The following is a 72,089-nucleotide window of genomic DNA, read 5'->3' as shown; positions in this document are numbered from 1 at the left end:
CCTAGGGTGACACACTGGGGCTGATAAATCCTTTATCTAACAATTCTTACAATTGATCTTTTAGTTCCTTTAACTAGGCTAGAGTCATTCATTAAGGTGCTTTAGATACCGGTGCCAACCTCGGTAGAAGATTCATAGTGAATTCAACTTCACGGTCTGGTGGTAAACTAGGTAATTCTTCTGAAAAAATGCCTGAAAATTCTCTAACCACAGAACATCTACTTGTTTCAGTTCTTTTTTTGGAAATTCTTTTATGTAGGCAACAAATCCCTAACAACCATCTTGAATCAGTTTTCTCACCTGAATAGCTGACACAAGTTGTGGCGAAGCGCGCACACATGAACAAATAAATCTATATTCTTACTCACCACGAGATCTGAAAATCACTTCTTTCAAATGACAATCAATATTGGCATGATTAGTTGCCAACCAATCCATACCTAATATTACATTAAACCCCTGCATGTCTAATATCACAAGATTAGCTTGCAGTTTTTTTTCCCGAATGGCCCCTAGAAAATCCCTAAGTACCTTCCTACACCTCACCACTGATCCAGTCAGCGTAGCTAAAACCAAGTTGACATCCAACAACCGTGTTTCATACCCCGTCAATTTAGCATACCCCGATGAAATAAAAGAATGGGTGGCACCTGTGACAAACAAAACAACAGCTTTATATGAAAAAGTGGTAAAGGTACCTGTGACTACATCTCCAACTGCCTCGGCGTCACCCGCTATCAATGCATAGACCCTCGCTAGAGCAATGTTCCTCTGCTGGCCTCCATGGGGTGCCTAATAACTAGCCCAAAATGGACTGAGAGTTGGTGCCTGGGCCAGCGATCCCTGACATGACCAAGACCCATGCCCAGGTCTCCCACAATGATAGCAGACGTTATCTCCCATCCTACATTCACCTAGATGCCTCTGGCCACATCTGGGACAAATAAGAATAGTTTGTCCACCCTGAGAACCATTGTGCCCCATCATCCATCCCTGACTTCCTCCATATTAGTATCCCCTCCATGGCCCCCGGCTAGAACCAGCTTGGAAATCCTAAGGCGTGGGCCTCTTCCTTTGACTCTGAGCTACGGCACCCCTCTGCATATCACTCTCGATAACAGCAGCTCTCTCCACCACCTTCGTGAATTTTTGAGCCCGAAAATTGATGACCTGCTTAAACAAATTCTGCTTCAAACCTTCCTCAAATTTCCTTGCTTTCTTCTCCTCATCTGGTGCCAAGTGTGGGGCAAATCGAGACAACTCAATAAATCGTGCTGCATACTGTGATACTGTCATCTGCCCTTGAGCTAAATGCTGGAATTCTGCTACCTTCACACTCTGAATGATAGCAGGGAAATATCTCTCGAAGAATAACTCCTTAGACCGACTCCACGTCACTGGCACGGGATCAGGCCTCTACTCCTCAATCAGCTTTACTGATGTCCACCAGCGTTTTGCCTCCCCTATTAATTTAAACAACGCAAATGACACCTTCTATTCGTTTGTACATGATAGCACCACCAATACCTCCTCAATGTCCTAAACCCAATTTTAAGCTACAATCGGGTCAGCTCCTCCAGCAAAAGATAGGGGTTTCATCCGCGTAAACTACTCGATTGTGCAGCCACGCTCCCCCGAGCTCCTAGCCATCTCAGCCATCACCTGCTAGGTGATGTTGCACAGTACTGCATCAGAATCTCTACCCCCTATACTAGAAGGTCCAACTCCGTCACTCCCAACATTTGTACCACTGCTCCCTAGGTCCATCTTGAAAATATGAAGAACATAATATAAGGACCCTATCTCCCATACAAATCTAATTTATTTCGTCTAATTGAAATCTCATATTCACTATTAACTACACTCCCTCGCCTTCAATCAAAATCCAATCCTACAAAGCTAGACACACGACTCATCAATAGTTTATTATGACTTTCTTGAAATCGTCACCCCAACAAAGACACAGAAACCACCATGAAAATCCTACACCTAGACCATAGAATAAAATAACAAATCATTTTCCTATATTCTGATAATGTTTCCGCTGCACTCTAAGGTCTACAAAACCTAGTAACCTAGGCTCTAATATCAAATTGTAACGACCTGCTTTTTCATGTCATTTTTTTTTTTCACTTAAAAATATATAACAAATCTCTCTGTATTATCTGCTAAAACATCTCAGGCCACCAAGAAAGCATTGAGGAAACTCTGTTCACATTACATTCCTAAGCAGCGGTAAACATAAAACTATAAACTATATTTACAATACTAGAAATCTAGAAAGTCCGAAAATATACATTACAAAACTCCCAATGACATCCATCATAAACCCTAGGATCTACCCAAACAACCAACACCCAGAAAACACTCACCCTTTAAAAAGGGAAGCACAAGAACCTCTACCTGCGAGCCTGATCTGCTCGCCCAGCTGGATCACCTAAAAAATATTAAGTCACTAGGATGAGACAATGCTCAGTAAGAGGAAATATGCTCTCACTAGTGTGTGACAACTGAGTTATAAATTTAATATACTGATATAATACTGGAACTGTAAAATTGATAGTCTAGTATACCGTACATATTACATTTATTACAGTTAAAAATGCAATTGTATATCTGAGTTTTCTAGTTACACATAATTATAGTATTATAATAAATCTGCTATTGTACTGTAAATTTGTGTATATAGAAACAACTATGATAATACTCTAGGAACTAAATTTCATGATTTAACCCCTCATAACAGGGTTGTGCGGCCCATAGGCGAGACTTAACTCTAGTTTGCGTACTAGGTAAGTCAATCTGAAACTCAACCATTCATCAATCCAGCCCACTGCAATCTCTCCGGGCATGATAACTAGTCTCTACCTCGTCAAATTGGCCTCCTCAACCCAGAAAACTGGGGAGACTACAATCTCTCCATAGACATGGTTAATGGAATCTATATACTATCTAAGATATATGGTTGCACTCTGATTTGAAAATAGCAACGGTACCGTGCTCTGCTATCTGAATCTTACTGAATATTTCCATAGGGTCTGATACTATTTAGTACTGATACTTATAATCATCTTATTGTTTTTTTTTACCATGATTTTGAAATAACCATAACATTTTTAAACTGATTTGCATAATTTGAATATCTGACTGTACAACTGAATTACTGAGTGTTATGGTTCTATAGTCATGGCATTCTGAAATATACTATAAATCACATTTTCTGAAAACTGCATTGTAATGACCCGAAAATTAAAATAATTAGGAAATATAATAAATGAAATGGATTAATGGGTAATAAAGGAAAAAGGAAGGATTTAAGAAGGAAAAGCAGGCATCGTCGACGAATGTCTTGTCTTCGTCAACGTGTGTCCTTCTAAGATCGTTGACAAAGTTTGTTCTTCTTCGACGAAGGAATCTTGAGAGAGTATATTTGGAACTCTAGTCGACAAACCCACGTGTCTCGTCAACAAAGCCCTACCTATAAATAGGATTTCTCTCATTTTTTAGCGAGAAACTCGAGAACCCTCACTCTCTCTCTCTCTAAAATACGAACCTTTAGCCTTCTCTCTTTTATTTCAGGCCAAATTTGACCTAGTTTGACGATCCAGAACCACCATGAGGTTTGTAGGATCGTTCTCTGCAAGGCTGTAGGAATTGATCGTTGGTTTAAGGGGTTTGGGAAACATCCCAAAATCAAGGCAAGTGAATTATTTTGGGATTTTCTTAATGAAAAACGTTATTTGGAGCCTACGAAGTAGTAAATAGGTGTTTTTCTTAAGATATGAGTTAGTTGAAATTTATTTTAATTAAATTAGGATTTTTGGATTCAAGGTCCAAGTGAACGCTATAGGTATCGGTTTGGGGATCCTACGGGCGTAGTTCGAAAGTCAGGTAAGAGGGAAATTTATGTATTAAATCAGGTTTTCATGAATTAAAATGGATTATGTGTTATTTATGTATATATGTTTTTTCTATGGGTTTAAAATGATAACCATGAAAACTATGTTTTCTGAGCCTAGGAATACTTATATAGCTATGTATATGTGAAAGTAAACGGATGAAAGTGAAAAGTAATTTTTGAGGAATTATGTAAGAAATGATATGTATTTTCAGCATATAAATGTTAAATATGGGTTGACCTATTTTACAGGAATATGTATGAATTTTACTACTAAATTATGTGGCATGAGATTCTGTACAAATATAGGTTAAATGTATGAGATGCAGGTTAAGCAAGTAAAGTATTGAGAATAAAATATGATGAGGACTATGTTTTCTGTGTATGATAAATGCAACCATGTAAATGTATAATAGCTGAAAGATAGCCATGTTAGCAGGTTCTAGCGCATTTCTATGTGGACTAACTGATGATAGCTAAAAGGAGTTGTGTTAGCAGATTCTAGCGCATTTATACGTGGACTAACTGATGATGACTAAAGACCAGTTGTAGTATGAAGGAATGAAATGAAAACGATATACAATAAAATGACAATGGAATGAAATGTGAAATGTGAACGATGTAAATAGGAAAGAGTCACTTAAACTGAAATGAAATGAAATGTTTAAGTTATGAATATGAACAGATGTGTATGATTGAATAATGGCAGAAAGAATGATGTATTATGATATTAGAAGTATTTATGTACGTAGAACATGCTATGATTGGGTGGGGCGTACTCTTCGCCTGAGGGCTTGCTGAGAAAGGTGAGTGCACTAGTAGCTTCAGATGTGACAGTAGCCGCATGACTTACTAGGGCAGAGGGAACCTACTTATATAGGCGGGTAGATTTCCCTATCCTTAGGGCATTTGCCGATAAATTATTGTTGAACGGTGTGAGTACGAGATCAATCAAATATTTGAGGGCTAACTGAGTAAGGTGAGTGCCCTAGTATGCTTCAGCAGAGACCTTCGGGTTGCCTATGTATTAGAGCAGAGGGGTGCTACTTGTATGGGTAGGTAATCACCCCTATCCTTGGGTAATCTCGTGGGTTAAATCTTTGCATGTGATTGATTAGGTTCAAAAAATGATTTTAATGTTATGACAATGATTTACAAGTGTATTTAAAATGATATCTATACACCTTATGTTAGCCACACGCTATTTTAATATGTATGTTTTTTCCCTTACTGAGATGTGTTTTACCTGAATATGATTATTTCTTTTTTAGGACATCCTCAAGGTCGGACTTAGGGAGCTCGAGGGTAATTAGTCTTTTGAGGATTATTGAGAAATAGGGTATATGTTGATAACATTTTGGATGTAAATATTTATGTTTTATGTTTTAAGTTTGTTGAGGAAAGAATGATTGTGAAAATACTGAAATGTTTTGGAGATGTATGTATTTATGGAAATGCAGGTGATGCGTGAATATTATGGAATATAGATAGAAATAGTAAACTTTGGTATTATGACATTATGATTTATGGAGATTATGTTTATGTTTTCCACTGCATTTATTATGAACCATGGATTATCAGGATTTTATCAGGTATAACGCACCGGACCCGGGGTTCAGGGTTCGGGGTGTTACATGCATATCGATATTTTCTGCTAATATACTGTAAAACATGATATTTGTAAAATTGTATAAATACTATACTAAACTGTTATGATCTCATGCCACATGATTAAGTAATTAGATTCTCATGCTCTAAAATCTACATTTCCTACAAAAATAATAATATTCTAGAAACTGATATATACATAATTTTTTGGTAACTTTCTAAAATGCTCATATTTCCCTTACTTATCTGACTGGGAGGCTGGTCTCCACTCAACTCTTGCACCCTTGGTGTACCAACCCCAAAAACCTGCATTTACATATACATATTTTCTAGAAAATCAATACACTCATATTTCCTGAGATTGCTTATTCATAATTACTTGAACTATAATTTACCTAGGCTCCCGAATAGATACTTGTTCGGGTCCTCAACCCATGACTATGGAGGGTCAAAACACCCTATTTTGAAAGCATGACATCCCAAATTTATACAAAACACTAGTATGTTCTCATAGAATACAAAATCTGACCCCAAATAATACTGATAATACTGAAAATACCTAAAAATTCACTTATCCAAGTTTTAAGATGGTTCCTAAACTACCCAAATTGAATTTTTGCTCAAGTTAGGTTGTAAAGAATCTCCCCAAGATCACCGTGGTTGCTTATGATCGTCGAATTGGGGAGAATCAGAGCCAGAAATCTAGAGAGAAGTGAGAGAAACTGTTTTCTAGAGAGAGAAATTTTTCGCTGAAAACTCGTTTTTTGCATATTTATAGGTGGCTGGCTATGTGGCCTCGTCGACGGGTCCATAAAGGCAGTTTTTCGACAAAGACAGTGCCCTCGTCGACGAAATTCAGGCCCTAAAAACAGTCTCTCGGTAAATTCTTGTCAACGAGGCACGCGTCCACTTCGACGAGCCCAAGGAGATGATTCATCGACGAACGTGGTACTTTCCTTTTCTTATTATTTAATTACTATAAATTCTCCGGGTCTCTACATTCACACTATGGAACTAGGAAAGATCAAAGTGACCAAGGAGTCATATTGCCTTATTTGGCATACAACGAAATAAATACTGAAAAATAACCCTACACTAGTATTTACATGATGGAAACCCATCCTAAACACACGAGGCAAGCAATCACAGGCAAGCATAATGCCCTAAACAAGCTTAGCTCGTGACTGCTTGCCTTATGTGTTTAAGATGGGTTTCCATCATGTAAATACTAGTGTAGGGATATTTTCTAGTATTCATTTCATTGTATGCCAAATAAGGCAGTATGACTCCTTAGTCACTTTGATGCTTCCAAGTGCTAGAGTGAGAATAGCCTAGAAATCTCTTTAGAGGAGGGTGAGTGTTCATTGGTCATTGTAAAACTCGCTAGCTTTTGTCAAACGTGTCTACCCTACTTGCCTCCCTCGCTAAGTACACAATGTCAACGGAGGTGTTTTTAATGAATTACATTTGCTTCAATGTTTATTGCTTGCTTGCCACAACTTTCATGAATTGATTACTGTTTCCGCTGCTATTTGAATGAATGTTAATGAAAGTGTCATGGTCCGACTACTTTCACACCCTTGTGAAGAGACATGATATCGCTCATGCAGTTGGAGTAGTCAGTCGATTCCTTTCTAATCCTGGCAAAGAATATTGGGAAGTCATCAAGTGGATTCTCAAGTATCTAAGAGGTACTTCTCATTTATGTTTATGTTTTGGTCTTGGCATGTAACGACCCAAAAAAATCTATAAAATTTTTTTTTTTATAAAATAAACTGCAAAACATAATATTATGATACTCCTGTATAATCTACTATAACATCTTAGACCCCAAGTGAGCACTAAGGAAATCTGATTATATTACACACCTATGCAACAAAAAAACATAAAACTGTTCATCCATATAAACAATAACAGAATTTAGTAACTCTTCCCAAACCATACACACATATATATATACACATCACCCCAGTATCATCTACTCAAAAATACTATCTCTTGTATACACTTACCCAACAGATAGGGTAGTGTACTTGCCCTCTCTATCTGCGAGCCTAATCCGCTCGGCTAACTGGATCACCTGAAAAATATTAAATCATTGGGATGAGACAACGAACAGTAAAAGGAAATATGCTATTACTAGCGTGTGGCAACTGAGTTACATAAATACTATACTGATGAATATCTGAAATTGTAAAAACTGGTAGAACAATATACTATACAACTTGCATCTTTTATAATTTAATATACAACTGTAATGTCTGAGTTTTCTACTTTTTCATACTTCTAATATCATAATATATCTGTTGATATTCTGTAAATCTGTATACATATACATAACCGTGATATTTATTCTGGAAAATTGTACGTCATGATTTAACCCCTCATAACAGGGTTGTGCGGCCCATAGGTGGGACTTAACCCAGGTTGGTCTACCGGGTAAGTCAACTGTAACTCTACTAATCCTCTGCCCGGCCAAACTGCAACCTCTCTTAGGCACGGTATTGGTATCTACCTCATCAAACCGGCTACCTCAACCCAATCTTATGGGGAGTGTGCAATCCCTCCAAGCACGGTTGACGAAAACCTTCCACACAGTATTTAAGATGTGTGGTTGCACTCTGATCTTGTAATAGCAACGGTACCATACTCTGATAACTGAATATTTACTGAACTGATTTATCAGGGTCTGATACTATATAGTACTGATATACATAATTATCTTAATGTTTCATCATGATTCCAAAATAACCATAACACCGAAAGCTAATATAAAAATACTGAAATATCTGTACTATATAAACTGAATGACCATAGAGTTATGGAAAACAACCATAACACCGAAAACTGATCTAAAAATACTGTGTTATTTGAGTTGTATAAACTGTAATATCATAGTGTTGTGGCGTTCGTCTCCGTCGCCATCGCCCCACTCCACTCTCCGTCGTCATCATCTCTCCTAGCCCCTCACAACAGCCCCACCTCCAACACTCGTATTAGCTCCATCATCCTCGGCCGCGAGCTCCACCAGATCTGGCCACCCTCTTGACTTCACCACAGTAATAGATCACCGGCGTTCTCACTCCCAGATCCTCATAGCCAGACTCTCAACACCAAACTTGCAACCACCCGCCTTGGCCAAGATCTTCTCACGGCTCTCTGCAACTCCAGCAACAGCACCATCCACGCCACACACAGCCCAGGCCAGCTTCCCGCCGGCCACTCACAGCCCCATCTCTGTCGCCGTGTCTGCAACTGCTGCCGCTGCAACCATCCGAGACCTACGCAGCAGCAGCAGCAATTTGTTCCAGCCACCACCGTAGCTCTTCTCCAGCAGCAGTTCCTGCAAGCACCACTCCGGCAAGCCTCCAACGAGACACCAGCTGAGCATCTCTGCTCTACTGCACAGCAACCCGAACCACCCAGTCCTCTCTGCTCTAGATTTCCGGCCATCATCCTCTCAGTCCCGGCTGTACCCCCCTCCTCTGTAAGTACCCTCTGCCGTCTCCTGTACACGCACACCACACACACCAGCACACACAATCTATATATGTATATATATTTGATTACGTTGTTGTTATTATTACTCTAATACTTGTATGTTATTATTATTATTGTTATTATTATTATAGATTGTGGTATATTTAATTGCCCTTGTTTTTTTTTTATACGTATATATCTCACATCAATTTGTTTCTTTTGCAGGATTTTTCTTCCTTTTGTAGCAACATTTATTTAAGTTATATATAAATTATATAGATTTGATATCAATTTGCCTTTTATGGCAGAATTGTTCTTCTTTCTAATTTTAGGAAATCCATATTATTTCTGTGTTAGTGTTTAGGGTTTAGGTCATATTCATTGTTGTGTGTGTTTTAGTGTGTCTTGGTTATTATTGTATTTATTTTACGTTGAATAATTGTAAATTCATGGTTGTGTATTGTTTTTGGTTGCCATATTGAATAGGTACACATTAATTTTGACGATAACTTGTTTCCATAAGTTCAATTATTTTCTTACCTTTTCATTGGTTTCCATACGTTAATTTTAAGTTCGATTTGTTTCTTTAATTAATTGTTGGCATATGTGTGTTGCATATCTTTGACAGCGTGTTAATATTAAGCTAAAAATCCTATCAGTAAAATATGTATATTATTAGTTAACAATATTTATTATTATGACTGTTAATATTATTCTTATTACTAATATTGTTATTTATTATTATTATTGTTATCATTAAGGTATTTTTTATTATTATTGTTAATATTAGTATTATTATCACTATTGTTTATTCTTATCATTATTAATATTGTTATCACTATTTTTAGTATATTGTTATTGCCTTATATGTTTATTTGTATATTTATATTATTTTGAATGCACATTCCTTTTTTGTATAGTTTGTATATTTGTATTATTATCGTGATTGCCTTATATAATTATTTACATATTCATGCACATTCTATTGTATGTTAGCTTACATATTTTCATATTATTATTGTGTTTCAATTTTAGGTTTTTCTATGTTTCCATATTGTATAGTTTACATTTTACTTGTAGGATTGATTTGTTTCTTTAATTATTTCCATATTGTATATATTTATATATATTGTTAGGTTGTTATATTATTGTCGTATTGTTATTGTTGTAGCGAATATTCCTATAGTGTATATTGTTATATTGTTACATGGTGTATATGAGTATAATGTTATATTAAGTATGTTGTTATATTTAGTATCCTTAGATTACACGTTCATATTAAGAATATTGACATATTTTAGTATTATATTAAGTTTAGTATTTTATTCTATATTATTATTATTATTATATTTTGTATTATTAGTGTACACACACACACACACACACACACACACACACACATATATATATATATATATATATATATATATGTATTTTAGTATTCTAATATATATGGTATTATTTTGTTTTAGTATCTTTAATATCTTCATATATATAGTATATGGTATTTTATTGCTTATTATATGTATTGTGGTAGTTTAATATCTTAGTTTTTTTATCCTATTATCATGTATTGAAATCTCCTATGGAATTTTGGTAAATATTTTGAATTATTTATGAAAATCTATAAATTTTGAAAATAAATCTGGGAGCTATTTTTGTAAATTATTTTCGATTTTTTATCCCTATGATTTTATTGCGGGGGTATGAGCCTTCGGGCTTCACGTACCTTAAGCTTTGAGGGAATATATGTATATATTTATTTATTTATTCATTTTTCATGTGTGTTTATTAATTCATAAAAGGAGTAGTTTAAAGAATTATTAGATTAACTTAGGGATAATTTCAAATTAATTAGGTACCGTTCGTAAGAACGGGCGCGTAGGGGGTGCTCGTACCTTCCCCTCGCGTAACCGAACTCCCGACCCCAACTCTGGTAATGTAGACTGATTCTACCCCTAACGGGGTAGTAATCATGTGTTCTAACTGCACTAAAGGTTAGTGGCGACTCCGACATTCCATGTTTTTCCATGAAAATATTAAGATGATTTTTAATTTCGCCGCCTGGGGCACACGCGCTCCCGGGACGTTGCGACAGCTTGGCGACTCCGTGATCTAGCGTGACAGTGGCGTTCAGGTGACCACAGAGCTGGGTCGCCGGAGCTATTGCTGCTGAGGGGGTGGTCTGCTGGAGATAGCAGATCTGGAGGACAGCTGGCCGTGAATAGTGAGGCGATGACGACGTAAACGGCGAGTGGTGGGGGCGTCGACGACGGCGTCGGTTGCAGGAACAGGAGCTGGCCGAGGAGCTGCTGGTTCGCCAGAGTTGCAGGGGGAGTTTAGGGCTGCTACAAGAGTGGCTCTGCTGGGTGGTGGCTGGCCGTGGCTGCTGTCTTGCTGGGAGCAGCGGAGAGGCAGAGTGGTTTGCTGGAGGTTTTGCAGTAAGGGAGCAAGGAAGAGGCAGTGAAGAGGGTGGTGCGCGGGGGCACACCCTGTGTGTGAGAAGAGAGGCTAGGTTTTTTTCTCTTTTTTTTGTGGTCTCCCTTGTCTGCCTTCCGCAGCCTTGTGCAGCGTCCCCTTTTATAAAATTTCAACCCTAAAAATTCCTTCTTCTCCTTTCCTTTTTCATTTTTATTCTCTTCATATTTTATGGTAATAATATATATAATAGTAATGACAAAAATAACTAATAATAATAATAATAATAATAACAAGATAAATAAATAATAGTAATAATAATAATGATAATAAAGATACTAAAAATAATAATGATAACAAAATAATAACAATAATAATAATAATAATAATAATAATAATAGTAATAATAAAGATAAAAATACTAATAATAATAAAAGTTAAAAAAAATGTTAATAATGATGAAAAATAAATAAATAATAATAATAATAATAATAATAAATAATTTAAATAGAAGTAAAAATAAAAGTAATAACAATAATACTAATAATAATAATAATAAGAATAAATAAAATAATAAAAATACTAATAAAATAATAATAATAATGATAAATATATTGGGCCTGGGTAAAAATGGGGTGTCTACAGCTGCCCCTCTTTGTAGGTTTCGTCGCTTCAAAGTAAAAGTAGGAACTCTCCTACGTTATTTGTAGCAACAAGCCTGCAAAGATAAAAGACGCTGATTTTGGACCGGGCCCAATGTAACAAAGAGACCAAAATGACTTGTGAAAACCAAATTGCAAGTATGCTTGAGAGAGCATGAGAATGACTTGCGTCGAGTGTAGGAACCCGAGCTACAGTTCAAGGATGGGGACTTGCACTGGGTGTAGGAATCCGAGCTATAGTTCATGAGAAATGACTTGCACCGGGTGTAGGAACCCGAGCTATAGTTCATGAGAGGTGACTTGCACCGGGTGTAGGAACCCGAGCTATAGTTCATGGATGGTGACTTGCACCGGGTGTAGAAACCCGAGCTATAGTTCACGAAGGGTGACTTGCAGCGGGTGTAGGAACCCGAGCTATAGTTCACGGATGGTGACTTGCACCGCGTGTAGGAACCCGAGCTATAGTTCACGAAGGGTGACTTGCACCGGGTGTAGGAACCCGAGCTATAGTCCACAGAAGGGTGACTTGCACCGAGTGTAGGAACACGAGCTATAGTTCACGAAGGGTGACTTGCACCGGGTGTAGGAACCCGAGCTATAGTTCACGGAAGGGTGACTTGCACCGGGTGTAGGAACCCGAGCTATAGTTTACCAAAGGTGACTTACACCGGGTGTAGGAACCTGAGCTATAGTTCACGAGGGGTGACTTGCACCGGGTGTAGGAACCCGAGCTATAGTTCAAGGAAGGGTGACTTGCACCGGGTGTAGGAACCCGAGCTATAGTTCACGAAGGGTGACTTGCACCGGGTGTAGGAACCCGAGCTATAGCTCACGGAAGGGTGACTTGCACTGGGTGTAGGAACCCGAGCTATAGTTCACAAAAGGTGACTTGCACCGGGTGTAGGAACCCGAGCTATAGTTCACAAAAGGTGACTTGCACCGGGTGTAGGAACCCGAGCTATAGTTCACGAGGGGTGACTTGCATCGGGTGTAGGAACCCGAGCTATAGTGTATGCAATAACAGCTCAAACATTAGTGAGACAAAGGTTGTTTGGATAATGATCAAAAGAGATGCATGACAAGAGGAGTATGACTGGAATGCAGCAGTGCATGTATATTGTCTACTATGGTGCCAGAACATGGGGATATGTTGCTACATGTTTTTATGCAATGCATGAAATGTATGGTAATGAATGAAGGAAATGCCTGAATCTTTTCCCCTAGTGCCTCTGTGATCAATAACCTCATCTTTCATCTGGCCATGTTTTTGATACTTGCCACATCTGCAACTGATTTTGGCTCAATTTTCTTAATTCACCTGATCATGGATTGACTTGGCTAAAAATTTGCCTCAGTTGAATGGATCTACAACCAATATTAACCCTGTTTGCTTAATGCAATTGAATAGGGAGACATCTGACAAGCTTTGGCACTACAATTGCCTCATTGCAAATGCATCAGTAAAAGCTCTCAGTTTCATATGAAGGTCACAACCTCTCCGGATCCTGCCTCCACATTTCCAAAGCTCTTAGTCATATTTGCTGATCATGCCTGAAGCATACTAGGGAACTCTTTTGATTACCCTATTCTTGAGACTACGCAAAAGGTTTTTTTTTTTTTGAGAAATATCCAACCATGTAATTGTAGCATCCCTTTGCTACATCAAAAGATCATATATGCAAGACGACTAGTTTACCAGGCTTAAATGTCAGTTCAAAGGGAAAACTTTATACCAGTATTCAAAAAGTCGAAGCACATGAATGTTAAGTTGTCAAGCTTAATTCTCCTTTGACTGATTTTTTTCCTTTTCGTTGATGACCCCAAACATTTCTCCCTCCTTTCGCCTTATTCTGTTGTGAACCCCTGTAATTGTCAAGTTAAACTATTGCCTCAGGTTCAGTTCACGTTTTGATCTCAAGATGGTCTTTAAGACTCGGGATGAAATGTAGGCTTAGGGATATAGGTTTTCTGAAGAAGAGGGAAACTATGGCTCAAAAATCCCAACCCATAATGACATTCTCTGCCCCAGTTTAAGTTGAGGCACTTTGTTTTGGCTTTGACCGAACTTGTCTTTTGAACAAGCTGCCTACGTACCTTTTCAGGATCAGGTCATTACGTAGTTCAGACTCAATCATTGAGTCTGACAAATCATTAGAGACAACAATGTATATCAATCTGGTCAGGTCTTTTATTTGGACTGTAATATAGGCTAGGGGTACGGGTTAAAGAAAGAAAGAGTTAAATAAGGCTCAAAATCAGCACTTTCATTAAGGGCAACTTGGTCAAAGATCACATGCGTAGTATGTCCCTTATTTTCTTTCTCTTTTCTTCTTTTTCCATTTGCTTTTGCTGCTCCCTTTTGTTTTTCTCTTTCATGAAGGGATTCGGTCATTTTTGTTTGGACTTCATTTGGGACTAATCCTTTGAAATTGCCCCAGTGTGGGGTGTGATCCTTTGACGGGTTAATCAAAAATTGAATTTTCCAGGCTCAAGAAGGGCTTGCAAGGGATCTCTTTTTGTTTCTTTTGGGTAGCAAAAAGATGGCCTGCCATCATTTCGAGTAGCCAATTGTTGTCTCATATGACTTGCCAGACCCTAAAGGACCCATACCCAGGTTAAATTTTGTAAACAGACTTTTGAAAAAAATACTGGTTTATCATTTAGGCCCAATTTGGTTATCAAATGGTAAATTGTTATTTGGCTCTTTATAGGAAAGCAGATCGGCCAACGATGGCCATCTATCATTTGATCAAAACATGAATAATGCACAGTCATTAGATTTATGAAGCAAATCGTCATCTTATTGAATTTCCTTGAGAGTTTATAGGGTTTCTAAGAAAAATATTTCTTTACCGCATTTGAGTTTATAGGGTGCACCAGATCGGCTCCATCCATGTCTGATAATAATAAGGCACCTCCTGAAAATGCTTTCTTTACCACATACGGCCCTTCATAATTTGGGGTCCACTTACCTCGGGGGTCATTATGAATTGGTAAAATCTTTTTCAAAACTAGATCTCCTTTTTGAAACCGTCGAATACGCACTTTCTTGTTAAAAGCTCTCATCGTTCTCCTTTGGTATAACTGCCCATGAACTATAGCTGTCAATCTTTTTTCTTCAATTAGATTCAACTGGTCATACCTAGATTGCACCCATTCTGCTTCGGTTAACTCTGCTTCTTTTAATACTCGTAACGATGGAATCTCAACTTCTATTGGAATTACGGCCTCCATTCCGTATACCAAAGAGAAAGGGGTAGCCCCTGTAGATGTTCGAACAGTGGTTCGATAGGCCAATAAAGCGAAAGGTAACTTCTCATGCCAATCTCTATAGGTCTTTGTCATTTTTTCCAAGATGCTCTTGATGTTCTTATTGGCTGCTTCCACTGCTCCATTCATTTGAGGTCGATAGGGGGCTGAATTATGATGCTTGACCTTGAACTGACTGCATAATTTTATCATGACCTCGTTGTTCAAGTTTTTAGCATTGTCTGATATTATCCTTTCTGGGATCCCATACCTGCAAATTAATTCTCTCCTGATAAAACGATTGATTACATTTTGAGTGACATTAGAGTATGATGCTGCTTCTACCCATTTTGTGAAGTAGTCAATGGCCACGAAAATGAATCGATGCCCATTACTGGCCTTCGGGGTTATCGGTTCGATCACATCCATGCCCCATGCTGAGAAAGGCCAAGGTGCAGATAAAACCCGGAGTTGAGTGGGTGGGACTTGTATGCGATCTCCATAGATTTGACACTTATGGCACCTTCGAACATACTCTATGCAATCCCGTTCCATGGTTATCCAATAGTATCCACTCCTTAGGACTTTTCGGGCCAACGAGTGTCCTCTCGCATGGGTCCCACAAACGCCGTCGTGTACTTCCTGTATGATTTGTCTGGCCTCTTGCAACTCCACGCACCGTAGGAGGGTCATATCATGGTTCCTTTTATACAATATCTCCCCATCTAAGAAGAATCTCATAGCTAGCCTCCGAATTGTCTTTCGGTCATTATTAGAGGCTCCTATGGGATACTCCTTCCATTGAATGTATGTTTTGATATCATGAAACCATGGCTTCCCATCGGCTTCTTCCGTCATTATACAATATGCAGGCTCCCTATGCATCCTTATTTGAATGGGTTCAATCTCTATTCCGGACTCAACCTTAAATAAAGCCGCCAATGTTGCTAGCGCATCAGGGATTAAGTTACTCTCTCTCGGTAAATGCGAAAAACTGATAGTATCGAATTCCTGCATCATTTCCAGAATGAACTCCTGATATGGTATTAATTTGGAATCCCGGGTTTCCCACTTTCCAGTCAACTGATAAATTACCAAAGCAGAATCTCCTTTTACAATCAATTTTTTAATGCCTCGGTCAATAGCCGCCTGTAAGCCCAATACGCACGCTTCATACTCAGCTATATTATTAGTACACGGAAAGGTGAGTTTGGCTATGACTGGGTAATATTTACCCTCTGGTGATATGAGTACAGCCCCTATTCCATGCCCCCATACGTTGGTTGCCCCATCAAATAGCATCATCCACCCAACATTACCTTCCTTTTCTTGATCAATTGAATCAATATCTTGATCCGGGAAGTCAAACTCCATGGATTGGTAATCATTAACAGCCCTATCAGCCAAATATTCTGCTATAATGCTCCCTTTGATGGCTTTTCTCGTCACATATGTAATATCATATTCAGTCAATAGCATTTGCCAACGAGCCATCCGTCCTGTTACTGCATGTTTCTCGAAAACATACTTAATCGGATCCATTTTAGAAATCAGCCATGTTGTGTAATACAGCGTGTATTGCCTTAATCTACTAACCACCCACACCAAAGCGCAACACGTCTTCTCCAGGTTAGAGTACCTAGATTCGTATTCCGTGAACTTTTTGCTTAAATAATAGATGGCGCGCTCCTTTCTTCCAGACTCATCGTGTTGTCCTAACACACACCCCATGGAATTCTCTGATACTACTAAGTACAATATAAGAGGCCTTCCAGGTACAGGGGGAACCAAAACTGGAGGGTTCAATAGATATTCTTTTATTTTCTCAAAAGCTTTCTGACATTCTTCACTCCATTTTTCGGGGTTATCCTTCTTTAGCAGCTTAAATTTGGGCTCACAAGTAGCAGTCAATTGAGATATAAATCGAGCTATGTAGTTCAATTGGCCTAGGAAACTCCTGACTTCTTTTTCGGTTTTGGGACTAGGCATTTCTCGAATAGCTTTTATTTTATCTGGGTCTACTTCAATCCCTTTCTCACTTACGATAAATCCCAACAATTTTCCTGAAGAAGCTCCGAATGTACATTTTTCTGGATTTAATTTCAGTTGACATTTTCGTAGCCTTTTAAATAGCTTCCTTAAGTTCATCACATGGCTATACTCATCTCGAGACTTAACAATCATGTCGTCCACATATACTTCTATCTCCTTATGCATCAAGTCATGGAATAATGCTACCATGGCTCTCTGATAGGTTGCCCCTGCATTCTTTAAACCAAAGGGCATAACCTTGTAGCAAAAGGTCCCCCATAAGGTGATAAACGTGGTCTTCTCTTTATCTTCTGGGGCCATCTTAATTTGATTATATCCAGAAAACCCATCCATGAATGAAAACAGGGCATGTCCCATCGTATTGTCTACCAGCACATCTATGTGTGGAAGTGGGAAATTATCTTTAGGGCTAGCTTTATTCAAGTCTCGATAGTCAACACACACTCTCACTTTTCCATTTTTCTTCATTATTGGAACTACATTGGCCATCCACTCTGGATATTTGGCTACTTCTAAAAAACCAGCCTCAAACTGCTTCTGTACCTCTTCTTTTATTTTGATCAACATATCTGGGCGCATTCTCCTCAGTTTCTGTTTTACCGGTTTGCTATCTGGGTAAATGGGTATTTTATGTGTTACTAAGTCCGTATCCAATCCCGGCATGTCCTGATATGACCATGCGAAAACATCTTGGTATTCCTTCAGAAGGTTTATCATTTCGCATCTTTATTTTCCTCCCAACAGTGCCCCAATTTTTACTTCTTTTGATTCCTCATTAGTCCCCAAATTTATTGTGACCGTGGGGTCACTACTGGTTAAAGTTGGTTTTTCATCTGATTTCAACATTCTTTGCATTTCAGGTGATAAGTCAGTCTCCTCTTCTATTTCAGCTTCTAGGATTAAGTTTTCAAAGTTAACATCAATTTCTGGCTCCTGAATACTGGTATGATTATTTTCCCTATCCCTGCATAAACAAAGGTAAACAATTCTTTGACAAATGACCCAATAAATGCGAAAGAAATGCATACTGGTTTTATTTGATGAAAAAGACAAACGGTCCGAGGCAATAATGTCCACGGATTACAAAAAGAAAGCAAAATGAGCAAAAGCTATTACATGAAGTGAATTGGGTAATCAAAAGATGTCCAGTTTTGAATTTTTGTTCCTGTGGTCAATGGGTAGATCCATCTACTTGAGTCATTCATGTGGTCCCCTGATTCCAAGGTCAATATGCTCATCTGTTTCATTTCTTCCTCAAGAGTGACTTGATTGCCCTTTCGAAAGGTCTGATTTATTGGTGGGACTTCTACCCCCCATTTGGTACTTACTCTTCCTATGCGCCTTTCGATTCGGAGTATTCTTTTCTCTTCTGCCTTCTTCTTATGGTCAGCTAAAGTAGGAGTATATCCGATGCCGTATCTCTCATTCATGCCTTCTAGTAACAATGGCATTGCGATGCCCTGGAGATACTTCCCCAACCCTTTTCCTGGGCAAAACCCTGATTTAATCATTTCAGTAGCCACCATACGCATGGAAGAAGAGATCCGAGGTTGAGGGATAAAAGATCCCTCCATTATAGTAATGACGTTGATGATCTCAAATGCTCGGAATGAATCTTCGTGGGCTTCTTCAGCTGCTTCCACATAGGGAGTGTAAGAAGGTTTAGTAACCATTATATCGGTTTCTCCGTAAACACATACCAGGTTATCCCCTACCACAAATTTCACTCGCTGATGCAAAGAGGAGGGAACTGCCCCAGTATTATGTATCCAAGGCCTTCCCAAGAGACAACTGTATGAAGGTGTAATATCCATGACTTGAAAAGTGATATCGAAGGTTACGGGTCCAATCTGAATAGGGATGTCAAGCGACCCTACGGACTCTCTTCGTGTTCCATCGACGGCACGCACCACCAAATTGTTGGGTGTCACATAAGAAGGATCAATGGGTAACCTCTGCAGTGTAGTCATTGGCATAACATTGAGGGATGACCCATTATCTATCAAGACTCAAGACATCATATGATCCTTACATTTGGTGGATATATGCAGCGCCTTGTTGTGCCCCTGGCCTTCTGGCGGAATTTCTTCATCAGTAAAAGTGATGTAGTTGGAGACTGCCAGACTTCCGATCACATGATTGAATTTATCAACGCTGATATCTTGGGGAATGTAGGCTTGATTTAGAACTTTAAGTAACGCCTCCCGATGGGTCTCTGAATTTAGTAGAAGTGACAAAACAGATATGTGAGCAGGCATTTTCTTTAGTTGGTCCACAATGTTATACTCGTTGTGCTTTATTATCTTCATGAATTCTTCGGCCTCTCCATTGGATATTGGACTTTTCACTGCCCTGTTTGGTTCTCCTGCATTCTGTCGATTTGTTTTAGAAGAATCTGGCATATACACCCTACCACTTCGAGTTATCCCTTTTACCCCTGCTATATTGCTGGTGCTTCCTTCGACATACGCTTCACATTCATATTTCTAGGGTACTGCTTGGTTACTCTTGTATGGGAATGGCCTGGGAGTAGAGATCACCAAGCGAGCTGGCGCTTCCTGTGTGGGAAGAGCCTTGTTCATGGTAGGTATGAATGGTTGATTAGTCCACTGGTGATATACTGGCCTGTTTTCCCCAACGACTGCAATTTCTCCAATTTTGTGGGTACAACCGATCTCTATAAACTTGTTATCCACCATCTTTTGCAAAAACATTCTAAAAGTTACACACTTTTTCACCGATCTTCCTTCTTTACTCTGACATAAACAAAGTGCATTAGTGGGGCAAACAGCCTCTTGCCCTATCCGACCTGCCGCAATAAGTTCATTGAACACCCAATCTAAAGACATTTGTTCAAAATCCACCTCGTTCATCCCTTCTTCTATCATTCCGACATTGTTACCCCCATGATTGGGCAAAGGGTTCCCTTGAATTCCTGGTTGTTTATCATCAAATGCTAGCCATCCGGCTTCTCTTAGTGTTTGAACCTTATTTTTGAATGCCCAACAACGTTCAATAGTGTGCCCAAGAGTGTTAGCGTGATATGCACACTTGGCTTCAGGGTCATACCATTGCGGATAAGGTGCCGTAATGACCATTCCAGGAATGACTGAAACTAAGTTCCTTTCCATCAATTGTGGGAATAATTCTGAGTATGTCATTAGAATAGGATCTATCCTTCTCGTATTTCTCTGGATGCCTCTATCATGAGTTCGCACATTTGGTTGGGTAGGCATGGTCCTGGAAGGAACAACTTGGGGTCTACCTCCTGTATGAACTGTCTGATTGACAGAGGGTTCGAAACCAAAATTCCTCCTAGCCCCTGGGCCATGCTCTTTTTGATATTGTTGTCTTTGAACCATCTGAACCTCTTCTTCCTTCTTCTTGCTTGTCCACTTCTTGCCTAAGCCAGTTTCTGTACTAATACTTTTAGTTCTCCCGACTTTGATGGCCGTTTCAATCCTCTCTCCGGTAGAGACAATGTCCATGAAGTCATGGGGGGTTGCTCCTAAGAGATGCCCGAAGTAAGGATCTTTCAAGGTATTCACAAATAGGGAAATAGCCTCCCTGTCTTCCACCGGAGGATTGAGTTGGACAGACATGTCCCTCCACCTGTATGCATATTCTCTAAATGTTTCGGTGGGCTTCATTTGCATACTCTGCAAGGTCATACGATCGAGTGCCATTTCTATAACATGGCGGTATTGAGCTATGAAAGAATTAGCCAGATCTTTCCATGTGCGGATTCGAGCCCGATCTTGTTGAATATACCACCTGATAGCTGCCCCTGTCAAGCTATCTTGAAAGCAATGCATCATGAGTCTCTCATTATCGGAATGTGCAGCCATTTTTTGGCAATACAGGCGCAGGTGAGTTCGAGGACAATTAGTTCCATTAAAATTTTCAAAATCTGGCACTTTGAATTTCGGTGGCAGGGTGACCTTTGGCACGAGGCACAAATCATTGGGATCTACAGAGTCGAATGTATTGGATCCCTCAATAGCTTTCAGGCGTTCCTCGAGTACGTCGTATTGACGTTCAGTTTCAGATCTGTTCATCCCCAGATCAGAAGCTATTAATGGGGGAGTCCCCACTACTGGAAACCCCTGTGCTGGTACATTAGGAATGAACGGGGGTATACTTGGCATCGAACCCTCCATGACGCTAGGTAGTGGAGCTGACGTTTGTCCACGCACTGGGGTAAACCCTGGAGGATGAGTGGGGTCCATATCTGTCTCCAGATCATTCTGCACTGCTTTTCCTTTGTTCGTCAACAATTCTAGGATCTTGCTCATTTTTTCATTCAATTCTTCTTGTCCTTGCTCTATGCCCAGGACTCTACCTTCCAACTGTTCACTCATTTCTTTTGCCCTTCTCCTGGTATTGTATTGATGCGTGATAGTCTCAATGTTGCTTGCTCAGACGAATTCTGTGGCTAGGCACTGCAAACCAAAACTTTCCCCTTTTAGAACTGTGAACACGTAGGTATGAATGTATGAAATGTGATGGTCTTTTTAAGACATGTGTAAAATTCACAAATATAAAACATATGTATGCAGCCTAATGTACTTTAACCAAGGTTCATGGAAAAGATCATCATCATTCTAGAAGAAAAATCTGCTTTTCATTAAAAGGATCCTTTTATACAATATGTCATTCATCCCTGTTCCTTATTTTTATTGCCTACAACACTTTCAGAAATAATCCAATCGAATATTGAACCAAGATATGCTCATGATTTCATAACCTCTACATCTTGTTGTGTCATCTTCTTATGCAAAGCTCGGAACTTGGCTTCCCAGTAGCCAGCTTTTGTTATGCACGGCTCTATCTTTTCCAGAACTTGGTTATATTTCCCTCTCTGCTCATCCCACTGATTTTCTAATTCCTGTATGTAGAGTGATTTCCTTTCATTTTCAGTTCTGGCTTCTTCTAACATCCGAGACTTTTGGTCCAATGCTACTTGGAGTGCTCATCTTTTCTTTCTTAATGCCATTATTTCCCTTTATGATTGTAAACACTGAGCTTTCTGTCGCTTGATTTTTCAACGAAAGAATGTAACCAACTTCTCTTCTTTTTTCCTTTCTTGTTGATCCTTCATTACTACCCACATTGCTTTTTCTTCTGCTAATCGTAGCCCTTCTTGCAAATTTTCCTGTATGTCTTCTGCTGGTGCCTTTGTTTGGGCTATAGGATCCCTCGCCATTTGTTTGACCTGTGAATTCACTCTGTTAGCCAACCATAGTTCATAGTTTCTTTGAGTACCTGAACCTTGATGGCCTGATTCTATTAAGTACACATGTCTCCATGGTACTGTAAATTCTCGGACTCGTCTTTAATCATCACCTGTTTCGTTCGAGAATCGAGAATTAGCCAGTCCGTGTGTCATGGGTATAAACTGGGTTGCCCCTATTTGCCTTCTAAGCATAAGGGGCGCATACGCTATCCCTCCCCAAGGGCCAAGCAGAGGCACCCATGGGAGATTTCCACACCTGTATATGACATTGGACGGGCCCATCCAGGGTGCTTGCCAAACGAGTCCCCTGCTGACTAAATGTCGTAGTCTTGACTTCCATTCAAATTTATTGGCATGTTTTTCCCACTAGACGGTTTCGAATTCTGCTAAGGGAATTCTGAGTGTCGAGTAAGTGGTACGAAAAGACCCCGGGGTGCAAGGTAAGTGACTCATTATCCATACATACAGTAGGGGCACACAACATCTCATTCTCGTACGTCTTTTGACCTGACACTCATGGAGAGATCGAAAAGTCTCGGCTAGGATTCCAGGGACTGGGTTGATTCCTTCCTTTACCTGTGCTACAAAAGAAATAGTATTCTGATCGATAGTTCCTACCTCCTTTGGAAATATGATTAATCCATAAATAGCTAAGGCTAACATATGCATCTGAGCCTCTTCCCCATCTTCCTTTTCTAATAGTCGCTTCAAGCATGGCCAGGTGATTTTTGTATCTTCTGTCTTCTGAATTTTAACCCCGATGATGTCATCCAATTCTTTTACAAAAGATGCTCTAGGATCATGCACGTAAGTTTTGTAGGGCGTCGTTAACTTAGCTAAATGCAGCAAGGAGGTATATTCCTCAATAGTTGGTGCCATGTCTACTCCATCCATAGTGAAGCAACAATACGAAGGATGCCAGAATTCCACTAGCACCTCGATCACATGGAGATTTACGGACACATGAAGTAAGAACCCAATATGCCTATACAGTTGTGAAAATTTCAGCCGGCGCTGAGGTGACCACCCCTTCCAAATGACTCTCAGTTCTTCCAAAGAGTTTGACCGAGTATTTAGGTTGACTCGATCTAGTACCTTGATCACTGATTCCTTATCCACGCTATCTCCCCATTGACTTTGCTGATTCTCAGAGTATATCTGTACCGCGGACTCCTTTTCAAGCGTGACTATAGTGTCTTCCATGAATGACTTTTATCTTTTCCAAAATCTTGGCTAAGCGCAAGGTATGCCTACATGGATGTAATATATCAGGCACAGTATGATAAGTTTAAAGTGATGACATTGCACAAAGAAAAATGAAGCTTTTATTTCAAACTTAGGGTGTATCTAGTGCTCAAACACATACAAACACGGATATGAACATATATGCAACCTATTGGGCATGATCATGTATGAAATGAAGTACATGAATGCAATGTATGCAATGAATGTTTGTGCATGGATGCAACTAGTGCGATTATACATACAAATAGAGATATGACCATGCATGTGACTTATCATGCATGATTATGTGTGAAATTATATATGAATGCATGGATGCAATGTAATCCTAACTAACTACTTTGCCAGCATTCTAGGAAAAGTCCCACTAATGAGAGATTTCAAGATTAAGACAATCACAAAATAGATGTTTTACTGAGTTCGCTTGCTATTTCAATGGAAAAAATTCATACCAGTATTCGAGAGCCCTAATGATGATGGTGCTAACTTTTCGAACTGAATAACTGATTTTCTTTTTTAACCGATTGCCCCAGTTTTATTGGGGGACTATTCTTCCACCTTGTTCTACCGTGAAACCATTAAGAACCTTTTGTTTAATGGTTGCCCCTAGTTCAGTCAAGTCCGACTAATGTTTTGATCTCAAGATGGTCTTCAAGACTCGGGACGAAACGTTGGATGAGGGATAGAGGTTTTCAGAATAAAAGGAAAACTAAGGCTCAAAAATCTCATCCCATAATGATGTTTTATGCTCCCAGTTTGAATTGAGGCACTTGCAAGATATTGACCGAACTTGTCATTTGGACAAGTTGCCTACGTACCCTTTCAGGATCAGGTCATTACGTAGTTCAGACACAATATTGCGTCTGACAAATCATTTGATACAACAATGTATACCAATCTGGTCAGGACTTTCATTTGGACTGTAATGCAGGCTAGGGTTTGGGTTAAAGAAGAAAAGAGTTAAATAAGGCTCAAAATCGTCAAGTTTATCAAGGGTAATTTGGTCAAAGATCACATGTGTAGTATGTCCCTTATTTTTCTTTCTTCTTCCTTTTCTTCTTCCTTCTCTTTTATCGCAACTTTTGCTTTTCCTTTTATGAAGGAATCTTAACTTCATTTTCATTTGAATTCCATTTGGGACTGATTTTTTTTTTTTTAAACTGCCCCAGTGTGGGGTGTGATCCTTTGACGGGTTAATCAATAAATGAATTTTTCAGGCTCAAAAGGGCTTGCAAGAGATTTCTTCTTTGAATTTATTTTGGGTAGCAGAAAAAGGGCCTGCCATCATTTCGATAGCCTATTGTTGTCTCATATGACTTGCCAAACGCTAGGAGACCCAACCCAGGTTAACTTTTTGGTGAACTGGCTTTTAAGAAAAGACTAGTTTAACATTTAGGCTCAACTTGGTTAACAATTGGTAAATCAATATTTGGTTCTTTTTAGGGATAACTGGTCGGCCAAAGATGGCCATCTATCATTCGATCAAAACTTGATTAGCGGACTGACATGAGATTCATGGAACCAACATATATTTTACTGAGGCTTTCAGAACTTCTTCACAGTATTTGAACTCATCGAGTGACGAACATTGTTTCTTCTTCCTTTACTTTCGTCTTATAGCTTAAATTTTTCATAACTAACACCTGCTTTTGGTTCATGAATACTGGTATTTTATCTTCCTTATCTTAGCAAGAAACACGAGTAAACAAAATTTTGGACATTGAACTCTCGATGCAAGTGATATACGAAAATGCATAATTTTATTTCTTTGATAGAAAAGGAAATTTCGGAGACAAAACTTTTAATAAATTGCAACAAAAGAAAGAAGAAAACAAAAGAAAATAAAAGCATCCCTAAAGGGGGCGAACAATCAAAAGCTTGCCACTTGTATTTCTCTGTTTCCATGGTCAAAAAGTAAACCCATTTATTCAGACTATATGCAGAATATCTCTGGTTCAAAACTTGTTGTGCTTCTTTGATTGATCTGAACTTCAAAATATTCTTTTAATGTTGCACAACAGGCTCCTCCACATCAATTGCCAATAGACCCAAATCTCTTAAGGTTTGTACTTTATGCTTGAAATGCCAACATTTCTCGATTGAATGACCTATTGCCCCAGAATGATACTCGCATCGAGCATTTGGGTCATACCACCTTGGGAAAGGGGATTGTAGCAACAATCCTGGTATTGGTGCAACCATTTGGATTTCCACCAAATGCGGGAACAATTCTGCATAAGTCATCGGAATAGGTTGAACTTCTCTTCTCTTTCTTTCCATTAGGGGGCTCCCTCCCGTGTCCTGAACATTCAGCTGCCTTGAAATAGGCTTAGGTCCGAAGGGAACTGCTTGGGGTTGCGCACCTGAATGCACTATCTAATGGACTATGGGCTTGTAGGCAAAATTCTTATTTGTCCCTCGGATTTTACCCTCTTGGTAATGATGCCCCTGAATCATCTGTGCTTCCTCGTCTTTCTTCCTCTTACTTGGGTCAGTTTCTGCATCACCACTTTTGGTTCTTCCGACTTTGATGGCTGTTTCAATTCTCTCTCCGATAGAAACAATATCCATGAAGTCATGGGGGGTTGCCCCTAAGAGATGCCCAAAGTAAGGATTTTTCAATGTATTCATGAATAGGGAGATAGCCTCCCTATCTTCCACAGGAGGGCTCACTTGGATGGACATATCCCTCCATCTATATGCATATTCTCTGAATGTTTCATTAGGTTTCATTTGCATGCTTTGCAGGGTCATACGATCAGGTGCCATCTCTATCACATGGCGGTACTGAGCTATAAATGAATATGCCAGATCTTTCCAAGTACGGATTCGAGCTCGATCTTGCTGAATGTACCATCTGATAGCTGCTCCAGTCAAACTATCTTGAAAGCAATGCATCATTAACCTCTCATCATCAGTATGTGCAGCCATTTTTTGGCAATACAAGCGCAGGTGGGTCCGAGGACAGTGGGTCCCATTGAATTTTTCAAAATCCGGCAACTTGAATTTTGGCGGCAGAGTGACCTTCGGTACTAGGCAAAGGTTATTAGGGTCAACGGAATCAAATGTATTATACCCTTCAATTGCTTTCAAGCGCTCCTCCAATGCGTCACAACGACGCTCAGACTCAGGTCTATTTATCCCCATATCAGGAGTTGCTAAAGGGGAAGTCCCTGCCACTGGAAACCCCTGTGCAGGTACAGTTGGGATAAATGGAGGCATATTTGGCATTGGATCCCCCATGACACCCGGCGGTGGAGCTGATGTTTGTCCATGATTTAGGGTGAACCCTGGAGGATGAGTAGGGTCTATATCTGTTTCAGAATCATTTTGTACCGCTTTTCCTTTGTTCATCAACAATTCCATAATTATACTCATTTTTTTAATCAATTCTTCTTGTCCTTGTTCTATGCCCAGGACTCTACCTTCCAATTGTTCACTCATTTCTTTTGCCCTTCTCCTAGTATTGTATTGATGCGTGACAGTCTCAATGTTGCTTGCTCAGACGAATTCTGTGGCTAGGCACTGCAAACCAAAACCTTCCCTTTTTAGAATCGTGAATGCATAGGTATGAATGCATGGATGCAATGTATGTTTGTGCATGGATGTAACTAGTGCAATTACACATACAAATAGAGATATGAACATGCATGTGACCTAGCGTGCATGATTACGCGTAAAATTACGCATGAATACATGGATGCAATGTAACCTAACTAACTACTTTGTCAGCATTCTAGGAAAAGTCCCACTAATGAGAGATTTCAAGACCATCATTGATGGGCCACAATTTAAATTCAATTCTTCCCTCAATCGGTTCATGTATCTCAAATTCTATGAAGGGTCAAATTATGATCTGAGGTTGGGGTTGACCTAGGTTGGTCAACCCGTTGGATTTGTTCAGTGCGGACTTGTGGACTTTAGTGTGCACTTGGGCCTCAAGTATTTTAAAATATGGGCTTCAATATACTTCATGATGGGATCAGGCCCTAATTTTAAAAGGATTTGGGCTTGGATTGTTTAGAAAATATGGGCCCGGATTTTTAGGGTAATAAGGCCGAAGCCAATTTATGGAAATCTGTATTTGACCCATTTTGAAAATCAGGCCTGGACCGAGTTTTTACTTAGGAAAAGGTTGGGCCTATACTTGTTATTTCTCAAAAAATTGGGCCCGAGTTACTTGAAAAGGGTTGGGCCAACCCATATTTTAAAATGCTTGGGCCAAGTGCTTCATTTTTTGAAAGGATGGGCCACGGTCTCATTATTGGGCTTTTCTAGAATACTGGCTAAGTAGTATGTATGGATGTCAAATGTATGATATAATACAAAGTATCTCATAACTTATGTACAACACACTATACATGGAGAGATGTGGCTCCTGTCCCAACCCAGGGTAGGTACACCTACTTTATAGGTTTCTTCATGGCTCTATCCTAATTAAGGGAAAACTATGGACAATTACGTGTGGGTAGGCTTTAATCCCTATTGACAAAAAGGTTCCCAATCTAACCTCCATCCTCACCCAAAAGGGGTTTGGACAAAGTTTAAACTGAGTGGAGTGGTTCGCGGGTCCCCACAAGCCCTGCCACGTGGGGACAAACGCTATTACACTCCTATCTAATCCTAGTAAGGAAAGCTCGGGTATAGAGCGTGAGAGTGTGTGAATTTATGTCGCGACGTCCCGGGAGCGCGTGTGCCCCGAGCGGCGAAATTAAAAATCAATTTTAATATTTTCATGGAAAAACATGGATATCGGAGTCGCCACTAACCTTTAGTGCGGTTCGAACACATGATTACTACCCCGTTAGGGGTAGAATCGGTCTACATTACTAGAGTTGGGGCCGGGAGTTCGGTTATGCGAGGGGAAGGTACAAGCACCCCCTACACGCCCGTTCTTACGAACGGTACCTAATTAATTTAAAATTATCCCTAAGTTAATCTAATAATTCTTTAAATTACTCCTTTTTTTATGAATTTATAAATACATGTAAATAAATAAATAAATAAATAAATAAAATAATAAATAAATAAAGATAATATATAGATATATATAGATATTCCCTCAGAGCTTAGGGTACGTGATGCCCGAAGGCTCATACCCTCGCAATAAAATCATAGGAAAGAGAATCGAAAATAATCATAATAATAAAATAATATAAAAAATACTAAAATTGAATATACGTATACTTCAAAATAGGATAATGATAATAATAATAATAATAACAATAAAGATCATAGTAATAATAATAATAATAATAATAATAATAATAATAATAAAAAATATAATAATGATAATAAATAATAATAGTAGTAACAATAAATAATAATAATAATAATAATAATAAACAATAAAAGTGATAATAATAATAATAATCATAATATTAATAGTAATAATAATCATATTATTAATAATAGTAGTAAAGATAATATACATATTTTAATAATACTTACCTTAATATTAGCACACGGTTAAGGATATACATAATACACACATGGAAGCAATTACCAAGGTTAAGGAAACAATTCAAACTTATGAAGAAAACATGGAAACCAATTAACTCTAAATTTAGCGGGTAAATATACGAGGGTAAGATAGTAGTGAAATCATAGAAATAAATTCAAATTATTACTAATACGTGAAACGATCAATATAGCCATCAAATACTAAATTATGGTAATAAATCAAACTAGAAATCAATATACTATCCTAAATATTTGATATGTTAAATATAGTGATAAAACATGATAATAACCTTACACATGATATGATGACAATAAAAACCCTATCTTGATAATACATCATTCAATAGATACAACAAACACATAAATTTGAATATCAAATTACAAAACAAATAGTACAATAAAAAAAAAAAAAGGAAGGACAAAACCCTAAATATGAACATACCGTTTATTAAATGCAACAACAATATGTATACAAAGGAAACCCTAATACGAAAATCACACATTTGAATCGAGACCACAATAATAAAAACCTTATAATATAAATATCAAACACATAATAAGCACAACGAAATGAAAACTTTAGAAATACATTTTAAAATTAAATCCTATTTAAACTTTACAATATGAACATTAACATTTTAACAAATACCATTATGATAAAATCCTATAATATTAATATTACATACATAACAAATAGCAACGACACCCTAAAGATGTATTAAATATCGAATTACATATGTCAACAATACAAATCCCACAATATAAATATTAATGTTTTGATAAATACAACCATATTAAAATTCTCATAACAATTAGAACAGCTAACAACACAACCCTAGCAATACATATTAAATTAAATATAACTACACTATAAGCATTAAATATAACACCAAGATAAATAATAATAATTAAAATTATATATGATGAATAGATAGCAATATAGATTATATAAAGTAGATATGTATAACAATATTAACAATTATATCATAAGCACATACTAATAATAATAAAAGGAAAATTCTAATAATATACTATAAAAGAAAACTCCCTATAATAAGCACAAAATAAAACCTTTTAACAACAATATACAAAATAAAAATAAACACTATAATAAAATCCTGACAATAATAATCTATTAAGTTACCCCAAAAAAAAACGCTGCCTGTGCTACTTCGCCGGTGAAGACCTCTGCTCCACTTCAGCGTTGCTGCTGCTGCTACCCCAAGCCGAAATACCTGCTCCTGCTCCGTTTGATACAGCTACTGCTGCTACCCCCTACGGAGATGACGGACCAGCTGCCGGAGACGAAGACCAATGTTGCGTTTGGTCTCACTAGCTGACGAAGAAAACCAAGAAGAGGCCTCCCCCGCTCTTCTGTGCTACTGTTCTTGCCGTGTGTGAGGGGGCTGGGTGTGCTGGCCGTGCTTGTGGAGACCGTGCAGCAGAGGTGGTTGTGGCTGTGGATGTTCGTGGTCGCCGGAGTTGCAGCGGTGGCCGGAGAAGATGGTGCTGTGGCCTGAATGGCGTGGCTATGTGCGTGGAGAGGGACAGCGTTGAGATGACGAGATGAAGAGCGGAGAGATGGGTTTCTCGGCTGTTTGTAGGATGTGAGAGTGAAGGAGAAAGGGCGTGGGGGTTGAGAGAGTGGTGATGGGAGAGGGTGGCGGCGGCTGTTGGCAAGGGAAGAAGAAGAAGAAGCAGAATTTTTTTTACTTTCTTTGGCCTATGCCTGTGCCCTGCCGGGCTCCTGTGTGTGCGCCAGGCCTCTCCGGCTATTTTTCTTTTTGTGCAGCGCCCCCCCTTCCCTGTGTGAATAAGAGCCTATATATAGGCTTCTAACCAAACCCTACACTAAGCCCTAAATAATAATAATAATAATAATAAATAAATAGTAATAATAATGAGCAAAATAATAATAATAATAATAATAATAATAATAACAAAATAGTAATAATACTAATAATAAGAATAATAATAAAGATAAAAATACTAATAATAATAATAAATAAATAATATTAATGATAAAAATAAATAATAATAATAATAATAATAATCAAGAAAAATAAAAATAAGCAAAATAATAGTAAAGTAATAATAAAAATAATACTATAATAATAAAGTAATATCTAAAATAATGATAATTATCATAATAAAAATAATAATGTAAATAATAATAAAAAATACTAAAAATAATAATGATAAATAATTAATAATGATTATAATAGTGAAAATAATAATAATAATAACAATAATAATAGTAATAAAAATAATAATGATAATAGCAAAATAATAATATTAAAAATAATAATATTGGGCCTGGGTAAAAATGGGGTGTCTACACATATCTCTACATAATAAGAAAAATCTTACCAATCTGAAAACTGTATTGTTTCTATACTAATTTGATAAGGTCTCATAAACATATTTTTTTAGATACAATAAATCATAATAATTTAGGAACTATATAATTCATATACTGATCTAATACTATCTTATGCCACACAACTACATAAATAAATATCTCATATACTGATACTGTATTTTTTTATATATATAAATAATTTATAAAATGAATAATAATATGAAAAAACATATAATTTATTAATAAATATTCTAAAATTCCTAAACATAGTATATTTCTCTTACCTAACTAACTGAAAGGCTTGCCTCCAACTCTATCCTCACACCCTCGGCATACCAATCTCAAAATCCTACAATAATATATTTACACAAATTCCTCAGTAAATCACCGAATTTCCCCTAAAAATTATCTCACTCATATTTCCTGAACTTGTCTATTCACAATTTCTTAAATTTTAATATACCTACCCTCACGCCCTCGGCATACCAATCTCAAAATCCTACAATAATATATTTACAAAAATTCCGCAATAAATCACCGAATTTCCCCTAAAAATTATCTCACTCATATGTCATGAACCTGTCTATTCACAATTTTTTAAATTTTAATATACCTAGGCTCTTGGAAAAATATTTGCTGGGATCCTCAACCCATGCTTGTAGGGTCCTAAAAACACTCTAACCCTGAAAACATAACACCCTAATTTTACTCCACAAAATTCCAGTATATTCTTATATAATACAAAATCTGGACTCTAATAAGTCTACTAATACTAAAAATACCTAAATAATCTACTTACCCTGATTTTGGGATAGTGTTCAAAATGCCCAAACCAACAATTTACTTTAGTAGACTTGTAAAGAATCTCCCCAAGATCAACGTGGCGGCTTTTGATCGTCGAAACGGGGAGAAACGAGGCGATACATCTAGAGAAAAGGGGAGAGAAACCGAGCAGGAGAGAGAAAAAAGTGAGGAAAAATGAATTTCCTCACTGAATCGTCGTTTCTGCTATTCATAAACCTCTTGCCACGTGGCCTCGTCGACAAGTCACGACACCTCATCGACGAGTTCAAGAAGAGGGTTCGTTGACGAAAACTTACCCTCGTTGATGAGTTTCAGGCCTCGAAAACACCCCCTCGGTAAGTTCTCGTCGACGAGACACTCGTCCACGTTGACGAGCCCAAGAATACTGTTCGTCGACGAGGCCGTGCTGCATCCCCCCTTTAAAATTTCCTTCTCCTCTCATTTATTTATTATTTAATTCCCATAATTATCTAGGTTACCACATGACAAACCTATGTTGGAAGGTTACACAGATGCAGATATGACTGGTGACGTTGATTCCATAAAGTTTACTGTGGGATACCTGATGACATTTTCAAGGCGAGTTGTGTCATGGCAATCAAAGTTACAAAAATGTGTTGCATTGTCCACTACTGAGGCAGAGTACATCGCCATCACTAAAGCAAGCAAACAGCTTCTATGGATGAAAAGTTTCTGGAGGAACTTGGTCTCAGACGAGATAAATATGTTCTCTACTGTGATAGGTAAAGTGCTATTCATCTTAGCAAGAGTCCAAGTTTTCATTCACAGTCGAAGCATATTGATGTTCGATATCATTGGATTCGTGAAGCGTTGGAATCAAAGCAGCTAAGTATAGAAAAGATCCATATTGATGACAATGCATCAGACATGATGAACCGCAACAGGTTTAGTGGAACTCTCCGCATGAGTAGGGCAAGGAGATTTTTTAGGCTCGCCTCATTTATTGAAAAGGAGGCAAGAACACTTGGTGGTCAGCTGGTGTGGGCATGCCTCAAATGGAAAAGGAAGTCAATGTCAAAATTGGCTGCAATTTTCGGTGGTCAGAATTTGGTTGCTGATTGGTGCAACAATCTCCACCTACCTCTTTGAAAAAGAAGGAAAATTGATTTTTTGGAGGGAATTGAGTTGCAATGATCTCCTTTTATAAATGGAATGCTCCCCCTCCGTACACATAGAGAGTGAGAGTGAAGACACAATAATTGTGAGTGCACTGTGAGTGTATATCAAGGTGAGTAAGTTGAGTAAATTGTAATCCTCCTCCTCCTTCACGTATACTCATATATATATAGTGAAGTTACTCCTCTCTAGTAGACGTAGGCTGAATTGACTGAATCACATAAATCTTGTGTGTTATTTGTGTGCATTATTTGATCTTGGGCGAAATTAATATCCCAACAAAGTTCTATCTAGTTATGCTGTTAATCTTTGTTAGATCATTTGTTCCATTTGCACTTACAATTTATGAAGAGCAAGAAACCAAAAGATCTTTTGGAATCTTCCTACTAATTGATATGAGAAACTATTTAAGATTGTTGAAGAAATTAGGAGCTAAATCCCAAGTTCTAAAATATTTCATGAAACTAAAGATCTTGGAACTTGAGATGATCTTTCAGTTCTAGTTTGGGGTTTCCCCTTCCTTTGTGACTATTTTCTCTTTTGTTAGTTTGTTTTCCGGGTATGTGGCTTGCTCCAAGGCATGCTTTGTTTTATTGTGTTTATTTATATCATCTTTCCCCTTATGTCTAGTATATTATGCTTACCTTTTTATCTCTGTATATATATACACGTGCAAATGAGGAAATGAACAGTGCATTTATTTCTTGTGAGTACTAGTTCGCCTTTTTTGGGTATGATACTTTTGTAATTTCAATTTGGCAGAGAAGGGGGCAACATAGTTGCAGGATTGCGAGATTCAGATCATACCAGAGATGTGACTTTGGCTTGCAAGGGGACTAGCGTCGCAGGCAATTTGCGGTAGTGATGGTGTTTTCTGGGAATCAGTTCATTCATTTGGTCCTCTGCGAATTATTTGCCTTGAAGATAGGTCATCTGTGTAACTTTAAATTCTTTCAATTGCAATTTTAGCTTCAAAACCTTAAAATTGAATAACCTCATGGTCCCTACACAAATTGGCACAAGTAGTAGAGAAGAAGCCCTCTAGAGCTTGTCTTCTCCATTGAACTCCAGCATGCGTTGGTTGCACTAGTGGTTGTCCACCAGAGATGATGCAAACGAACCGCCACTTGGGCTTGTGGTCACCATTGCAACCATCGTCACCCGCGGTCATGGGCTTGAGAGGGGCTGATGACGATGTATAAGAGGGGAACAAGGTCACTAGAGGAAGGCAGAGGTGTGGAGTAATGTTGCTATTGAGGAAGATATGAATGGCTTCAAGGATCAAGAATCTAATGTTTAAATAGCCTTGGGAACATCTTAATGAGTATAGCCCTGAAGTACCAGATTGAATGATTGCGGCTCTGTATATCAATAGCTAGGATTTTTTTTTCTCGAGTGGGAGGAGGTCGCATATCTAGGCTTACTTCTTCTGGTGATGTTCATTTCTTCTTTTTTTTTTTTTTTTCATGAAATCTGAATACTTGCTTTATTTGTCTGTATGCACCATGCAAATAAAAAGAAGAAATTTGATTGGCACTCTGATTGATTTTTCTAGTTTAATGGTTGATTAAAGGGGAAAACAAAAACCTAAGTTTGGTATAAATTATAGGCCTAGTACCAATACAAATCAACCTTAGAAAAACAGGAAAGTATTTATAATTGCATTGAGTATACTCTTATTAATTAACTTATAATATCAATTCCTCCCACAAGTTATACTTGTAGTTTAACTATCTTCCAAAACTACTAAACTATATATATAAACCATATTTTATACCTGCCAAAAATTTTCAACCAATATACAATGTCAACGCAGTCTAATTAACTACTCTTTGTTTCTATTTCCTCTGCCATAGTAGTAGCATATGCTGACACCACAGTGACTCGAAATGGGGCATTGGGGAACTTGGAGTGTTTGCACATGTACCTACAAGCCCGCATATGCTTCCCCTTGATGGAGAACTTGGCCTTGCTCTGCCCGTCCAGCACCACCTCTATGACAGCCAGTGAATGAACGACCTGCCTCTTGCCATACCACTAAACTGGTGGGGATTCCTCGCAATGTTAGAGAAAATCCAGATGTACCAAGTAATCAAGTGAAGCGGGATTCCTTTCAACTTGTAATCTGAATCCAACTTTTTCCAGCCTCTTTAATGCCCATTTCCTTCATAGCTTGTCTCACCTGAGCTGAATCATCCCACATTCCCAACGTAGCATAAACATTTGAAAGCGTCGCATATACAGAAGGGTCCTTGGGTGGGACTGCACGAAGGTGCGCAGCAATTACACTTATTAGTTCTGCATTCTTCCGAGCTCCACAGGCTACAAGCAAGGAGCTCCACATGGCTTGATCAGGCTCAAATGGCATGTCAGCAATCAATCTCTCTGCCTCTTTAAAACACCCAGCGCGACCAAGAAGATCAACCATGCAATAATAATGCTCAAACTGAGGATTCAGTCCATACTCAGTTTTCATAGATTTAAAAATAGCCCTTGCTTCTCCAACCAAACCTGCATGTCTGCAGGCAGAAAGAACACCTAGAAAGGTGATTTCATTTGGTTTCAACCCAGAATTTATCATCTGTTGAAAAAGCTCAATTGCTTTGTGCGCTCTCCCATTTTGTCCACAGCCGACGATGATCCCTGTCCAACACACTACATCTCTTATAGGCATACAATTAAACAAAGCTAAGGCCTCATCAATTGCCCCACATTTTGAGTACATATCAATAAGAGATGTTAATGTAACCTCATCTGATTCATATCCACTTTTAATGCTGAAAACATGAACCTGTTTGCCAACTCCAAGTTGCACAATATTTGAACAAGCTTTCAAAACACTCGAGATAACAAACTGATCCACAGCATCTATATTAACCATATCTCTGAAGAGTTCAAAAGCTAGTAAATTCAATCCCTTTTTAACGCATCCTGCTAACAAACCAGACCAAGCAACAACATCTTTCTCTGGAAGCCTATGAAATAATCTCAATGCATCCTTCAGGCTCCCATGTCTTACATAGAAATCAATTAGAATGCTTCCAACAATGTAATCTAATTCATAACCACTGGTAACAACCAATCCATGGACTTGAAGCCCAAGTTTCAAGTTCTGCACATTAATGCAGATCCTTAAAGCAGTACTAAAAGTGTAGTGATCTACATGTGCACCTGAGGTATGGATTTGTGATACCATCTTCAGAGCACTGCTGTTGGCATCATAAAGGGCGTAGACGGAAAGCATAGAGTTCCAAAGTGCCAAGTCATCCTGAATTGAATATTTGCTGCCAGAGCATTGAGAAAATAGCTTTACTGCCTCATCCAGTTCTTTACAACTTGAATACATGTCCAGAAGAGCAGACACAGTAAAGCAGCACGACTCAAAACCTGATTTAACAAAATAGCAGTGAATCTGTTTTCCCATAGCTAGTAATCCAAGAAAACCACAAGTTTTAAGAACACAAGGTAAACTGAAACAATCAAGCTTTAGGCCTTCTCGATGCATCATACATAGAAACTCCAATGTGCGGGGACTGTCTTTGTGAGCAAAACCAGCGATGATGCTGTTCCAAGAAACAACATCTGGTTCTGGCATTCGACAAAACAAATTCACTGCCTCCTCCATCTGACCTTCTTTGCCATACCCCAAAATGATTGTGTTCCATGAAGTTGAATTCACCAGAATCATCTCGTCAAAAATTTTTTGCGCATCCCTCAAACTCCCGCATTTAACATACATGTCCAAAAGGGTGTTCATCAAAACAGTGTCATGTTCCAGTTTAGCTCTAGTAATTCTTTCATGTAGCAATCGACCCAATTCAAGATTACCCACCATACCGCATGCTTTCAGAACAGCAGAGTGTATAAACCCATTGGGTACCTCCGATTGAGTATCCAACATGTGTTTATATAGTCTAATGGCTTCGTGAGGACTTCCGTTATTTGTGTATGCGGAGACTATGGTGGTCCAAGTAACTACATTTCTCACGATCATTTCGTCAAACACTTGCTGTGCATCATTCAAAGAAGGAAAATCAGCATACATACTGATCAAATTGTTTGCAACAAACAATTCACAGAAATATCCAAGTTTGAGCAAATGAGAATGAAGTGATTCTCCATGCCTGAAAGCTTGAGTACGCCCACAATGCCGTAGAGCCCCCGCGATTTCATACAAGCCCATTAGGCCATTACAACCCTACGCAGAGGAAAAACTAAGACATCGTCCCGCGAATACTTCTTCCTCCAGTTCTCAGGGCTTCTTGTGTTTTCTGGCATGTTTGGTTTTGGGGGATCACTGGGAGAAAGTGGGTGAGAAAAGGGACAAAACGGGGCCTTTCTAATTTATGGAGTTTACCCAGAGAAAAAAGAGAAAGAGAGAACAGAGAGATTGAGAAAGGAGGCATGAAAAAGACCCAAGAGAAGTTCCAAGACATGGAACAGGGACGCCGGCGGAGGAGGAAATGGGTCCTGCTGAGTGAGGAGCAAATCTCGCATGCGCCCTGCAGATTTTAATTTCGCAGGCTGGCCTTATGTCCACCGGTTTGCAGAATCATGCCTGTAATGAAACTAAATTTTAAGAATAAAATAATATTTTTGTATTTAAAAATTAAAGACAAAATTATATTTACGTTGTAAAAATTGTGATTCTAGTCTAAATTGATCGAATTTTATCTTTTACTCTATGATATTAAACATTTTATAGATAAAAAATATTAAATAATAAAAAATAGTATAATATTAACATTATTATAAATTAATAACAATTAATAATAATTGTAATAATGATTATATTTATTATTATAAAAATAATAATAACAACAAGAATAAAAAATAAAATAATATTTATTATTATTTTTAGGATAATAATTATTAAAAATAATAATAAATAATATTTATTATAGTAATAATAATAAAAACAATTATAATAACAAAAGTAATTATTATCATTTTAAGAATAATAATTACTATAAAATAATAAAAATGGTAATAACAACAATAAAAAATAACGCTAATAATAATCACCATTATTAAAATAACAAAAAATAATAATCAAACAATAAATGATAATATTAGTTGTTATTATAATAAAAATAATAACAGCTAATAATAATTATAGTAGCAAAAATAATAACTAATAAGAATATTTATTACTATTAAAATAGGAATAACAACATAAAGAATTAATCATTATTTTAAGGTCAATAAATATTATAAAAATAGTAAAAAATAATAATAACAACTAAAAATGATTACAATGGCAATAATATTTATTACTATAAAAAAATTATAACAAAAAGAACAATAATAATAAAAAGAAAAAGTAATTATATTATTCTTTTAAGGACAATAATTGTTATAAAAATAATAAAAAATAATAATTACAATGGTAATGATATTTATAATTATAAAAATAACAATAAAAATTAATAAAAAGGGAAAATAATTATTATTTTGAGGATAATAATCAGTATAAAAACAAAATAATAATAATAATAATAGCAACAATAAAAAATAATATTAACATTAAAAAAATTACCATTATAAAATAAAATAATAAAAAATTAAATAATTATGTATTAATGGTTTTTATTAAAAAAATGACTTATTTTTCATTCTATTATAGAAGTCATTGAAGAAATACTAAATGTTGGAAGAAATTGAAATTGCACTTGAGAGTCATTCTATCATACTAACCAAATGCAATATTTACATTCAAAACATAATTTTATTCCTACCTTAATTCCATTATCCTCTTGATTCCTTTCCTACCCTAATTTCAATCTGCAAACTAAACAGTAAATGAGACCAAATCATTTTAAAATAATTTAAATTAAAATAATATTATTTAAGGAAAAAAAAACTTCAATCAGTGAGGTTCAAGTTAAGTTATTAATGTGTGAAACTTAAATGGTTTGGTGATTTGGCTAATTGGCTCTTTGAACTTAGGGAGGCTGTGAGAGAGAGAGAGGGAGTAGTTGAGAGGGCAGGGAGTGTGGGTACTCATTTGTCCTCATTCTCAAAGGCAATAAACATGAAAGACGGGACTTTATGGTAAATAGTCCTATTTTAAAAAATATTATTAGTACTAAATGAGAATGTACAGGTATTTTAATTACTTATGTTGGAAACTAAGAAAATATATTTTATTATTTATATATTTTTTGCCCCTATTAAGGAAAAAATACAAATTCACCACTATCGGTAAGTCCGTATTATCCTCTCTCTCTCTTTTTCCCCTCATTTGGTTTCCTTCATATGCACAATAAATCTAAATTATGTTTTCTTTCTTCTCTATACAACTTATATTAGTCACCATTTCACTTTTACAAGTTTTGATATTTATCAATCCACCTTGGATTATTTTTTCAATGACATTCTAACAACTTACTAAGTTAGATTTCCCTTAAGCTTACTGTCAAATGTTCCTACTTCAAGGCATTTCACCCCAATATCACTTGGGTGAATCTCATCCAAAACCAAAAATATATAAAATATTTAAAATGAAATATTTAAGGGCTGAATTTTTTAATCCTCAATCATTCTTAGGGTCAAAATATTATCATCCAAAGTCTCTCAACGGTGGCTCAGGTAGTAAACTCAAGACTCTCTTGGTTAAATGAGCATAGTTTAAGTCTTGAGAGTTACAACTTTTTATTTGAGATGATACTTTAAAATTTAAGTGGATAAGGGTAGAAGGGCTGACCTATTATCACGATGGATTAGTCGAGTGTCCAAAGGGTCTTGGACACTATCGTTTAAAATACATATATATATTATCATGTAAAACACAATAATACAATTCATGACAATTAAGTGTTTTAATCATTTAATTTCTTATAAAATATTATTAAACATTAATAAAGCTCCAGTAAATATTTTACGAGTATCTTGCCTTGAAAATATTTGATGAAACAAAGATGATTTGATGAAACTTATAGTGAATTGAAGTTGGAAGTCAAGATAGACTCAAGAGATGGAAAAGCATGAAAACTTAAGTGCTTAGAATGTATAAGTCTTAAAAAGCCTCATATAAGTACTTCAAGCAATTTCAATATGAATATATGAAACTTTTAGGTTAATTTCTTAGACCTAGATGCCTTTTAAAATACTTGAAAAATATTTTTATAAGGTCAAAAATTATTTCAAAAATGTTAAAATTATTTTTAGAATGAAAAGCACCAAAACAGAATTTTTCAAATTCTGTTCTTTTTTATATACCCTTATTGATGTGCAGTTTTCTCTATCAGCAAATTTTTATCTTAAAAAATGATCAACATGAAAGTTGTAAGATTTTTTCTTAACTTTCTGTTGATATCAAGAATTTTTAATTTGGAGTTGTATAGAAAAATTTGTGACTAAAATACAAAAGAGTGGTCGAAGTTGTCAGGCAACTGACCATACCTGTTCAGGCGACTAAATAGCAGAAAGAACTTGTCTAGGTGACTGACCCTATACTAACTTCAAAAATACTATAAAATTTAATGTCCAGGTGACTGACCCCTTAAGTCTAGTTGTCTAAGCCTTCGAAATTCAAATTTTTAAAAGCAACAGGAAGTTTCCAAAATAGAGTTTTTGAATTCTAAGCGTTATGAAAACTTGGGAAACACTCCAAGTCACTTTGGGAACACGAAATACACCTTCTAAACTCTATAAATACCCCCCAATATAAAGAATTTTAGACACCAAGAATTAAAATCAGCAATCAAGCCTTATTGCTTACAATCTTCAAAAGCTCTCTTGCTTACATACTTGCTGACGTTTTCTACTGAGTCTTGCTAATATTTTCTCACCGATCTTTGCACACAAATTCTGAATCTTTCAATCTAAGAAAGAACTTAGTGATATACACTTGAGCTTCATTTTTCTATATTGTTATTTGATTGAAGTAGATTGTTTTCAATTATACTAATCTGCTCTTGTTGAGAGTGTCTTTGTACACCAATTTGTTTCTTGATTTTCTTGACGGTTCAAGATTGTTGAATCGTTATATCTAGCATGGGGTATCGCTTGGAGAGGGGGCTCCACCCTAGTTAAAAGAGTGAACCGAGCGTGGGGTATCGCTTGGATAGGAGAGCTCTATCCTATTGAAGGAGTGTTGTAAAGGTTCGCTCCGCCAGTAAAGGAGTGGTATAGTGGAATCCTTTGGTGTGTTGCCTAAGGTGAGAACGTAGGCGGGTATAGACGAACCTCGTAAAAATCCCAGTGTATCTCTCTTTCCTTAATTCTCTTTAATTTCTTGCACGTATATAAATTGTGTGGATGAATGTTTAAAACTCCGCCTGTGATGCACTTAATGTCCTACTTTTTTCACACACAGTTGGTCCCAAGCCTGGGTTAAAAAGGAGGGTTGCGTTAGGTAGCTGACAGCCAGCATAAAATTTGTCAGATCACTATGATATGAATCCTTACCGAATATTTGTTGAGGCGTCTCCTACGAGTGACGCATTGCACTTGAACCACCCGGGTGTAGCGAAAAGTGGGCGAGGGTGGGCTAGGTCGTAGCCCCAAAGCGACGCTCCGTGTCGGCGCCCGAGTATGGTGTCAAATATGCGAGGGTTCCTGCATCATTCTAGACGTGGGCAGGTAAAGACGTTAGTTCAGGAAACTAGGATTAGATTAGCAACTTGGAATATAGGGACACTAATGGGTAAAAGCATGGAAATTGTGGATATGATTAAAAGAAGAATTAATATAATTTGCCTTCAAGAAACTAAGTGGGTGGGGGAGAAAGCTAGAGAAATTGATAAATCAAGATTTAAACTTTGGTACACTGGAAGAGAAAAATATAAGAATGGAGTAGACATTATTATAGACTAAAACTTAAAAGATAGCGTTGTAGATGTAACTAGAGTAAGAGATAGAATTATAAAAATCAAGATGGTATTAGGACGAGAGATAATAAATATCATTAGTACTTATGCTCTTCAAGTTGGCTTAACATAAAATCTTAAAAGACAATTTTAGGAAGATATGGATAGTATTATACAAGCCATACCAGGGACTGAGAAATATTTATAGAATGAGATCTGATTGGACACGTTGGAAGAGATAATAAAAATTATGAGAGGATACATAGAGGATGTGGATATGAAGACAAAAATGAGTCTAGGGAAATGATCTTAGACTTTGTCATGTCATATGATTTTAGTATCATGAATACTTGCTTTAAGAAGAGAGAAGAACACTTAATAACCTTTAAAAGTGGACAAAATAGAAGTCAAATAGATTTTTTTTTTTAACTAGGAGGGTAGATCGTTTATCATGCAAGGATTGTAAAGTTATTCTAGGTGAAAGCCTAACCACACAACATAGAGTCTTAGTGTTAGATATATTTATTAAAAAATGGAAGAAAAATGATAAAATAAACCAGTATAGGAGAACTAGATGGCGGAACCTAAAAGGAGAAAATATAATAAAATTTAAAATAAAATTATCAAAGATGGGGATTGGACCTTAGAGGATGGGATAGATACAAATACTCTTTGGAATAAATTAGCTAGCTCTATTAAAAAGACAACAAAAGAGATTATAGATGAATCAAGGGGAAGATTCTCGAATAGCAAAGAGAGTTGGTGGTGGGATAAAGATGTACAAAAAAACATAAAGACAAAAAGAGTTTGGTATAAAACGTGGCAAAAATGTAGAAATAGAGATAACTTTGAAAAATATAAGGAGGCAAGAAAAGATGTAAAAAGAGTCATTAGTGAAGCTAAATATAGATCATTGAATAGTTTGTATGATAGATTATGTACAAAAAAAGGGGAAAGAGATATATTTAAACTTGCTAAAACTAGAGAAAGAAAGAGCAAGGACTTAGAAAATGTAAAATGTATAAAAAGTGAGGATGATATTGTCTTGGTTAAGGACGAAGATATTAAAGAAAGATGGCAAAGTTACTTTAGTAAGTTGTTTAACTTAAACCAAATAGAAGACTTAAACTTAGAATTGTCAAATGAGCAAAAGACTAAAAATATAAGATTTATCCGCAAAATTAGAGTTAACAAAGTTAGTTGACACTAAAAAAGATGAATAATGGGAAAGTTATGGGACTAGATAACATCCCAATTGAAGTTTGCAAATGCTTGGGTGATAACGGAATTATATGGTTAACTAATTTATTTAATACAATTGTAAAAACTAAGAAAATGTCAGATGAATGGAGGAAAAACACTTTAATACCTATATACAAAAATAAAGGAGATATTCAAAATTGTAATAACTATCGTGAAATTAAACTTATGAGTCATACGATGAAACTATGAGAAAGGGTAGTTGAACAAAATTAAGGTTAGAAACAAAGATCTCAAAAAATCACTTTGATTTTATGCTTCAGAGATCTACCACAGAAGCTATTTATCTTTTAAGAAGATTAATGGAAAAGTTTAGGGAAAAGAAGAGGAACTTGCATATGATATTTATTGACCTTGAGAAAGCATATGATAGGATACCTAGGAAAGTTCTATGGTGGGTTTTAGAAATAAAGGGTGTATGTTGTAGGTATACCGATGTCATTAAGGATATGTACGATGGAGTAATGACTAGTGTAAGGACTATAGATGGAGAAACTAGAGAATTTCCAATTACCATAGGCGTACATCAAGGATTAGCTTTGAGTCCTTATCATTTTGCTTTAGTGATGGACCAATTGACTAAGAGTATTCAAAATGAGGTTCCATGGTATATGTTGTTTGCAAATGATATTGTATTAATTAACGAAACTAGGGATGGAGTAGAGGCTGAGTTAGAATTATGGAGAGAAGCTTTGGAATCTAGAGGCTTTAGGATAAATAGAAATAAAACAGATTATATGAAATGTAATTTTAGTAATGATAGGAGGAATACTGGAGACAAAGTTAAAATTGATGATGAAGATATAAATAGCACTTGTAGATTTTGATACCTTGGATCTATTATGCAAGTTGAAGGAAAAATTGAAGATGATGTAATGCATAGAGTTAAAACAAATTGGGTAAAATGGAGAAGTGCTTCAAGTGTGCTATGTGATCGTAGAATACCCTTAAAATTGAAAGGAAAGTTTTATAGGACAACTATAAGACCAGTTATGCTATATGGATCGGAATGTTGGGCGACGAAGAAACATAGTATCCAAAAAGTAAAAGTTGCTGAGATGAGAATGCTTAAATGGATAAGTGGTATAACATTGAAAGATAAATTAAGGAATGAACATATTCGTGGTAAGTTAGGTATAGCTCCTATAAAAGATAAGATAAGGGAGGGACGACTCAGATGGTATGGACACTTGCAACGTAGGCCTTATAGTGCACTTGTGAGAAAGAGTGACTTAATTATTGTGGGGGGGGGGGCAGTAGAAGGGGTAGGGGTAGACTTAAAATAACTTGGGAGGAGATAGTGAGTAAGGATTTAATATCATTGAATCTATCAAAAGAAATGGTCTATGATCACACAAATTGGTGGAAAAGGATTCATATAGTCGACCCCACTTACTGGGACTAAGACTTGGTTTTGTTGTTATTGTTGAATGTTTAATTTGAGAAAATTAACTTGTGATTGGGAATTGTAATGGGAGTACGTTGATTAATCTTTACGGAAACCAAAAAGGGAGTACGTTGATTTTTGATTTGTTTCATATTGTAAAATCAAGTTTATCTTGTTGATTGGATTGATATATTAAAGAAGTAATTCTCTGATTTTGAATATCACAGGTGAAAGGAATTTAGACAAACTGATATTGTTCATCCATACAAGATTAAATTTGATTGAGACATTATCTAATCATACAAAGGATAGTTGTCTGTACTTGTAGATTTGTTGAGTTTAATCTTGTAAAGCAAATTACTCTATTAAAGCTAGTTTGTTGAGATCTTGAGTCACTTTCAAATATATTGACTTGATAACATCATATTAATTGTTGGGTAATATAAATAAGGTGGTTAATACACACTCAAAGAATTAAGGGACTTGGATGAACTCAAAACCTAGGAGAAAGGTGAAGGATTTTTGAAAATGAGTGCATCAAATAATATTAATGGGACAAAAAAAATAAGAGAGTGCAAAGAAACTGCAAGAAGGAAAGATGGTGAACGAGACAAATTAAGGTCTAAAAAATACCCATATAAAAGGGACAATTACTTGCGTAATGAGACATGTGAAAGCTAAAATTGATATAGGGATCCTAATTAATAGCACATGTATTGCACACATGTGCAAATGCCTTAAGATTCCAAATGACACCAAGGGACTCCACATATCCCCGGACACCAAAGAACTTTGCATATCCCAAGGGTCTCCTACATAAGTTCTCAATAGGATAAAGTTATATGTTGGTTGGTTTTTTCTCTAGAAATACTCAATGCTAGGGAAATGCATCCGAAAGGTTCCCTCTATGACTAGAAAAACCAACATAACAAGGACATGGAACAAAGGACTAACCACTGCCCAATCCATGCCAGTAAGGGGAATATAGAACCTACTTTTCGTTGTTAAGATATCATTGTTAAATCTTGTCAACCTGAAGCATGCATTGAGCTTTGAGTAAAGGGAACTAATAATGGGTAATGTTTAAGGGATAGATATGTATCCTATAGAGAAAATAAAGGCCTCATTAGGAGAACCACAAACATAATTATAAAATGCTAACTTCATATTAAAACAAATCACCAACTACACAAAGTCATGGGATAGAATTCCAAGTAATTGAGAAGGCCTTGAGAACCAAAATAAGAATTGAGTTGGAGAGAAGGGGAAAGTTGTAGAGACTCGAAGAATTATGGTATTTAAATAATAAAAGAGGGAAAAAAAAGAAATTGTAAAGGGGGGTCACAGCAGGTTCTCATTGACGAGGAGTTACCGAGAGGGCTATTTCAAGGTCTGAAATTCGTTGACGAAAGTTATGAGTTCGTCAACAAACTCCCTTCTTGATCTTGTTGAAGAAGGCCAGTGTATAAGTATGTCAAATTCAAATTTCAGCATAGAAATTTCGCATGCAGCCCTTTCCCTCTCTAGATTTTCGTCCCCTCTACCTTCTGTCTAAGTTTATGGCTCAGGTTTTCGCCAGTTCGACGATCCGAAGCCGCCATGCTACTCCTGGAAAGATTCTCTTCATATCTGCTAGAGTAGATCGTCGGTTAGGCTAACTTGGGAACCATCCCAAAATTTGGGTAAGTTAGTTAATTTTAGTATTGTCGCGGCGTCCCGAGAGCACGTGTGCCCCGTGCGGCGAAATTAAAATTATTTTAAAATTTTCAAGAAAAATATGGTGTAGGAGTCGCCACTAACCTTTAGTGCGGTTAGAACACATGATCACTACCCCGTTAGGGGTAGAATCGGTCTACATTACCAGAGTTGGGGTCGGGAGTTCGGTTACGCGAGGGGAAGGTACGAGCACCCTCTACGCGCCCGTTCTTAAGAACGGCACCTAATTAATTTAAAATTATCCCTAAGTTAATCTAATAAATCTTTACATTACTCCTTTTTATGAATTTATAAATACATAGGAAAATAAATAAATATATACATATATTCCCTCAGAGCTTAGGGTACGTGATGCCCAAAGGCTAATACCCCTTACAATTAAATCATAGGGAAAAAATTAAGAAAATACACTCCCAACATTTTGAAATTATATATAAAATTTTTATAGGAAAATACTAGTGTGGGAGGTTTTAATATATATTAATAAGATAATAAACTAAGAAATTAAATTACCCTAATATGTGTAATAATAATAGGGATATAATAATAAATTGCTATAATACCTAATGACATATCCTAATAATAAACCCACCTAATAGATAGTAATAATATACACACAAAAGTAAAAATGATAATATAATACTAAACTTATAACAATAACGATAACAATAATAACAATAATAATAATACTAATAACAGTAATACTAATAATGACATACTACACGTAATAATAATAATAATAATACACAAGCATATAGTAAGATATTAACATTCTATAAATATAATGATACTCACCTATAAGTAATCAAAACCTCAATATATGCACATAGGGAAACCATTAATTCCCAAGATAAATAACGATATATACAATAATCATTATGGAGACAATTAATCCCTAGAATAAATATAGGATGTATACTATAATAGTTATGGGAACAATCGAAGTCTTACCATTAATATACAATGACAATGTGGAAACAAATTAAACCCTAGAAATTATGTACTTTTATAAACATGTAAAGGAAAGAAATTGATTATGGAAACCATTCAAGTTATGAATCTAATAGGAAATATATACAAACTCTAGAGAAATCAATATGTCACAAGAGGGGAACCCTAAAAATAAATATGGAAATAAATTTAATTTTATCAAGGAGTGTTCAATAATATGAAAATACTAGAAATTGATATGCAATGATGTGGACGAAAATTAATGTGCAATAATAAGACTAATAATAATAAGCAAATAACTCAAACCCTAAAACAATACTTAAACATAAAATTATCAACCTTCTAAAAACGTGAAAACTACCGAAATCCTATATAAACCTACACATAAAATATGAAATGATTTAAATAATAAACAATCATAACCAAAACCGTGAACGAATTTAGATAACGCAAATAAACTAAAAATTAAACCGTATTAACATGATAAACTTAACCTTTAAAAACATAAATACTAACATATAAAACAAAATGTAAAATAACACTAAACAATATGAATTTAAATAAGACAACATCGATTAAAAATACATGCTAAATAATACAAAATCACCTACCGGCAATAACTTAGAATTCTCACCACTGAACTACAGCCACAATATAACAACAATAATGTGAATACACAATATTACATAATAATGCAACAATGATATTACGTAAATATACATGTACATGAGCTTAACATTTAATAATAAATCATATATTTATATTTATATATATACTTGCGCAAAAATAAACCAATACTCCGATATTTCCCCATAAGCTAAAATAACCTTGGATATTATCATTTAAACAAATGTTACAACATCAGAAATACTACAATGCGTATTACAACACAAAAATAACAACAAGGAAAATATTGCATGGATATTAAACATTAAAACACATATTACAACAATAAAATCCAATAATAATAATATTATTTAATATATACAATAAATTTAGATATAAATAAAAACTCCCTAAATATACTACATGCGAAAGCACATGGATAATAAATACACAATAAACCTACAAAAATTAATACCATAAGTCAATAACACACATGTATGGGATGATAAAATATATATACCTAATAAATAAAGGAAACACGTACAATATAATATTACATATCAATATAACATAATGCAAATAGCAAACCAAGCCACTGCATGTATACAAAATAATAGCCTCGAATCATGATAACAAACAATAATAAATCTAAATATATATAATAACTTAAACATGAATATAAAATACATTAAAACTTCTCTCTAATTATCTAGCAAGTATATTAACAATATAAATAAATGAATAGATAAAAAACTTAACAAAGTAATAATAAACAACAATACTTACAGAAAAATAAAATAACATAAAACCTAAACCTTATATAATGAAAATAAAACAAAACAGTCTATATATATAAATATATATCTTTGTGTGTGCGTGTGTATAGGGTTAGCATGCAGAGGCGCTCACCAGGAAGCCTCCCGCGAGCCGTGCATGCATGTGAGCCTAGGGAACTCACCAGAGGGGGGGTACGGTGGGAGACGCTGAACGACGACTGGGTTCGTCTGGCACGATGGTGATGGCGGAGCTGCTGGGGGGTGGTCGGTTGCAGTGGGGCAGCAGTGGAGCTGCGAAGCTACTGCTGGTACTCGGTGGTCGCCGGAGAGAGTCGTCGGGTTGCCGCTGGAGTTGCAAGGATGACCAAAGGATGGCTGGATGTGCTGGTTGTCGGTGGTGACAGGGAACTGGTAAGGGTTGGAGGCTAAAGATGGCTGTGGGGAGTGACTTGATCTGCTGGCTATTGGTTGTGCAGAGGGTGGCGAGCGAAGGAGACTGAGACGGAGAGGGTAAGCAGGAGATGCTTGTGGGTGGCTGAGAGGAGCAGGGAGAGAGCGATGGTGATGGCCGGGTGTGTGAAAGAGGGCCAGCAGAAGAAGCAGGACTGAATTTTTTTTTCTCTTCTGCGCAGCCCCGGCCGTGTGTCCTCTGTGCAGCGCCGGATCCCCCTTCTTATAAAATTTTTGAAAAAAAACCCTAGCAATATTTCCTTTTTCAACTTTTGGTATTTTCTCTTTTTTGGAAATAAGATATACTACCACTATGGTTATAAGGAAACAAAAATAATAATAATAATAAGGTAATAATAATAATAAATAAAAATAATAATAATAATAAATAAAATAATAGTAATAATAGTAATAAAAAACCTTAATGATAATAAAAATTAAAAATAATAATAATAAATAATAATAATAATAGAAGTAAAAATAAGTAATAATAATAATACTAATGAAAAATAATAATAATAATAATAATAATAATAATAATAATAATAAGAATAATAATATAAAGAAAATAATAATAACAATAATAATAATAATAATAAGATTAGTGAAAAATAATAATAATAATACATACATTGGGCCTGGGTAAAAATGGGGTGTCTACAAGTATTATTGGGTATTTGGTGTTTATGGACTGAGTAGAATATGTTAGGAAAGGAAATACTGAAGTTTAGTTGGGGAAAACGTTAATTTTAGGGTGCTGTGTTAAGAACACTACAAGTGAGGAATTGGGTATTTTGTGAGCTTCTTAGAAACCCAAGTAAGGGGATAAACTAAGTCAGGTTTCTTATGAAAATGTATTTACATTTTTACAGCATTTAATTTCAAGTAAATATGTATATTGTAGAATTATGTTGGAAATTATGCTGTTGATCAGAAATATGATTTTAGAATAGGTTTTATGATCTGAATATTACCCCCTTTGTATGACATGAGTAACATTTACCATGGAAATTATGATGATGAATATTATGTTTACAAAACAAGCATGTTATTACGGCTTTCAGAAAAATATTAAAATGATACAAGGATTTTCAAACTAAAGATTTTATATGATATGCCGGTGTAAGGGTCGAAGATTTTATATGATATGCTGGCGTAAGGGTCGAGGTTTTATATGATATATTGGCGTAAGGGCCGGGGGTTTTATGATTTGTTATGTCGGCGTAAGGGCTGTAAATTTTATATGATATGTTATTCAAGGTTTTATGAAAATAATAACATGACAGATATTATTATGAAATAGTCATGTATCATTATTTGGAAATATATTATATGTTATCAGAACCTGGTTGGCTTGGTTTAGACTTTCACGAAGCACGATATCATAACTATATTATGATCACGATCATGTATATGTTAGTGCTACCACTTGTCGTAAGGGGTAGTGGGAGAACGGCAGTCGATGTGGTTTTATGGTAGTGCAGGCGTCCCTCTGGTGTCCAAACTAGGAAGGGCAGACTCATCGTACTTACAGACTTATGTTGATCTAGCGTGGTCGGCCAGACATTGCTAGGTCCATCCTTCAGTCCGCACAACCTAATCATGTGGGGGTAAGACATGACACTAGCCAGCTATCCATCCAAGGTATTTTTCATGTACAGTTATATGAGATGATTTGTATGTATAGAAATTCAGTATGTTATACCATGTTATGATAAATTGTGTTTTTCCCAGATATGATATAGACAGTTTTATTAAATATGATTTATGTACTGTTATTTGTATAACACGAAAATACTCATGTTGTCATACACTGATATTAGTTTATTTCCCTTACTGAAAGGTGTCTCACCCAAATTATGTAAACATTTCAGAAGTCCCAGATAGAAGAACGAATAGAGCTCCGCAGGGTTAGAGTTCGACTGTTCTACCCTGTCTAAAGGGTAAGTCATTTCTAAGGTTTGGCGGATTTTTGGGTGGCAACCCTAGGGTACTTTTTGGATATTTTGGGATGTGTGTATGTATATGACAGATTTAGTAAAACTCTGGTATTATGTTGGATGGATGATTAGATATGTATATGATTTTACGTTTCCCACTGCTTAGGTATCAGTGTTGTATTTCAGGTATATCCCTGGTACCCATGGATTCAGGTGGATTATGTTTTATCAGGTTTATTATGTTATTCAGTGGTATAATATTTTTTTAAAAAAAATTATGGTAAAATAGGCAGGTCGCTACAAAAGTAAATACACAGTTTTGGTCTTAAGTTATCCTTCTTCTTGCATCCTCTACTAACTTAAGAACTAGAGTTCTTTCGAGACCAGACTTTAATTACACCATGTTGTGTCTTTGTAGGAAGATCTTACACAAGGAGGCTCATATTTAACTATTTGAAATACTCAAACCAAAAAACACTTAACAAAAATAAAGTAATAGTAAAAAACCATTGTCATTACAAAATTAATATTACTAAACTATCAAACTTGTATTAACATTGTCATTTCAAATAACTAATTTTTTTATAGAGTATTTTAAGACAAATCCCATAAAAGCTCATTAATGGTTTATGGAAATAGAGCTTAAAGTACCATATCAGTTAAGAATTGAGTGAACTACGACCTATAGATTGGGGGTCACCTCCACCCTAGGGAGCTTATTTTAAAAACAACTTTGAGGCTTAGGAGCTAAAGCTGATAACAATTTGAGTGATGAGAGAACATTTAGTATTTGTAATATGTATCATTTGTCGGCAGTATAGACTTTAGGATGAAAACCAGGGTCTAGATCACACACATGCACACACACACACACACACAGAGACACCTCCATATTTTTTTTCTAGGTGGGGTATGGTTATAGTGGTGAATGGAAGGAGGACTCAAAGAGTTAAGGAAAAATATTGATTAAAAGGTCACAAATCATTTTACGTACACGAGGCACCTTTTAAATGCAAAAATATCATATTCATTAGTCAAATTGAGCAATGTCTTATGTGACTAGTGAGACAATTTTTTACATCAACACTTATTATTTAAATGATAATAAGGGAACCTCCTAGGTCCAATGGCAAACTCTTATTTTTTAAATGATTAAATTGCTTTAGTAACTATTTCATTTAGTAGTTAGAATCAAGTATATTCCTTTTCTTAAAGTATAGATTTTATTTATTTTTCTTTGCATAAATTTTATATTTTGGAAAAAGTAATGCACTTTATATAATTTTGTAACTACGTGCAACATAAGTTGAAAATCCACCTTTTCTTTCTCTCTCTCTCTCTCTCTCTCTCTCTCTCTCTCTCTCTCTCTCTCTCTCACACACACACACACACACACACATTTTAATAGGTGGATAGACTATGAATCTAGGTAAAATATTTGTTTCTGTTGTGAAAAATAGCCCTTAAACATGCTTAACAGAATAACAATTTGTGTGAAGGATCAAACATGCACTTGCAACAATCAAAATAGTGAACATACAGAATACTTCCACAACCATAGCAATATAAAGAAAGTAATAAAAAGAACAATAACACTAGGGATCGTTTGGTTCAGCAAAGCCTACATCCACGGGAGCAAATGACAAGAATTCACTGTCTCCTTGTCCACATTACATTAACAATACATGAATCCTATGAAGAACACTCTCAATCAACCATTGGCACCCTTAGCACACAAAAGGCACAAAAACACACCAAGGCACAAGAGGCACACAATATACAATGTATTCAATGTATATATAAGCCTTCTTAGAAGTTTTCTCTTGAAACCCAACCAAAATAACATCCAAACAATTCAAAATTCAAAATCTATGTAGACTGTACCAAGCCAAACCGTCAACGGTTTTCCTAAAAGCATTGATGATTTCAGATACTGAGAGCAATCTCTTTAAAATTCAGCCAAACCATCAACGAATTTCCTAAAACCGTTGATGGTTTCCTTCTGCTCTGCTACACCTTGATTTCTTTCATGTTTTTCCCTAGTATGTGAGACATAATTCACAACAAACTCCACCTTAGCGAACATATGCCCTTTTGGAGAAACCAAAAAAAATAAACCCACTGCTCCACCTTGAACTTAAGACATTAGGTTGGGACCGTCTCCCTTCTAGAACTTGGATACAAATACCAAGTCCAAGCAACGCCGCTTGAACTTGCCTATGGCAGCTTCAGCTTCTACCATCAACCCTGATACAACTGTAGATGCAACACTTGAAGACTTCACCCTAGACTTCCAACAAGACCTTCCCACAACAGTAAACACAAATACTGCCGCAAGCCTTCTATCACCAAAGCGATCTACATAGTCTTCAACAAAACTAACAACTGACGATTCACTCTGTTGCCGGCTGAAACGCTCCATTACATAATCATGGGGGACCTTTAACATATCCTAGACATCAGAGCCCATCCTTGGGTACCGAGCGGCAGACATTCCATATTGATTCTCCATAGAACTCCCCTGAGATGGCAAACGAAGTCTCCCTGTGGTTCCATCTATAAAGCCACCCTTAGAAAACACCAATCTCCCCGCAGCTCTGTCCATACGAATCAACAAATCAAGACCCATCTTGGCCGTACCCAACACATTTATATCAAAAACTTTTAACAGAGTTCCCAACTGATCAACCTCAATCAAAGTCTTCTTAGCTAATAACATGTCATTCACACACCACAGATACATCACTCCATTGCATCCTATCACCCTCTTCCAAATTGGAAGCCTCACCAACTCACACATCTGATACATATGCAATACCTTCATTTCCTCCACCACAACACTTATCCTTCTATTTTTCCCTTTGCCATGCATTGCAACTTTAAAAATAGTTAGAATTTTACTGTTGGTAGTAATGAATGCATAAAACTCCAGAATTCCAAGTTTATACTTGAGTGGTAGTCTGATAGTGCACATGGGCCTACTGTGATTCTGCCAGTCTCCCGAGCTGAAACTCCTTTCAACATGAACTATGTCATTTCTGCCCCAAGTTTGTTGCTTCAGCTGCATCACATGCCTATTCATACCATGATATTGTTGACTCAAGATAGAATTCCCTGCATTTATGTCTCGAGTCCCTAACTCCACCTAAATAACATAATTGGTGCTGGCGCATTTTTCTAGCATTTGTTTCTTTTTCTTTACCTAAGTACGCTACCCCATGGTTCTATCACCAAAAGTCATGTCCTCAATCACCCCATTTTTTTGCCACAAGATCACCCAGCTTGCTCCCACCTTTCTTATACCCCAGAAAGATGTACTGTTTGGACATAACACCAAGCCTAGATCCTCCATCACTAGAATAGTGCATTATTGGACATCCACTCACAACCGAGTAGTCTACTGCAAAACCTGCCCACAATTCAACTGCAACTCTCCCATCTAGCAATACATTTGGCGATCGGTCACATGAGAAACGCACCATACTCACTGACTTCACCAAGAAGTACCTTGCAAGCCTTGCATATAACCTATCCTACTCACAAAACATATTGAACAAAACCAACGTACTCAATCCTAATGTCTGACCTGAGGATTTCTCTCCCGATTTGGTTCTCCACCTCAGCCACTGCATGAAGTACACCAAGACCCTTTGTTATAAACCCATGAAATACATATGTCTATCTCCTGATGCTATCATCACCAGTCCCTAAACATCTGAATACATATAGTCACCCATATGCCTTAACCACATATGCCGCAAAATATCTGACTCAGATTCTACAACTGCATCTCTACCCATAACCGTAACCCTGCAGTGCATAAATATTTTTTTCTATCTTTTCTCCTTTCATCACTATCGAGTCGCCTTCACATACTTTCATTTCTCCACTTTCAGACTTGTAACTATACCCATTACAGTCTAAAGTACCCAATGAAATAATATTCTTCCTTAGATCTGGTACATGCTTCACATCACATATGGTTCTTACAACACCATCATACATTTTGATTTTGACATTTCCTATAACAAATATTCTGCATGAAATATCATTTTCCATCAAATTACAACCAGCATAAACTGACCTGTAGGTGTCAAACCATTTTATAGGATAAGAGCATCTGATATCTAAGATCCAAGAATCACCCATGAGGCACTCTGAACCCGATGAAACACATAGCATATACTCATCACTGCATTCTGAATCTTCCTCCACTACACTTGCAGATTTTGACGAACCCTCAGACATATATCGGTTTTCCAGTTTTCGTCAAACTAATGCTGGAGAATCCTCATCCATGACGCGATACAATACGTCATTAGCTAAAAAAAGTTGAATGGTTGATACTTTCGTTAGCCCTAATTCATTCCAATTCGCTAAATCCATGCTATCCTGTTGAATTCTGTATAAAACCTTCACCATGCCTTACTGCATCAAAAGATCCTTCACCATTCTCTGCCACAAACCGAAGTTCTCAGTTCCAACAAACTTGACAATGTCAAATTTTCCTAGAAGAAGATGCAAAGGCCATTGCAACTATGCTTTGATACCAATTTTTTTGTGAAAAATAGCCCTCAATCATGCACACCAGAATAACAATTTGTGTGAAGGATCAAACATGCACCTGCAACAATCTAAATAGTGAATATACAGAATACTTCCACAATCATAGCAATATAAAGAAAGCAATAAAAAGAACAACGACACCAAGGATTACGTGGTTCGGTAAAGCCTACATCCACGGGAGCAAACATCAAGAATTCACTATCTCTTTGTCCAAATTATATGAACAATACATGATCCTCTCAAGAACACTCTCAATTAGCCATTGGCACCCTTGGCACACAAAAAGCACAAAAATACACCAAGGCACAAGAGGCACACAATATACAACGTATTCTATGTATATATAAGTCTTCTCGGAAGTTTTCCCTCAAAACCCAACCAAAATAACGTCCAAACAATTCAAAATTCAAAATCTACACAAGTTGTACCGAGTCAAATCGTCGATAGTTTTAGATACCGAGAGCAAACTCTCTTAAATTTAGCCAAACTGTCGACGGATTTCCTGAAACCGTCAACGGTTTCATTCTACTTCCCGGTACCTTGATTTCTTTCATGTTTTCCCTTAGTATGTGAGACATAATTCACAATAGTTGTAGTAAATTCTCAAAAATCTATAAAACATTTAGCATTATCATTTTATCATCATTAAAACATATGGATTTTATTTTGTTTACAATTACTAATTATCTTAAGGTGAAAGAGGTGTAGGCTATTTGCCTTTATTTCTAGATAAAAGAAAAATTTGTATACCAAATATCAAGATTGCAATCTTATTTTCTATTGTTAGAACATTTTAAAAATACAAAAGATAAACAACTTGAAAATAATTATTAATGAAACACATTTTTTTTGGGTTACCATACGAATGAATGGCAAAAATAATAAAAACATTTGACACTTAAATAAACCTTAAACGCGATTTCTATAATTTTAGATTATCCATCTATACTATATATTAAAAGAGATCATTGTGGTCTCAAAAGCCTCCAAATCCCTATCCCTAATTTCTCAATTTTTTGATTTTTTAATTGTAATGTTTATTACTTATTGGATAATATATTTATTCCTCTAATACTATTGGTTCATTCATTGTTTATTATATTTTAGTTTTAAAAGATAGTATTTGACTTTATTGTTGGGGTTATCCCACATCGGTTGTAAAATATGTTAGGTGGTTTAGGACCTTCTCAACCGCAAAAGTTAGCTCATGGGATGAGACTTTTTCTCATACTTAATAACTGACCACCAGGCCCTTCCACAACTGATGTGGGATAACTCCAACAATTCAAACTAATTAAATGATGACCATTACACTCTTTAAACCCTTCACATTAATTTTTTAATTTTTTAATATTTTTATTATAATACTTATTATTGATTGACTAATATATTTATTCCTCTAATGCTATTGATTCATATTAATTTATTGGATTTTAAGTAAAAATAGTAATTGACTTACTAATAATTCAATGAATGCGGTTACACTCTTTAAACCCTTTACACTAATTTTTTAGTTTTTTGAAATTTGAATAATAATTTTTATTGTCAATTGGCTGATATATTTATTCATCTAATGCTATTGGTTCATTAAAAAGTTATTGATTTTTAATTAAAAAAATAGTAGTTGACTTCTTAACTAATTAAATGACCACCATTGTACTCTCTAAACTATTCAGCTAATGCAATTGATTAATTTAATAATTATTTATTCTAATTAAAAAACAGTATTTGACTTCCAACTAAATAAACAATGGCCGTTACGCTTTTAAAACTTTTAAAATTCTCACCACCTTTTTTAACAATTTCCCAAACCGTAATATCTCACACACCATTTTTTCTCCATCTTCATTTAGCAAATCTTCGATACATCTTGATCATCCAATTTGCGACATGCAATATATCATGGGGCAATAAATTGTTGTCGAATTTCACATCAGAATCTTCATCAAAGAGATCAAAAATCTCATAAGAGTAAAATACAAGAGAGTACTTAGAGTCGACATGGATAATCTATGAAATACGAAATTGTCCAAAATAACTTTATTTTTTTTCAAGAGCATTGAAAGTATTGGATTTCATATGATTCAAATTCTCGAAATGGGTTTGAGGCAAAATGTGAAAGGCCATAATAGAACCTAGAATGACACCAACAAAAAAAAAGAGTTCCCTCTTTAAATTGTTCTTTTCTCCTCTTAATGATGCTTTTCTTTTTTTCTTTTTTTTTTTTAGCTCGCTATCACCTTCTTTATTCTTTTTTTCAGATTTGAAGTGAAATCTAGTTAATGATTTTTTTTTTTGGAATATCTTAGAATTTTATAAATTACTTTTTGATAGAAATTACGATGGAGTTTTGCAAGGTTAGTAGCATGACAATAGGTCAATGCATTTTTGGAAAAGAAGAATTGTGAACTCGGAGATATAGATTTAAGGATGGTGAATATTTTTGTAACCGTGCTATGCAAAATGCTTTAATATTTTATTTTTTAAAGTGTTGATTTAATAATGGATACAAGAAGCAATGTGCATCTATATTTGTTACTTTTTTATTTTTTTGTTAAGCAGTGTACTTTTGTTTCTATAATTAATTGAAAATTCATATAATTTAATCCTATCAATTATTTTGTATTTATTCATATAATGTAAAATGTTTAGGATCTCAAAAAGCACTTCAAATTTCTAATCTTGAATTTTTAAATTTATGATAATTTAAAATATTAAACTGAACTTTCATTGGATGATATTTTAATATTGTAGTTAATAAATAACTTAATTTATATAACAATAAATAAAATAACTAATATTTTGAAAAATTTCCATGATATTAATATTTTGAAACCTTCTTATAAAATTATAATTTAATTACTCTAACCACCAATGATAAATGAATTAATATTTTTGAGACTACTAATTAGATTAATAATTTCTCTAATCATTAATAAAATTGAATTAATAATTTATGTGCCTATTAATAATTATTGAATTAATAATTTTCAAAATTATAATTGAATTAATTTATAAAATAATACATATAATAGTTAATATATAAATAAATTGATTGCTTTTTAAAGTCCCCTTATTATTTTTTAATGATATTTTATATTTTTTTATAATTACTACTAAATATTGATAATCAAATTAATAAATTTTATAACTACCACTAACGTTAAAATTTAATTTAAATATAATTAAAGCTATGAAAAATCTCGTTTTAGTTGCTATTTTATTGCGACAATTTAATTTAAGTTTCAAAAGATTGATAATTTCATTTATGGATGAGTTTCAAAATTTAATAAACTTATTAAATTATAAATTTATTAGATAACTATTAATTATTAAAAATGACTCTAAAAAAAATTTGTATCAAATTTAGGTTTAAGGAAAATGTTTGAAATATATATAAAAAAAAAAATGTTATCATAACGAGACTTGCATCTAATTAATGGTTATTTTGTGAGTTAAAATAATAAAAAGTTTGTATCATTTGCTGTAAATGTTCAATTACAAATTTATCTTAAAATTTCAAAATATTAATAAGGTGGATCAATTTCAACATATTAACTGACTTATAAAGTTAAAAATTTATTAAGTAATTTAATTTTAAAAAAGTAATCCAATGAGTGCTCAAAATATATGAAAAATGTTAGAAAAATTTCAAGGTCTATTATTAATTACATGGTGTTATTTTATGATTTGGCACATGTAATTGAAATCTCATAATTTTTATAATCTTATGGCGTAATAATTTCAAAATACTAATCATTTTATTTTTCAAGGGAAAATTTCAAATATTCATTATTTTTTTTATCATTTCATAAATTAATTCATTCATTAATAGTGGTTATAGAAATAATTAATTAAATTATTATTCATCAACTCAATTTTTTATATCAGTTTAAAAAATTAAATTATGAATTTAATTTGCATATTAGCGATTATCAATACTATTAATTCGATTATTAATAAAAAAAAATTTAATACATGTAAACTTATAAAGCACCCTTAATACTAGATATCACTCTTTAAATATTAAATTCTAATGAAATAATAATAATAATAATAATAATAATAATAATAATAATAATAATAATAATAATAATAATACCTAATGACATTTGATAGCATCATCATATAAAAATATTAATTCAATTATTATTAAAGATTACAAAATTAAATTATAAACTTATTAGGAGGTTTTAAATTAAATAATAATTATTTTATTTATGGTAGGCTTTCTTAATGTTGATTATTTATTGTTTTATAAATTAATTCATTTCTTAACAACTATAGTAAAAAATATTAACACAAATATCATTGAACAATTTAATTATTAAAAGTAAATAAAAATGAAATTTAAAGCTTTAATTAAAAAATTTTAATTTAATATATAGTGATCACCAAAATTATAGTGTTTTAATGAATATAAACTAATAAGCACTCTTGACATTAGATATAATTTTCTAAACATGGAATTCTCATGAATCATAAAATAATAACAATAATATTTAATGACATTTAATAGTATTAATGAATAAAAATAAATAAATAAATTTATTTATTTATTGATAATTATAAAAATGCTAATTTAATTGTTATAAGAGGTTACAAAAAATAAATTATAAATTTATGAGAAGATTTTTAAAGATTAATCATTTTATCTATGAGGATTTTCAAAATATTAGTTGTTTTATTTAGTTTTCGTAATTAATTCATTTAATAATAGCATTTAAAAATTTAAATTACAAATTTATATCATGAAATGCTCAATTCAATTATTATTGTACGAAAAATTATTATTAACATAAAGTTTTTTTAAGCATAAACTCAAAAGTATTGTTAACATTGCATATCACCCCTTATATATGATATTATTCGGATGTCAAAAATAATAATAATATCAAATTACATTTGATGGCATAAATGGATAAACACAAATAAATAAATTCAACTATGATTAGTAACTTAGAGTATTGTTTCTATATATAAACTTATAAATACTCTTAACACCCCTTAAATATGAATTATTAGAAAGTCAAAAAATAATAAAATCTAATGACATCCGAGAGCATAAATGGATAAAAATAAATCAATAAATTTGATTAGTAATTAATTTAATTATTATTATATCCAAAAAAAATTGAATTATAAATTTATAGAGATATTTTGAAGTACTAATCATTTAATCAACATGTAAATATGTGCATATAATTAATACTCTTGCAATTGTGATATTATATAGACATGTGGATAGTCAAACAACCATGACCACATAATATATTTTATTTCTTAATGAATTTTGAAATATTTTATGTATTTGTAAGATATTCAATATAAATTTTTTATTTGATTTTGAATTACTTATATTTATTTAATTTTATATAATTATATGAGGTATCTAGCATCCTATTCTAATGAAATTTCTTATATATGGACAAAAAATCAAATTTTAGACGCATATATAAAAATTTTGTGAATAATGTGCAATATTATTATATGTTAATTTGATTCATAATTTAATTTGAAGACAGAACACTTTACTCATTAGTCAAAAGTTGCGGCCACTTTATCAAAAGCTTATTCCAGCTGTCTACTTTATTCAAAAGAAGTTGAAGAATTTTACGCCTGTCCACCAATTGGGGTTAGGATTGTATATTTTATTATTTTTTGTTGTGTCTTTCTTTCGTGTCTAAGTTAAAGGTGGTGGATCCCCATACAAATGCAGCCGTTCATGTGCTGTCACCTTTACTTAAAGTCTTTTGTTTTTTATGTCGGCTCGCGTGTCATGTAAGATTTCCATGATGACTTAGTGGTCGATGGGGCCCAAGGAGCACCACACTAACTCACCCCAGATTTCAAATTATTTGAAGTCCGAGCCTTTGCCAAAATCCTGACTTCATATCAAATTTTGAGTAACTTACAGCAGTACATAGTCTATTGAGTAAGTCTTTTTTATTAGGTATTGGGTACCTAATCCATTGTAATATTTTGTTAAGAGGTTTGTAATTTATGACAAGACGAGGGGCTACTCGTTCAATTTCAGCCTGATTTTGTACGTAAAATGCTGAGCAACTCCATAGGGATTTACTCTTTCTTATTAATTTCTTATCTAATAAACATTTGATTTCTTTCTTACAATACTCTAATAACTCATGATTCATTTGAATTGGTCTTGCTTTTGTAGGTATTTTGTTTTCAGTAAAATCTTTTACATATGGTAGTCGTACCATATGTTTCTTTCTTGACCAAAAAGTATTTGGTAGATTTGAATAAACTTCTTTTTCTAATTTTTCTTTAAATTGCTCAATTCTACTTTTAATTTCTGGAGTTTGAACTCTTTCTTCAATCTTTTTGTGATAAATTTCTTTTGATAAATAGTTAATGTGCTTTCTTTTTTGTTTAATCAGATTGACTGCCAAATCCTTTAAAGTATTGACTTCTTTTTCTTGCATTTTTTCTAAAAATTCAAACGTAATTTCTTGACCTCCTATTTCCATATGAATTCCTTTTTTATCTACTTGAAATGGATAAATAAGTGTGAAAAATGGTGTTCCTAAGATAATTTCTTGTTCAATGTTTTTGACAAGTATGAAAGTTGTTTTGAGACATATTTCCTTGTTGCATATTTGAACATTAGTAATTTTGTAATCTATTTGTAATCTTGAATTGTTTGCACCATATAATTGAGTATTTGTTTTTTCGTAGTAAGTTGTTGGTATTAAACCTTCTTGAATACAATTCATATCAGCTCCTGTGTCTAAGAGGGCACGGGCAACTAAAACAAATGTCTTATTTATAACAACTTTGACTTCTATATACCATTTGTGTATATTAACTTTTGATAAGTATCCTAAGTAGATTTCTTTGTTCTTATCTTCTTGCGTGTATTCTTCTTCATCTTCAAATTCAACAACTTCTTCAATTTTAGCCTTTCCTTTTTCTAAAGATCTAATTTTGAATTGTAATGTTTGCATCTCAATTTGAATTTTGTTAATTTCATTTTTAGTAATATTTACTTCTTTTTTGTAAATCTTGTATAGTTGGTTGATCATTCTTATTTTCTTTTACTTCTTTCTCACTGTATCTTTTAATTATCTTTGCTAAATTATACCCTTCTTCAATTTTTGGTAATTTAGATTTTGCTAATCTTTCCTTTTGTCTTGCTAAATACTTATTTCTTATTTTTGGATCCTCTATATGCTTGATCATTTCAAGCATATCTTCACCTTCTTTTGAACTAACATTTATTTTCCTAGTGCTTTTATCACAATAACAAAATCCAATTTCTTCATTGCATACTTCTTCTTCTGATGAGGATTGAGAATATTCTGATGAAGTTTCTTGAATATTAAAAATAACTTCTTCTGATTCGGATGAGGATTCTAATGATTCAGATTCAGATGAACTAATTTTGATTAAAACAATCATTTTCTTTTTAAGATCTTCTCCACAATTTAATTCTTTTATTTCTTGTTTAACTCTACAATCTTTGGAATAATGGTCTTTCTTTCCACATTTGAAACAAGTTACGTCTCTTTTATTCCTAGATTTTTGTTTTCCTTTATAATGCTTTGACGATTTTGAATAACTATTTTTCTTTTTATAGTATTCTTTGTCGTAATTCTTATGGTTTCTTTTGGCTGATTTCCTATAATATTTTTTATGATGCTTATGTCCTTTTGAAAGGGCTTGGATTTTCTCATACCCGTATTGAGTACAAAAATCTCCTAATTCTCCCTTATTTCTTTTAAACTCGTTCTTCATTTGAGATTGTAATTTTAATTCATTGCATAATCTAAGACGTTCATGATTAATGACACTAGTAATTTGTCCATAAGTGATTCTTTCGTAATCTGTTCCTAATGTGTCTTTAATTCTTTCTCGAACTCTTTGAGCGAATAATTTTGGTAATCCTCCTATAAATTTTTCTTTCCAAAAACCACTTCTTCCATCTGGTCTTCCAAGAACTTTTGCTAAAAAGATATCTTTATACTAAGAAAAGTCTGATAATTTTGGACAAGTGAGGTTGACAAGTATGACGCTATTCTTTTCAATTACTTCATTTGGTTCTCCTACGAAAGCTTTTAATATTGTCCATAGTAATGCCAAAACAGCATCACTAACTTGGATTTGTTGTCCATTATCTTGTATAATTTTGGTTGCTGCATAAATTTCTACTCTTTCATGTACCGTGGGATAATTATCCCACCATGATCTTAATGGCCCATTAAATCCTTGAACTAATAAATCTATAATGGTGATTTCTGAAGTTCTTTTGTCACTGTATTTGTAAGCTGCTGCTGCTAATGTCAATTGTTGAACAATTCTCACAATTTGATATTCTGTAAAACCATCTAAATTCCATTCGTAAAGAGATCCTCCACTAAAACTTCTTTCTTCCTTCATAAGATCATCTTCAAATAATAAACTTGGAAAAGTTGGCTTCTTGTAATAAGTTCTTTGGCTTCTCTTTTTCCAATGATTATCTATTTTATTTACTTCATAATTTTCTTCCTTAAAATTTTTTTCTAAATCATGAATAGCTTCTTCTTTACTGAGGACATTCAGATTACATTTTTTAAACATTTCTTCTATTCTTTCCATAATTCTTTCTTCTTTGGAATCAAATTTAAAATCTAAGTTTGGTATTGAAAAAGGCTTCACTAATGATGGTTGCTTGATTTTACTTGATTCTCCTTTTTCGTAAGTAATTTTCTTTTCTAGTTTTTCTTCTATAAGGTTTTCTATTCTTGTATTTTGGCTTGCCAGGGATTGCAACATTTGATTTGTATAATTATTTTGACTAACTAATTGATCAAATTCACTGCCAGTATTTTTAGTTTCTTTATAAGGTGATGCGACAATTTCTGATCCTTTATACTAAATTTTGAATGAATCTTTTGGTGGATGAGTTGAAGTTACGTAATTATTGTCTAACAATTTCGACTTATTATTATGAATAACATTGACTTCTTGTTGTTTCTTTTTAACATAAGTAAAGAATAAAATATTTCTCTTAGTTCTTTGCATTTCTTCTAACCATCCTTCTTTTATTATATCCCTTTCTTCTTCACTATAGGTTTCAAAGAAATTATCTCTATTTTTCTCATTCAATTTATGCTTATAATCTGCTCGTAAGATATCCATTTGAGGTTCAAACTTTTCAGTTATTGTTAATAATTTTTTTCTTTGACCTTCTTCACTTAAGGCTTCTCTTTGCTCTTCATCTAGGACTTGAGACATAGTTGGTGAATTTACTTCTTCATAATAGCCTTGAGGAACTTCTGGTTCAAAATCAACTCCTTTTAATCTGTAGTAATTATTTGGTCTTGTATAAACACTTAAAAAACTTTTTCTCCCCAAGTCTTCTGTATGCTTGATTTTGAAGATTGTCCTATACTTCTACTTCTAGTTAACAGAGGTGTTTGAAAATTTATTTTAATGTTTCCAGATTGATCTTGACTAATGCATGTAGCGATTGTCTTTTTAATACTATGAATTTTTTCATTCGTGTTTTCATTAAGATTGTTAAACTCTCATTCTCCCCCAGTTTGAATCTCATGCCAAAGAAGTTTCTTTGGTTGAGATACCAACGAGGTTCTTTCATTATTAGCTTGTAATAAAAGTGTTTCTCCTTTTGGACTTTGCTTAATTGCATTTGGGAAAACTGTTGAGGTTGTCACTTTGTAATAAGCTCTATAAACCATTTCTAAATTTGAAGATCTTGAATCCATGTTATAATTCTTTGTTTGAACATCTAATGTTAATAACTTGTATATAGATTCATCATGAAGATTTGCTCTAATGTTTGGATAACATTCAAAGTAAATTAGACCTTCAGCAATGTTTGATTCTGGCATTCCTAACAAGGAATCATCAAACTCATGATGTATGACGTCTCTAAGTAAGACACAGACTAGTTTGTTAAGACCTGCTCTGGTTAATGGAAATAATCCTATTTGGACCAAAAGTATTGTTAACATTACATATCACCCCTTATGTATGATATTATTCGGATGTCAAAAATAATAATAATAATATCAAATTACATTTGATGGCATAAACGGATAAAAACAAATAAACAAATTCAACTATGATTAGTAACTTAGAGTATTGTTTCTATATATAAACTTATAAATACTCTTAAGACCCCTTAAATATGAATTATTAGAAAGTCAAAAAATAATAAAATCTAATGACATCCGAGAGCATAAATGGATAAAAATAAATCAATAAATTTGATTAGTAATTAATTTAATTATTATTATATCCAACAAAAATTGAATTATAAATTTATAGAGATATTTTAAAGTACTAATCATTTAATCAACATGTAAATATGTGCATATAATTAATACTCTTGCAATTGAATTGTGATATTATATAGACATGTGGATAGTCAAACAACCATGACTACATAATATATTTTTTTTCTTAATGAATTTTGTAATATTTGATGTATATGTAAGATATTCAATATAAATTTTTTATTTGATTTTGAATTACTTATATTTATTTAATTTTATATAATTATATGAGGTGTCTAGCATCCTATTCTAATGAAATTTCCTATATATGGACAACAAATCAAATTATAGACGCATATATAAAAATTTTGTGAATAATGTGCAATATTATTATATGATAATTTGATTCATAATCCTATTAGTTTACGCACAAACTAATAGTCTCGCACACACTCTTCACTCTCTTGCTTCCTCTCTCGCTTATTCATTCACTTTCTTAATTTCATATTGTTTACGCTCTCTCATGGTTTTTATTTACAATTCTTTCAACCCCCATTCTGAAATCATCCAATACCCCAAAATTAAAAACCTTGAAGACCATTTTCCTCCTATGATTGAGTGACTCAATCCCTCTCTTTCTCTTTCTCTCTCTCTCTCTCTCTCTCTCACACACACACACATTTTTTATTTGTGAATTCAAAATAAACTCCTCAAATTCCTCACAAAATCTTCCTCTTACCAAATTTATAAAACAAACTATAACACTACTGTAGACACCTTATTTTGTTTGAAGTTTATATAAAAATATAAAAAAAAATTGGCCAAATTTTATTAATTGCATAAAATGAGAAAATACAGGAAAAATTTTTTAATACATGAAAAATGAATTTTTACATTGAACATAAAAAAAAAAAAAGGAAAAAAGAAATAAAAAGAAGTGGGTTAGCATCTTTAGCTTCAAACCTACAAGCACAAAAGAAAATCTAATAATTAGAAATGTAGGAAATGTGAAAAAACATGTGAATCAATTTGAAATAAATTTGGTTGATTAAATTGGGCATTGATTAATCTAATCAGTATTAAATTGAATGAATCCCCAAGTCTATAAATAGTGGGCTTTTGAAGGTGAGAAAGGGACAGACAGACAGACACAAATCGAAATTCAGAGAAATGACAAAAAAGGAATTTATTGTTGAGAATTGAGAAAAGAATAGTGTGGGAAAGACTAAGTGGTTGAGATTGAAGAAATTGAGGAAGATTGCGAACTGAAGAGCTTAAATTGTAGCAAAGGCTTGGAATTAAAAGGCTTAGGCAAAGAAGAAGTTGGGATAGCAGAAAATGTGGTTCCGTAAATTTTTGTTATTCAATTCTGTTGTTTATGGTGTGACTCTTATACTTTATGAGTTTATAAACAAAGGGAGGAAAAACATATAGATGTGTTCTTGGTGCAGAGCAGCAGTAGGGACTCGTCGACGAGTGCCTTGTCCTTGTCGATGAGTGCCTTGTCCTCGTCGACGAGTAGATCCCGAGAATAAGAAAAACTCAGAGTATCTAAGATATCGAGAGCAGATTTAAAGAATCGTCGACGAGTGGCTAGACTAGTTGACGAGTGTCCTTCTTTGCCTCGTCAACGAATCCCCTGTTCTCGTCTACGAGTGTTTTTGGGCTGCAAGCAATTTTTTGAATTTTGAATTTGAACGTTAAGGTGGTTGGGTAATTGGAGGGAAACCTCCGAGGGACTGTTATATATGTCATTTTGAACGTGTATGATAGTGAGAGAGATCATTTGTGAAGTGTATTGTGTACTTTGACATTTGTTTAGTGAAATTCTCGTGTCATTGCTTCCGTGGATGTAGGCTTTGTCGAATCATGTAAATCTTGTTATTGTGCTTATTATTTATTGTTTACTAGTTGTGACTGATTTTCTTGTTGCATTTTTATTTCGCTGTGCATCCTTTATCCGATCATTATTCACAACAAATTGGTATCTGAGCGATTGTTGTTATGACATCGGGATCATCTTCTGCAAGATTTGACATTGTTAAGTTCAATGGAACCGAAAATTTTGGTTTAGGCAGAAGAGAATCAAGGATACTCTTATACAACAAGGAATGGTTAAGGTTTTACTTGACGTTCAACCAAAAGGAATGGATGAGGCAACATAGAGAGATTTGAAAGCAAAGGCTGCTTTTACAATACGCTTGTGTTTGGCCGACAAAGTTCTCTATTGTGTGATGGTGGAGGATTCTCCAGTGGTTATATGGCGAAAGTTAGAAAGCAAGTACATGTCCAAATCACTCAATAATAAACTTTTTCTTAAGCAACGTCTTTATTGGCTTAAGATGGTTGAAGGATCAAACTTAGATCAACATATTAATGCCTTTAATCAAATCATAAGTGATTTGATGAGAGTTGATGTTAAGTTTGATGAAGATGATAAGGCATTGATGTTGTTAAACTCCTTGCCATCAACTTATACCTATAAAAATCTGGCTACCACTCTTACGTGGGGAAAAGAGACTCTTGATCTAGAAGAGGTAACAAGTGCCTTACTAAATTTTCATCAAGGTTGAAAATAGGTGATGAAGGAAAAGGACTTGTGGTAAAAGGTAATAATGAGCATGGAAAAGGAAAGTTCAAAAGTGGGTTAGTCAGAAATCCCACAATCAATCTAAGAAGAAAAAGGAAATACGGTATTATAAATGCGGTAAAAAGGGGCATGTTAAACCGGAGTGTCCAGATTGGAGGAAGGAAAATGTTGAAAATCATGAGGGGATTTTGAAATTAGTGAATGTGATTCAAGAAGGAGGTTCAGTTTGTAGTGATGGTGATGTTCTTTCAGTTTCATTGGGGTCGGATAATCTTATGGACTCTTGGATACTTAATTCGGCATGTTCTTACCATATGACTCCAAACAAGGAGTGGTTCAGCACTTATAAGTTAGTCAATTCAGGTTTAGTTCTTATGGGTAATGATTTTTCTTACAAGACCATTGGCATAGGAAGTGTTAAGATGAAAATGTGTGATGGTGCTGTGAGAACCTTGAACATTGTAAGACATATATCGAAGTTGAGAAAGAGTTTGATATCACTTGGCACTTTGGATTGCAATGGTTTAAATTACAAGTCCGAAGGTAGAGTTATGAAAGTTTGGAAAGGAAATATGATAGTGATAAAAGGGTGAAAGTTAAATAGGAATATCTACACATTGTAAGGAACTACAGTTGTAGGTGGAGCTGCAACCGTAGATGCTGAATCTGATGAGACTGTCTTGTGGCATATGCGTTTTGGGCATATGGGGGAACATGGTATGAAAGAATTATACAAGAGGAAACTCTTAAAGGGTTTGAAATCATGTCATCTTGATTTTTGAAAAATTTGTGTACTTGGAAAACAAAATAGAGCAAAATTCAAGTCAGGTGTTCATAAGACGAAAGGTATTCTTGATTATGTGCATTTCGATGTTTGGGGCCCGGTTAGAATTGCATCAAAGGGCATACATGCGTATTATGTGAGTTTTATTGATGATTACACATGGAAAATTTGGGTATACTTCATGTGACAAAATTCTGATACATTTGCCAAGTTCAAGATTTGAAAGGCTGAAGTGGAAAACTAGACAAAGAGGAGAATCAAATACTTTAGGTCGAATAATGGGACCGAGTACGCTGGTTCTCGGTTTATGAAGTTTTGTGAGCAGCAGTGTGACGCCCCTATTTTCATACCATTTTTTTTCAACAAATAAATATTCAAGTCACACATTGGCCACATCAAAATCTCTGATACCATTTAAACATAACCCAACCTGAAACGGGTACCGGGTAATCAATCATACAAGCAATCCTAACGGCTAAAGTCAATATTTATAACCATTCATAATACAAATACCCAGAGTACTAAACATCCCTAGCTCATACCACTCACTTTGTGTATTAGGGTACTAGCTCCCCTCTATCTCGAAACTCTATCACCTGGTCTTTCTCGGTTCCTTGAAATATTTAGATATTTTGGTGAGACACATCTTAGTAAGACGGAATAAATTATTTACAATTTGTGGCAGTATGAGTTTCATTATATCATAACATATATTCATTTTAGTGATAATACCATCTGAGAAAAATATACCAGTTATTCTCCTAATCATATAGATATAAAACACAAGCTTTTATAAGCTTTATTTCCATTTCAATTCATTCGCATGCAACCCATATTTAATAGCGAAAGTTCCTGATGATAGGGGAGATTACACGCTCATACATGTAGCTCCCCTCTGCTCTGATATCGTTTGTAATCTTACCTGATTAACTCGGGTTCAGCTACAACTAATACTTATTAGGACACTCACCTTACTCAGTAAGCCCTCAAGTTGAGAGTTTTACTTCACCTTATTTATTTATGTTAATATACTCACACTCTTTCTTTTCTCTTTCATTTTCATTTCATCATCTAGCACATGAGTGTCCTCGGTAACCAATACATCCGCCTCTGTAACTCATGGATGTCCTGAGGATATTCTCCATGCCACGCTTCCCCCCATGGTTGAGGTTGTGTGACTCAAAGGCTGGATCTAACCGCGATTGGCCTACCCGGTTAGATCAAAATAGGAAATCCATCTATGCGTCTGTAGTATGATTGGTCTATCATAACCCTAGTCTGGAACCATGGGAAAAAACTACCTTTCTCACTAGCTCAATCGACTATCAACACCACACTCACCATGAGACCGTGTGGTTGCACCAACACCTCATTAGCAATAGTACTATGCTCAATATCAACAATCGTATATCAGGATTCTCATTTCCACATTTCATCATTCACATTTCACAGTCAAATTTCAGTATTTATATTGCAGCATTCACATTGCAATATTCACATTTTCATATTCTCATTTCAGTATTCACATTACAGTATTCTGATTGCAATACTCACATTTCTAGTATTCACTTTTCAGTATTCACATTGCAGAATTCTCATTGCAATTATCACATTTCAATCTTCAAATTGCAGTCTTCACATTTTCATATTCATATTCCAGTATTCACATTTCATGTATTTCAACATTTCTTAATAAAGTAGTTTTGTATACCACTTTTCAACATTTTCCATGTTTCCAATCTAACATTATCCCAGTTCAGTATATAAAACATAACTGGTTTCCATTTTCTTCATTTCTGCATAAAGCCTATCAATAAATATATATCATAGGCTTATCATTTTCAGTGCAAAACACACGCCCAATTTCAAACACTTTTCCAAAACAAATCATATGTCACACAATTTTATATGATATTCATATCATAATAATTTTAGGTAAAGTACCATACTCACATTTTGATGTATTAATTCAACTAATAATTCACAAAATAACTGTTATAATTTATTCCCCTTACCTAGCTTATTGAGAGGTCCACAACACCTTAAATCCTTCGCTCCACAACATTCGCAGCTCAAAAGCCTGAAATTCACATTTTCCCTAAATAAATCAATTCAACCTCCATAATATTATCATTTAGTATTCCTTAGGCCCCAAATACTTCAATTTAACAATTAAAACCAATATTTAACACTTTTACCTCAATTTTGGAGTGGTGCCCCAGAACCCCAAATCGCGATTCTGCTCCGGTTAAGTTAAAGAGAATCCTCCCTAAATCCTCGTGGTGGTTCTTGATCATTGATCTGGGCTAAAATGAAGCTGAAATCGAAGAGAGAAGGAGGAGAGCTTTGTAGGGTTCCGAGAGAGAGAGAGAGAAATTTTTGTTTAATAAAAGAAATG

General features: G+C 34.8%; 1 protein-coding gene and 1 pseudogene across 2 annotated transcripts; both read right to left on the bottom strand.

Annotated features, from left to right (window-relative positions):
• Positions 1 to 14,898: 14,898 nt before the first annotated feature.
• Positions 14,899 to 19,337, bottom strand: LOC131162602 (uncharacterized; annotated as a pseudogene).
• A 15,924-nt stretch (positions 19,338 to 35,261) lies between these two features.
• On the bottom strand, positions 35,262 to 38,164 carry LOC131162894 (pentatricopeptide repeat-containing protein At4g08210). Of its 2 annotated transcripts, XM_058119502.1 has the most exons (2): positions 37,736 to 38,135; positions 35,262 to 37,620 (listed from the first exon to the last, which is right to left on the bottom strand). In XM_058119502.1, the coding sequence occupies exon 2, from the start codon at positions 37,603 to 37,605 to the stop codon at positions 35,725 to 35,727; it is 1,881 nt and encodes a 626-aa protein (XP_057975485.1). In that variant the 5' UTR covers positions 37,606 to 37,620; positions 37,736 to 38,135; the 3' UTR covers positions 35,262 to 35,724. The 2 variants fall into 2 exon arrangements, with proteins under 2 accessions (XP_057975485.1, XP_057975484.1); XM_058119501.1 differs by having other exon boundaries at positions 35,262 to 38,164.
• Between the last annotated feature and the right edge of the window lie 33,925 nt (positions 38,165 to 72,089).

Source organism: Malania oleifera, chromosome 8, assembly GCF_029873635.1.
Source record: "Malania oleifera isolate guangnan ecotype guangnan chromosome 8, ASM2987363v1, whole genome shotgun sequence".
NCBI lineage: Eukaryota > Viridiplantae > Streptophyta > Magnoliopsida > Santalales > Ximeniaceae > Malania > Malania oleifera.
The sequence above is the reverse complement of the archived record's forward strand: the minus strand, read 5'-3'. Positions and strand labels throughout refer to the sequence as shown.

Excerpts from the sequence above, each read along its gene's own strand:
- LOC131162894 (XM_058119501.1), bottom strand. The coding sequence starts at position 37,794 with ATGGGCTTGTATGAAATCGCGGGGGCTCTACGGCATTGTGGGCGTACT.